The 72,089-nt window shown below is 39.1% G+C and overlaps 2 protein-coding genes across 4 annotated transcripts in view; one reads left to right on the top strand and one right to left on the bottom strand.

Annotated features, from left to right (window-relative positions):
- The window catches only part of SLC35F5 (solute carrier family 35 member F5), a 130,446-nt gene extending 109,386 nt beyond the window's left edge, over positions 1–21,060 (bottom strand). For 2 of the 3 annotated variants that reach the window (XM_057366534.1, XM_057366531.1), the window contains exons 1-15: positions 20,986–21,060; positions 17,842–17,912; positions 16,086–16,164; positions 13,083–13,224; positions 11,917–12,060; positions 9,931–9,993; positions 8,696–8,777; positions 7,176–7,366; positions 6,039–6,120; positions 5,649–5,736; positions 5,029–5,093; positions 4,608–4,712; positions 3,983–4,142; positions 2,457–2,547; positions 453–607 (exon numbers count right to left, since the gene is read on the bottom strand). In XM_057366534.1, coding sequence (XP_057222517.1) covers positions 453–607; positions 2,457–2,547; positions 3,983–4,142; positions 4,608–4,712; positions 5,029–5,093; positions 5,649–5,736; positions 6,039–6,120; positions 7,176–7,366; positions 8,696–8,777; positions 9,931–9,993; positions 11,917–12,060; positions 13,083–13,217 — 1,361 coding nt within the window. In that variant the 5' untranslated portion in view covers positions 13,218–13,224; positions 16,086–16,164; positions 17,842–17,912; positions 20,986–21,060. Of the gene's footprint in view, positions 1–452; positions 608–2,456; positions 2,548–3,982; positions 4,143–4,607; positions 4,713–5,028; positions 5,094–5,648; positions 5,737–6,038; positions 6,121–7,175; positions 7,367–8,695; positions 8,778–9,930; positions 9,994–11,916; positions 12,061–13,082; positions 13,225–16,085; positions 16,165–17,841; positions 17,913–19,405; positions 19,517–20,985 lie in introns of all 3 variants that reach the window. The other variant, XM_057366533.1, reaches the window with a different exon arrangement.
- A 13,360-nt stretch (positions 21,061–34,420) lies between these two features.
- On the top strand, positions 34,421–63,299 carry ACTR3 (actin related protein 3). The gene is made up of 12 exons (XM_057366530.1): positions 34,421–34,603; positions 49,628–49,683; positions 53,252–53,376; positions 53,928–54,038; positions 55,481–55,576; positions 56,135–56,242; positions 58,317–58,460; positions 59,192–59,365; positions 59,732–59,824; positions 60,264–60,389; positions 61,909–61,992; positions 62,387–63,299. The coding sequence occupies exons 1-12, from the start codon at positions 34,560–34,562 to the stop codon at positions 62,480–62,482; spliced, it is 1,257 nt and encodes a 418-aa protein (XP_057222513.1). The 5' UTR covers positions 34,421–34,559; the 3' UTR covers positions 62,483–63,299.
- The last annotated feature ends 8,790 nt before the right edge of the window (positions 63,300–72,089 follow it).

Genomic DNA, 72,089 nt, shown 5'->3' with positions numbered 1-72,089 from the left:
TTAAAAGAAACATAGTTATTTRTTTATTTTAAGTCATACAGTAACATTAAATTAGTTGTTACAAAACCAAGACAAGTACCAAGCACTCAGCTGTTTGAACCTCAGCCATKAAAAACATGCAAATACTCCTTAAGTTTATCAAGTGTACTCAAATTTGCACAATTTTCACTGCATGTGGTGGGTACAGRAAGTACCCAGAGGCATCAAGGGCAAACTTGTGACAACCACTAGGAAACTTCTTTTAAAAGGTAAACAGACATCACACCTTTCCATTTTCTGAGCATTGCATCAGTTAATAAATGGATTGGCAGCCACTCCGATTAAGGAATGAGTACACCTGAATATAAAATCAGGTGAAAATAAGCAGARTATGTGTACTGTGGCTTAGAGAAGAGTAGAAAACATTGGAAAGGATAAAGAAGAGACAGGATTATGGTTTGTGACTGCCCTACCTCTGAATTCGATGTTTTCTACAAATAAAGGCAAAAATTCTTCTGATTCCCACCATCACTGGATCCCAGTTGTTATAGTGACATAAAAGAGTTGCAATGAAAAAAGAAAAAAATACAGGTACTGCTCCTGCAAAAAATAACCAGGAAAACTGCACCTGGAATTAAAACACAAACATCATTCACTAATAGCTTGAAAAACAAGTGACATGCTCTACATTTGGAATAATTATTATTTTAAGTTTGATATGCAGTTTGAATTAAACAGTGTAGGTTATTACACACATTTCTATAGCTATTGCTTCTTGTAAAAACTGCATAACCTGTTCCCACTGATCCATTCTTTATAATGGAACACACTGTTTGCCCTGGAAGGTGAATGAAGACTGCTGTTTCCAGTTTTTAGGTTTTTAGCTGTGTTTCTGGTGCTGAGGATAAAGTCTCATAGACATTTCAYGAGTTGGAAAGAGATGATCTTTAAAGTCCCTTCCAAYCCAAACCATTCCATGGTTCTGTAACTCCAAATGGAGAGCACAAGAACAGGAGGAGYCTTGGACCTGCTTTTCAGGATGACAGAGCCACGAGGTGTGGACACGGCCCCCCCGTGTGGAGGAAAAGCTCTAAAACTGAAGACTTTGGAGAAAACTGGTCCAGCTTTGGTACTTGGCTGCCAAGTACTGATGATCCTCCTCAAAGATCTCATAATTTGCAATTGTTAAGCCCTATGTTTCAGCCCTAGAACKGATTTTTAATGAAATTCAGAACCTGTAAGTTGCCAAAAGGARTATTTAATTAGTTATTAGAAACTTGGTTGTAATTTCCTCAGATTTATGTTAGAAAATTACAGAAAAATAAATACTGAGAAATTTAGCAATTATGAGTATTGTATAATTACCATGCTGTTCGACAGTCATGTGAAGGCTGCATGGATTCATATTTTAATCTTTAGATTACAAGCCATGATTTTTGGGGTGTCCTGTGCAGGTCAGGAGTTGGACTGGGTGATCCTGATGGGTCCCTTCCAGCTCAGCACATCCTACGATTATTAGCCATGCTAGTGGCATTCTTGTGCACGTTTCTTTTAAGTGAAAACAAGACTGGCCAGAGGCTCTAACAGGGCAGCTTGAAGCTGGAAGTTTGAATTTCTGTCAGATCACATGAGATGTGGACACTTGAGACTTCAGCGAGCAGAGGCTTCACTTCAGATATTGTGATGTCTGTATGGCAGAGACATGCTTGCACAAATACACTTGTGCAAAAACCTCAAAGTCTACAGCAGTTTGCCTTTGATCAGGGTCCCTCATTTGTGCTTCTAATACTAGTAATTGATATACATCTATAAAATGTTTATTTTTTGCTACCAGCATTAGCTCACATATAAACCTAATCTGAGCTCATGAAAGTGAATTTTGGGGGAGGAGGCTACAGATATTTTATCTCTTGTTTCCTTGATAGCTATCATGAGTTATTTACCATCCCATTACAATTTATGCCTCAAGTGTGTATTGCAGATGCTTCAAGAGCAACATAAATACAATTATCTTACCAACAAGTGTTCTATTATTGTTGGAATCACTGCAGTATTTGCTCTATTAACATGCTGGAATATGCAGGTGATACTAACACAAAACATACTGTATATCATGTGTGCATTACAAAAGTATTTATTGAGGGTATGACTCAATTTTCTTTTCTTATACTTATCCTTCTATTTTTCTGATTTACTTTCCAAAATCCACACTGACATAAAGTAAAAGTAAAATACAAGTCATGAGGGCTTTTTTTTACCGTATTTTTACATGCACAAAATTTGAGAAGTCTAAAGATTCTCATTATAATTTACACTTTGCTTGTGAAAACCTTGAACAGCAAAGATTCTTTTTGGCTGGAAACACACCAAGCGCAAGACTTGACTAATTTCTTGTACCAAATAAACAAGAACAAGCCTACAAGAATTTAATTAKAAGAAATTCTGTAAACAATGATCAAAATTTAGTAGTACCTTACCTTTCGCATGCACATGTCAGCTATTATGGACAGAGGTATTGTAAGGCTTAGGGCAAGTGTGCCTATCAGTGATGAGGTAAGAAAGCAGCCCCTAAAAGACAACAAAATAATAACATTTATACAATTTATTGACAATAAATAATAGTCATAATAAAGARGTCCTACTTAAAAGTTAAAAGACAACTAAAGTAATGCATCAAATGAGGAAGACATTTGATGAACTGTTAGTTACYGTCTAATAATCAAAAATTAACTCACACCATCACACTCCATCATAAATCTGTGAAAGTACATAGAATTCTTAACTAGGCAATTGATGTCTTCTGGGTTGAGSTTTAATTCCCATACCAATCTTTYGAGATGATGGAAATTTCCCTATTTWAYATGTAGTAATTTCATCTAGAAAAATCTGCATTTTGTTTCCAACAGCATAGGAGACTGCCCTGGAATTACAACCAACCTGTCCACAATAAAATGTAAATAYATAAATGGTACAGAATCCAATAAAAATTTATCAGATGGCTAAAAAAAACCCAGAGTCACATCTATCCCTACATTAGTTAGTTGGTAATATGTGGTTRGGTGGAATTAAATGGTATTATTTACTTCCTAAGAAAGCCAAAAAGACCCTAATAGTGACACACTGGACAAGTAAAGAATGGTATCAGCACAAACTCTGAAATTAGCCCCAATCCAAAACTCTAGGGAAAAGGAACTGGAAGTAAAACTTACTCTTTAATTGACTGGAATATCATTCTAAGTCATAAAACAAATATCATGTGTATAACAGAATGTGCATGTCCATGTTCTTACTCCTATACTAGTACTTGATTTTGGGACAAGAGACAATATTTGGGGTTTGGGGGGGTTGGGGTGTTGGTTTGTTATTTTGCCTATGTTGAAATTGCACTTAACCTGATACTGAGCTGTGGTCAGATCCTACAGGATGGCATTAACACCACAAATATATTTAATCAACAAACAAGTTCAATTGCAAAGGAACATATGCTACAATGCATTTATACTTRGCACTGCAGACTGGTGTAAAAGTTTGACAGTAAATGAAAAATCTCATTATTAAATTTCACACATAACTTGAAACTTGAAAAAACAAACAAAAAATCCACGCCCCCAAACAAAACCAAAAGGTTTTGTGGAATTCCAGCTACTCCACCTTGATCTTTTGTTGCATTTTTTTTGTCTCAACACTGCTACAACAGAATTCATACTCTCCTTTTGTTACTGCAACTCTGTAGCACAAAGTCTTTTTGTCTCCAKGTGTTAATTCTGGAATAAGCTAAGCACACAGTATTTTATTTACTACAAGACCGCATCACCTACTTTTAAAAGTTAGCTGTTGTCTTAAAATGACATTGTGACACAATGCTAAAACTGCCTATGTGGACAGAAAAAAAAAAGAAAAAGGAAAGGGCAAAACCCCCAACCTAAAAAAATTGACATCTCAACATTGGAGAATATAGGTAAGAGAACTCATGTGAAAAGTATTCAATGTATGCAGTACATACCACAGCCAGAGGAACTCTGACAAAACTGTTCCAATAAGGCCATTAATGACAATGCACATCCATATCAGTTTATTGGGAAACTCAAATGCTTCAAATCCAGTATAATGAAGCAGGAAGAACCCTGGCCACAGCAGCAGGAGATTAAACAGTCCTACAAAACCTGAGTATAAAAACAGTATTAAGTAAATCACAATAAATATTCTTCAACATAACCAAAATCTCAGCTAAAATCTGCTATTTTTACAACATGCATATAGAAAAGCAGCCATGAAGCAGTATTTTAAATCCTTCAAAGGAAACAAATATAAGAATTTTAAGCTGAAATGCACAAACAAAAATTGCGTCAGGTTTCAAATTGAAGAGAAAACAAAATTCAAAATTTCATTAAGTCAGTTGGACTGTCTGCATTCTTACAGGCAGTTACATCTCATTTTTAACACTCTAAACATGAAACAATTCACACAACCAGTCCCTAAAGGACACATAACCATGGGAGTAAGAGGCTTTCTCTACTTCTTTGACTTTCTAGGCCCCTTTACCACTCACAGACAGTTCAGTGCTTGAAAGCAGATCATTTAATTGCACACTGAATTAAAACTTTCAACAAAGTTATTTTTGGTCTTACCAAAGAACATTGGTATGTCAAGTTTATCTTCTCTATCTACTTTCCTTTTTATCATGACTATGTACACAGCATACAGCATTGCTCCTACAAGAGACCAAAGGGAACCTGGAAAAATAGAAAAAATACTCCCTTGAGACATGCAAACATGTTATGCACTAGGATCAATTCTCCTAAACCTCTGCTGATCACAGAATGCAAAATATGGAAAAGATGTAGAAAGTCTAAAATGTAAACACTTTCCCAATATATGCACAGGGTGAAAAAATATCACAAATGGCAAGTTTTAGAAGTTGAAACTAAAAAGCCAGATTGTGAAATGTTACATGAATAAAAGATATAGAGCTTGCTATATGACTGCTTAGTACTGTCAGATGTTAACTCATCCCTGCATATTCCAGGATTAAAACCTGTAAGTAAATACCTATTGTATCTTTTCCAGCAGATTTTTCAGATCCAGAGAGGTTAACAAGTACCACACCACCAATGCTAGCAAAAAAAAGAAGAAATGTGAAATGTTACTCAAGAATTTCTTTACCCAAAAAAAAACAGATAAAAGAAAGAGAAAAACAAATGTACAGTTCTATCTTTAAGCATTTTTAGTTAATCAAAACCCACTTCTGGAAAGTCAAAGGAGTTCTCTATTGCTAAGGCATGATTCTAAGTTAAAACAACCAACTCCACTTTTAACTTCCCAGAACCAGGCATTCAATAAACAAGACTGACAACACTGAATGCTTCTTCCTTTCTCAGCATTTACACAAAAATAAAATACAATTAAACAACAAGAAAGTAAGTTCACATATTTCCAACAGAAACCTGATTAATCTAACTTCCCACAGAAGAAGGAGATTTAGTAATGGTTCATGATATGAAGCATTTAAAAACACTTAATTTACTTGCTCAATTCATCTGTGAAATAAGGATTTTTTACAAAGTCATGGGTATTATTTACTGTCACAGATAGCACAGGTAAAGTAGACAGAGTTCTCCTCTCACTGTATCAGGGAGTTTTTGACCAAATGTTCCCTCCCATTATCTTACCTTAAAATAACAGCTAATAATTTGGACAGGGTAAAACGATCTCCACTGTTGCTGGGAAAGACTGCAGCTAAGATTAAAGTAAAAAGTCCTGCAAGAGAAATTCAGAAGAGTTTACACAAGCCGTTTGTTCAGAAAACTGCAAGAGCTTTAAACCTAGTACACCCCCAATATGTCTTTAATACATAGACATACATACACAAAAAGCAGGGGAATTGTGAGGGTACCTAAAAAACTTCTGCAAAGATGCACAATGAATTTTCTAAAAACACATATTCAATGGCTTTAAGCCAAAATCTCAGGTCAAAACGTTACATAAATCCACTGTAACAAGAAGTTTTTATGTTATAAACAGCCTTATAATGAGTATCTGGTGGTGTAAAAATAACTTACCAGAGGTTGATGACAAGATATTGACAATGGCAACTTGAGTATCTGACAGAGCTTCTTGGTATGAGAAATTTGCCAAGAACCACTGGRGAAAAAGARAAAWAAYTTTGTTGTAAMAYGGGTAACAACAACAGAGCTTAAATTTCTCAGTGCAATAAAATCCTACTTTAAGAAAAAACAATTATTTAACCAAAAATAAAATCAGAACTAATTTTTTATCTTAAAGAGACTTCTAATTTCTATTTAAGTGGCAGGGCCATTAAAAGACAGAAGCAAACTTAGAATGAAACACATTCAAGTACATGTTTAATAACGAAATAACATACTTCWGAACTTAAAATTAAAATGACATTATAATAGCTAGTCTGTAGTAACTAAAGGTAATTTTAACTTGTTTTGGAGTGCTTCAAGATGATAACTGCACAAGGGCTGCAAAGAAATTTCAGTAATGCATGTATGTGATATTAGCCTAATGAGGTTTTTTGAGAGTACTCAAAACGAGCACACATCTCCACTGTTAAAAACAAGCATAAAATGGCAAGTGTTTTCTCACTTCTTGATTGAGATCTCATTAATAAGATCTCAGATATATTCTGAGGGACGTAACTACTCTCTAGTCTTACGTGGAAATATTCATAAAGTCCAAGAAGAAACACATGTATGTGCTAGCAGTGTCCAGCATAAACAGGATTTATTTTGGGCATGAGGTCTCTACCCTAGAAAAAATTACACCACCATTTTCTGGTAAACGCACCAGTGGTATTATTGTTATTATTATTATTGATGATAATAATAATAGTAATACCAGTAATTTTTAAAGAGTCCTATTTCCTGAGGAAAAACTGTGGTGGGTCCACACTAGAGAGAACCTATTTGGCAGGACCACTGAAGCTGCTTCTGGAAAAGGTATCACTGATCTGCCCTCTACATTTGTACTGTTATCTCTCTCTCCCCCCAACAACTGAGGCAGAAACATTAGCCACCAACAGATTCATGAGTAAATCTTGCCCAGGAAAGTTTTACTTATAGTATATTTATAAAATAAGGCTTATAGAACACAAGTCATTTTAATACTTTTTCACTATTATTAYACAAGTTTTAAATGCATCTATACTTTTCTGAAAGAAATGGAGMACATACCACAAAGCAAAAGAAAAAGCTAATTTTTGCTACTTGGCTTGCAGTGAGTTTTCCTACAGTTTTTAAGATTGATTCCTGCTCCTTCACTGTTGGATATGACATTCGGGACAGCTTTGCTTCCAAAGCATGGCTTGAKGGGAGCTGCCGAATCTCCATGATATTACTGAACCTCACACGAGGCTTTTTGGGTGCTTGAGTGAAGGGAAGAAAAGAAAAACAAGAAAATATTCACTTTATCATTAAATTTTCTGAGTCAACACAATATGCAAATAAAACTATAATGTTCTAACACACCATTGATTACAATATTGTACAAATAACAGGTTTCTATGMAAACAGAAGACTTAATAGAATTTATTAAACTAATATTTTGCTATTCAGGAGGCCACTAATAAGGCAAAGCACAATAAATTACTGTTTTCAATCAGTAATTTGTCCACCCATGAAACCYTCACTGAAAAGCACCACCCCTGCTCCCTGTCAAAAAGATCAACAAAAGGTAACAACACGTTTTTAGACAGGAGTTATTCCACATTAACAAACATTACATATATAAGATTTTCTTTAATTGTCTAATAGCCAAACAGCCAAAACCTACACAACTAYACACAACTGCAAGGACAATGTTTCATTCAGAAGATTAAAGTCCAACAGACCTCAAAGCTTAGCAGAGACCATAAAATCACTTGCCCTTTTGAAATCCACTCTCTAACTAATCTTGCAAACTAGAATCAGGTTGCATTTATAAGATTATTTAAGTATCACTAATTTCCTGAGCAAAGAAAACATGGCACTACACATTGCAGGTAAATATTAGCCTAAATCCATATAAAACAATACCTAATTTCCTAAAAAAAGTAAAGGGAAAGCTGCAGCTGGAACAATTCTGAAGTGATTGGTGCATGYTGCCACAGGAAGGAGAACCTACTGATGTGGTTCTTAACATGTGCCATCTAGAAATTAAGAAACTTCCCCTTTTATAAGGCAGGACTCTTTTGCTGAGGATTGTGTAACTGGATGTTTTGAAGCCAACTTTTCTATAATTGTCTGGGATAGTTAGGCCTGTTTCAGGTACTATCACAAGATAGTGAGGCTTAAATAAAACCAGAACGCACATAGACTTAAAATTCTTACTTTGACTGCTTTGCTCCTGCTCTAAAAAGGACAATAGCTTGTTTTTCCAGAGGCTGACTCACTGCTGCTGGTCTTACAAGCCCAGAAGGAAAGAATCACAAGTACTGAACCCAGCTGGTCCCTTGAGATAAACATAGGCTGGATCTGTAGTGACCAAGAAAGGTAAACTGAACGACAGGCCTATGTTTTCTCTACCTGAAAGTAAATATATGAAACTGCAATTCATGCAATAAGAGATTTCAGAAARGAGAAAAAAGGAAAAGAAAGTGGGGGAGGGAGGGGGAAGAAGCAAGTCCTGCAACAAACAGCAACTACAGTAAACAAAGAGAAAAGCAATTCCTTCACCRAAGAGCTAACATTACAGCATTCCAAAAGTCTTTACTCACTTTTCTCTGCATCACTACTATTACTGCCATTTTTTTCAGCTGGTAAATCATGAAACTTTACAGGAACATATAAAGGTTCACTCTGCAATGAATCAATATAAGTAAAAATACAGTTAAGCAGGATATATAAATYATAAGCAGTAGAATTAATTTAGTTAATTAAAAATAAAGAAAAGCTTGGTGAATARAATCAAACTTAAAGTGGGKTTGCACACAGTRGATTGACTTTAGGCATGAACAGATCAAAAATGTTCATGCATAAAGTAAATTGTATGTTACAGATAYTGGTAAAACACAATACTTAAAAWGAAGCACTGTGCACTTTTGTGTACATCCTCATGAACACAAAACTTATGTTAAGAACATTCAAACCTACTGATTAAAATTACAAAATAAGTCATTGATATACAGATATTTCATTAGAACTATAGCTTCTGTCCAAATTATAAACTAGAAACATGAAATACAGAACATATACACAAAAATTTATGTACTCATTTTCCTCCCTTGACCCTCCAACCTCATAAACTAGAATGAAACATCAAAAAACTTTGGGAAAGGAACTACAATATATAAAGCACTTAAAAGTATATTGAGCAATAAAATTTTCTGCTAATAAGACAAGTTTTAAGCTGCTTGTTTAGAATAAATTAATAAATTGTAAGAGTGAAGTAATGAAAAAGATCTGGTGGTTGCATTTTCATTAGGCTCCCTGTTTAGGATCAGAATTTTGGTGGATGTTTAAATTAATGCAAAATTGTCTAGGTTTCTAGAGTCACATGATCTTAATGAATTGAGCACAATAAGATTYTATTCTTAAATGTATATAGATAAAGTTAAAAATCCCCCAAAAACTAAATTAAGAATATATCTGAAGAAATGGCTCTTCAAAGAATTCTGTGTAAAATATCCACACAGCAGTTTGCCAATTGCTTCCCCCACTCTATTACAGAGTTGGTACTGAGTTGAATGTGTGAAGGTTTTCTTTGCACAAGACAATATTTCTTTGCCAAACTACTACAGAAACATTCAAGGAAGTGCTGAGAACCCATATTTCTTATAATAAGCAATATCATTATTTGCAGCACTTATTAGTAACATATAAGCATATAAGTTACCAATCCCCTTTGTCAAAACCTATTACAGTTAAAACTGCCATATTTTTTAAACAGTAAGTCTGRACAGTTGTGCCATGTTATTGTAAAGCAGTGACCTTCATAAATCAAGGCACTTACCAGAGAACTGTTTACAGTGGTATCTGTTGTACAAGCAGCAAAATAACCTTCAGCATCTGCAAACTAATTACAGAAATTTAAATGTAACAATCTATCGAGGCAAAGTTATTGGTAACTAATATTTTGGAAGATTTTTTAATAACTTTTTCCATAATTCTGTCACAATTCCCCCTTCCTCCTCAGCCCTCCTCCCCAATACCAAGAGGGCTTACAAGTTCATTTAATAATTTCAGTACTTCCTTGTACATCTTGAAGAACCCCACTGAATTCAACTAGCCAGGTATGAATGCAGGATGAGGCCCTTGRAATACAGAAAACCTGCAAAGTTCAGCCTTAGGGACACATTCTTCACTAAATGATTGTGCATCTGTTAACAACAAGCTGCTTCTTTCTTCATTTTATTGAGGCAAAGTTCCTTTTCYTCTTCCTTTCTGCACCTTACCAAACCCATGTTCCCTGACCTGCAGCTTGCTGTCCTACCATAATGACAGCAAATCTATTAAACAAAGCCTCTAATGTGAAAGAGAGCTTTAAAGTAGGGTGTGAGTGTTTACCCAMGCAATCATTACTGAAATAAAACCCTATAAATGGATATTTTTCCAGGTTAATAAAGACATTTTAAAGGCACTTGCAATAGTTATAGAGTTGAATATTTAACTACACGCCTTCAGGGGGAAGGAATCTTCTAACTGTACGTGATAGTCTTGTCTACACTTTTCTTTTGAACAAAGACAAACATCAGATATAATGACTATTTCCTCATAGTAAAAATGAAATTCCAGAAGCAGTGCCATGAGTGCCACACACAATATGTGGCAAACTGGGCACTCTTGCTCATTGGATTCCAGTTCATATTTCATTACTGTCAGTAGAGAAATTAAGTTCTGTTTATTCTCCAATTATCTTATGAAGATTCTGAACAACACCAAGTCTAATACGTTTTATACTATGCACAGACACTAGGTATTAAAAGCTCATCTAGCAAAAATTGTATCAAGATATCAGCCAACTTTAAATGCTCTATGGTGTTTARCTCAAGAATTTTATAAAGAGAAAATTTTTAGTTGTTCTTTGTGTTTTGTCTTCTTTTAACAAAAAATAATTTGGATAGAAGTCATGCCACACTTTAAATATGTTATGCCTACAACTGTCACTATCAGTCAAGTCTAACATATCCAGAAAATCTGAAGTCAGTTCCTTTCACACAAGCTATTTTCTATAAAGACATGTTGATTAACAGCATGTTCTTGGATCACATTTTTTGTTATTTTAATGTGAGATTAGTATCAGGCCAAATGCCTTACTGCTTCCTGAGTGCTGCTGTTCAGCACTTTGAAACACTGGCACAAAACAACTGCTCTTCYCAGCCTCTCAGAATAAAATATCAAGTATTTCTGTCCAGAAAAACAGTATTAGGTTCTAGCACAAGCGATGCCTAACTATGGAATGGGCATTAGAAGGTCACTCACGCAAAAGGCTATTAAAAAGCAGTATTAACAACAACAACAAAACTGTAATTCTACCACCCTTCCTAAATGTAGCTTTAAAACTGTCAAAACAGTTAGCAAACAGGTCGTAGTTGTGCCAGAGACAAAATTAGTCACTTCCAAAAATCAACCACAATGTCTGAGTCTGATTCCATTGGCTACAGATGTTGGGGGAGTTAAAGGGAGAGAGCCAACAGTGGTGAGGTTCATAAGCTCCTGTTWAGAGGAATTATCCTCTGCAATTGTYCAGGACAMAATACMAGGACCAAGGGTCTGGCCCAGTAGAGCATTCCTTACAACTCCTGACACATCTCATGTTTCTTTTTCTTGACTCACATCCTTTCACATGACAACTGTTTTGGCTGCCACGTCTTCCTGTGTCATGATTCAGTTCATATCTCAAATATGTAAACTTTGCTCATCTCCAGCACCTATTTAAAGGGTTTTTTCCTATACAAACTTAAACAAATATCACAACATTTACAGTTACAATACTTACAAAAGCTGCATGTCTTCCACGAAACCCACGAGTACACTGTTGCCTCCATGGTTTCCAAACAATAAATCCCAAGAGGTATAGAACAAACATGGATGTTTTTGCAAATGTACTGAAAAAGGGTTTGTTGTACCTTGTAAAMACATACTGTGGAAAGAAAATAATTGCAGTATCCAAAATTACCAAATAGTTAAGAATTCACAAAAYGAATGAACAGGTGTAAGTACATAGTCCAGATCAGCCTGGTTCTCAAAATAACAGTGCTGCAAGTACAGGCATTGATGAGCAAAAGAACCAAGTGGCCCTACCTATTTTGGGGGAACCTTCTCACAAGCTACCTCCAATGCAAAAAAAAAAAGGCACTGAGCCTGTTTGCAAGATACGAGTAATAAATAGCTTTTCTCCAGTGGCATTGAATCCCACCAGGCATGTTCATATCCCACTGAACTCAAATAGCACTGCAAATACATTTACATACAAATATTTTCTAAAWTAAAAACCTCTTTTATAAGCAATAACAGAGTAATCATAAATTAGAARATATTCCTTTGGCTAAATAATATTTCAGTATCAAGAGTGACTCCACCAGCTCATTGCAAAAAATGTTTTATTAATATCACATGATAAGCACAAACATTTGTATATGCTTAGTTTCAAAACTGATATARAACTTAATGACAGTTCAGAAAACTGAATTTAATCATAATTCACTAAAAACTCAATTTGCATTGCTAAAGCTCATTTTTAAGTCCTAAAACTTAACATAAAGTAAATACCACAACAGTTTCATTATGGTGAATATATGAACTAGATGCAATTACAGGGCTTAAACTTCATGACCTGAGTCCTTTCATCTTGGACTTCTGGGTGTTCTCAAATACAATTCACCACATCACTCAGCCTGTCATGTCACAGCTCATTTGAAACTTTTTGGGAACCATATGGGCATTATTTTAATCAATATGGCAATAAACAAAATTAACTCCCTAAGCACAGAGTTATGAGCTTATGCTRTTTAATTTTCAAGTCATCAGTAACACCGTCTGTCTCAAAAGAAAGACACTAAATTGAGCTTATTAGTAACTTTGAGTGGATTCAGGCTAATAACCAAGTTTCTGAGGCATCTTTCTCTTTTACTCTCCCTTTAAGATACATGGAACAATACTTACAGAAGTGAGTTCTGAAGAGGCCACCCAGATCACATCAACCAGGAGGAGAATGACAATTCCTAAAGCCATTCGCCTGCGCTGAGTGGATGAACTGCTCTGGGAGCTCATCCGGTTCATGATAAAAACCCACACCATTTGGAACCTAGGCAAGAGATACAGAAATAAAACACAAAAGATTACAGTGACACACAAAAAGATAAACACTGGGGGCAACTGTTTTATATCTATGAACAGGACCCAACATGCAAGGATAGGCCTGTGCTTGTTAAAAAGCAGATCTTCCACAGATCTGGCAGGAAATTTTCAGAGGTATTGGGGACAGTTAGAAAGTAAATCTTGACTTTTCAACAATTTATCACCTGCTTCAGCACTGAAGTAAGCAAAAGTAGGTAAAACATAATGCCTTTTTGGAATTTATGCTACAAATTCTGCAAAATTTGAAACCACTATGTTTTGGTAAATTCAAATACCTGACAGTATAAATTAGATTGATGTGTTGTGACAAATGTCAGAAATGTGTTTAAACTTAGATGCATTCAACAAACATTTCTGAAGACACTTGGGTAAATTACAACCCCTTGGTGATTTGAGAAAAAAAAAAAAAAGAATAAATAACTGTAAACTTTAAAAAGCAGACTACATATGCAGTTCAATTAAAAAGAAATATATAGCTATTTGGTAATTTATGAAATACAGGCATGAACCGAATCTAGTAAAAATCTATTAAAAACCCTAATGCTACTAGAAGGGAATTCAGATTTGTAACACAGCTTCATGACTGCCCATTGCAAAGCCTAAATTTATGGAAGGCCTAAAYTTAGGAGAACTTTCAATTATATTACTAAAAAGCTTCAAATACAAGTGACAGAGACTGATGACTCATTCATTGCTCTACTTGTACTAAAATCTTTTACAAACTCTAATGAATGTCAGTGACACATGTATGTGGTATTTCTATGATTAACATTAACGTATTTATGCATATATTTTTTAAGAACAATTTATTAAGAGTTCATTAACCAGAGAACACATAGTTTGCCATAAACTCAAACATTCACTATCTCTGAGAGAACTGCTCAAGGAACTGCAACTTGAGCCACCTTTACAGAGCAGCTTCTGACTTTCACAGTAAATACAGGTCATTTACTTTGCCAATATTGTTTGGTGAATTTAAATTGAACTTTGTTTTGTCCACACATGACAACATACAAATACTTCCTGYCTTTTCATTATTTACAAATTATTTATGAAAGACACAGTGCTAACTACAATGTCCTCAGCATGGAAGGTACATTTATTTTCTACAGAGCAGCCTGTTCCTCAGATTAATGATTTAAATATCCATTTATGCACAAATGCATTGGAGATCACAGCACTGTTTCCTGCTCTGACTCATATCTCTCCTTTGCAAAAGTCTCTGCCATGTTCAAATCCTGACACTTTTTTCTCCATTTCTTAGAGTGCTTCTTTCAAAAGAAAAATGAACAGGCAGAGTTCCTGAAGTATAATTATACCACTGGATCTATGCTGATATATTCCATGTGTGGGCATCAGTTCTGGATAATTACTCTGCTTTTCTGATAGAATGGTGGGACTGACAAAAGAAAGCAGAAATCTGTAAGTAGGGAGGGACAAAATTATGAAAGACTCAGCATGGAATTACAGTTTTTACTTGATAGAGAATAAAGGAGAAAACATTCATTCTCAAAGAGAGAGTAAGTAAGTAAGTGTATTATCTTCAACTCGAGCAAACATAAAGGTTTTCATGCTTGAAAGCTTATAAACGTTTTTTCAGTTTTAATGARTTTGTCTAATAGACCCTACATATTAAAACTCTACAAACTTTGCCTTCATTTTATCATGACTAATAGCCTACAAGCCATTACATGAGGTTACATTTTATATATAGCCTAGAAATTGCTCATGGGTTTGCGTAACCTGCATCTAAAATGGAAGCTGGGGGTAAAAGAGTTCAAAACAAGCTGGAAGGAAGAAATCTCAATTCCTGTCAGGCTGTTGCTCAATACATGGATAAGTGTAAAGTATCCTACAACTGGAAAGCACTGCAGCCTTCCACCAGTTCTGTGCTGCAGAGAGGAGGGAGAGGCAGCTGGGGAGACAGGAGGGARTGGCAGCAGCCTGATCAACTGGACATCTCTGCATCAGATGCTCCCTCACACCTACAGCTCTGCTGCTCCCACCACAARCTGCTTCAAAGCACACAGCACACACACTCTGTGAACAGAGATCATGCACAGATAACGTTCACAGTCTGCAGTTACTTAATCTTGTACTCAGCTTGTCTGCATTAGGCTTGTACAAATCCCTTGCTTTCAAATCCCTCAACAGGAGCGAGGTAAAGGATGATGGAATATCCAGTACTTCTTAAATAAGAGGTTACACATAAATTTCTTCACAGTCTAGGTACTTTTTACACCATTTCTTCTGTACCTTTGATAAGTAGATGTTAAAATTCTAAATAAAGAGCCCATAATTATGCCTTGAAGTTGAAATCCTTTATATATTACAGTAAGAGCAGCTATTACTTTCTCATCTGACTACCAAGTGTCTTTTTAATATTTCTATGTGCCTAATATAGCCCTTTGTTTGATCCTTCCCTAACAAGGCAAAAAACTTAACAAGAAAAGGTGACGACAAAGTACAGTACAATTGCCTTCAAGATAATAGTTAACTAAAAAAGTTACAAAGCAGAATGCTAAAATGCCTATAAACATTAGGCAGAMATTCAAAAGTCTACTAAAACCTAAATACTTACTAAGTTTTAGGACAGAATTCAAACCTTGTAAAATATCACACAAAATGCAAAGACAGACTGAGACTACTACTTTGAGAAGTTTTTAGCCAGACACATTATCGCAGTTATTAACTCCTGAACTTGCAATGAAATACAATTCCATACTTTTCTTTATRTTTGGCTTCTGTACATTCTATGCTCTGATAGAAATGAATACACAAGAACAAGATTTTCTATTCTCATATTACCTTTCACAATAACCATAAAAAAGAAACGAAAGTGGTGACTAACAAACTTCACACTTCATGTCAAAGTGAAGATAGTCTCCTGAAAAAAAASCAAAAAAAAAGYAAAGTGTGAAACGTKGTGTGCATAGGCACATTAAGCATTTATCTTTGTAAAATATGGTCTAAAATTTCAAATTCCATAAATGTCTGCTGCAGCTCAAGTCCTAGGCTGTGGGCATACAGATCTAGAACCTTAAGACTTGGTCTGCATCAAAAATGCCAACAGGACAGCACTGAAGTGCAAGAAAACAGGATCCTTTAGTACTTTTGATATTACAAAGAACATGATCCCTTCCTTATGAGCTGACTATAGGAGGTTCATGAGGGGCAAGAGTCTGATGATGTAAAGTTCTGATTTTTTAAGCTATGCAGAGAAAGGCACTATTTCTTAAGTGTACATTCCTAAGCAAAAAATTTAAACATTAGAACGAGGAAGGTAATGGAGGAACACATAGGCCTGCTGGCCTTAAAATAATCTAGAAAGATAAGGCACCTGCTTTTGTGTCTATGTAATGTCTTGTGGAAGCTCAGTATCTTTCCTTAAATGGACACAGCATTATTACTCTTTTAAAACAAAACACCTCCTTACCTAAAACTTTTTTTTATAATTTTTAAACTCAAATCCTATGAACACATTCCATAAAATCAAATTTAAAAGGGCTATATAGAAAAACAAACATTATACAAAATAGAGCTGTAAGTTTTATTGCCTGGAAGTGCGGCATTTTTTATTATTATTATTATTATTATTATTATTATTATTATTCCTGTGAAATGTTGCTAAGCTCTGTTTTAGGGGTATTCTGAACCAAGAGGAGTCACAAATTATGCTAAACAGTCTCAAATTAGTGTCCCAAACAGAAGTGGAAGCAAGGGCAGAACTACATGCGTACTGTAAATCYTGCTTCTGATCACCTGTTAAGCACRGCTGAGAGTTTTTAAACTGTTAACTGGGGGCAGTAACTAAATTCATGCTTTTCACCTCTTACATTAAGGGGTAACTTATAAAGATGGACCCCCACAATCTATGGTTCAGCCCACACTGAACTCAACAACATTTACACACAGCAAGTTCAAACATTTTCCAGAATGTACCAAATGACCATAACTGCTTAAAACAAATACACAAACTGGAAGACACATTTTTAAGACACATGTATGTGATTATCCATCTTCTTTTCCACAAAGACAATGCTCACTGTAGATCCTGAACACCAAGCAATTGTGTGTTCTGTACATTCTATCAGAGCATAGAATGTACAGAACCACAGAATATTCTGAGCTGGAAGGGACCCACAAGGATCTTCAAGTCCAATTCTCAAGTGAATGGCACATACAGGGACTTGAAGCCACCACCTTGGCATTATTATTGCAGGATTTTACCCTTAAAAAACATTTAATTTATCAAGTGCACGAASTTACGATAAATTTAAGCCACCAGAAGACATAGAGACCACAGCAGAAATTATGGTTTAAAAGCAAATAACTTATTCTACTCTAYTAATAGAGCAGAAACTTCAGCATGCTTGCCTTTTGTTTCCATTATTAGAAAATAAATATGCTTCCCACATGGTGTAACTTTAAACCATGAAACCATTTACACCAGCTRAAATTTTACGTTTAAAGGAATATTAATTTAAAAGGCATTTCTTAATATCATCATAACTTTCACCAATTAGCATCGAGGTCTTCTAAAGAATTTTAAAAATKTATTTACCATTCCAACAGTCTTAGAGTTGGTGCTGTCATCTTGTAGAACCATTTTTCAGACAGTTACATGAAGATCTTCTGAAAAATAAACATTAAAATTTTTCTTGTCATGACACTGTACTTTGATTTTTAAATGTTGCAGCACCCTAGATCATGTAAGAAGAGTCACCACCTTAATTTATGATGTCAAAAAGTTAGAAAAAGTTGTCTCACTTTGTGTATTCTACAGTGCACATTCACACAGCTGACTGCACTGAAGCCAACAGGCTCAGCATCCTGTCCAACCCTGCTTTTCTGAAAATGCAAAAAGCAGCTTCTGAGGGCAGGAGATATAACATTGATACTTGATGCACAATCATATGTGAACAGCATCAAATGTTTCTTTGTGCAGATTATTTCCACATTTAAAAGTTCCACCCAAAAAGAGAAAATCACATGAAATTCACTAACTTTTACTGCACTGACAATTAGGGAAGAGAACATTTGTAAGTCAAAGAACTGCCAAATCATTGCAAAACAGCACTATTGCTATTGTTGCTATTCTAGGAGGAAAACACACAGGCTGTCTCTCCCCCCACCACAAAAAAAAAGAAAAAGAGGAAAAAAATACATAAGAATGACTAAAGACACAGAACAGCAGCTCAGTCACAAACTATGGTGCAAGCAAGTCAAGTGGAAATTCTTCCTTGTATTTACTCAAGATTATTTCATATACAATTTGAAAGACAACATATCAAGATAATGCTTGCAAGCAAAATAAATGGGTTTAGTTTTTCCAGTTATACCAGCTGCTCCAACAATTCAAGTTCTGGGATACAACCTCCTCCCCCTCTTAACATGYTCTGTCATCATGTGATTCTTGTTTCATATTTGATTACTTTTGAGATAAGAGAAACAGAGACATTGCTTTCACTTTAACCAGAAAAAGAAAGCTGAAAAAGAACTGATTTACATTTTATGTCAAAATCTGTAAGCATACATTAAAGCAACACTAATCTAATACAATTCAACTTCCAAAGTGTACCCTGAGATGCGGCCAAAGGCAAGAATATTCAGGAGAGATGGAGAGGTGAGCCTTATGCAACATGACTATTGCATTCACCACAGTCCTGTCATTTTTTTATTCGAAAAGTTTCCTGTATGATCTACAGAATATAGGAAAGCAAAAGATACAAAAAAGCAACGAAGTTTTCCATGCCAGTACTGCGTACTGCAAGTAGAGATCATTGTTTCTATCTAAACAAGAAGTTACACAAGACCAAAGTTTCCACAGAAAACATATTAATTTTATTACCAAAATAGGAGAATTTAGCTTAAYATAAAGACATTGTTTTAGGAATCTGGTGGTAYGTAACAGTCATACTATCAARCTRTCATGACACAGCTGATYTGGGTACCTAAGAAACAAACAGAAMATGAATGTTTGAATGTCTTCATGARTGAAAGGAGAAAGTTTCCTATTCAGCACTTACTCAAAATTCATGAGACAATGCTTCAAACAAATTCTCCTATATAGAACTAATAATGCAGAGTATTAATCTGTYCAATACTTCAGAGTCCTTACCACCTACCAGCCTATCCAAGCACAGAGTTCCCAGTTTGTTCCTACAGCACCTTCAGCAAGCCTGTGACACTGCTGGACTTGAAGTCTGCACTGAGTCAGAAATACCCAAGTTTCAGGTCTGCAGAGTAAAAGTTGACAAGCAGAAAAGACATTGACCTCCTTGTTATTCTTGTMCAGGAACATTAGGAGAAAAAACTCCATGTCAAACTGCCAAGGCCTCTCTAAGCCTCACCATGCACAGGGCAATCTCTCAGCACCRGTAGCTCCACATTTAACATCAGCTAAGGATTACAAATGACATCCATTTCACATGCTGCAGATCTAATCTTGTCTAGTGCAAGGACTAAACATATCGTGCTTTGTCACAGGATATACAGACACAGATCCCTGATAAGAACCAGCACGGCAGCTTTCAGCTAGACACTCTGGCAGCTGAAAGCTGAGCCTTCCAGGCAAAGTAGAAATCGGCAAAATTACCACACTCAGAGTAAAGGGGGTCTCCTTAACAACAGATATCTTTGGGGAAAAGTAGCAGAAACAAAGAGAAGGAAATGATAAGTATTCTTAATGCTTCAGAGAAAAGTGGATGCCTAAGAAAAAATATATACGGCTCAAGTCCTGGGGATCTCAGGAGAGAAAGGAAAAGTGTGATGGACTGGCACCTGAAACACTGGAGACCGCAGGAGGAAAGGGAGCTGCAGCCCAAGGAGAGAATGCAGGGACCAGCCCCCAACCTCCGGCGAGTCAGGACAGTGGTGCCAGCTCAGAGTCACTGAATMAATTAGAGTAGAAAAACCTCCGAGATCACCTGTGACCAAACACCACCRTGTCAACCASACCATGGCACTGAGGGCCACGTCCAGCCTTTCCTTAAACACTTCCAGSGACGGTGACTCCACCACCTCCCTGAGGAGTTCATTTCAAGGTTTAATCACCTTTTTGCGAAGAAATTACTCTTAATGTCCTCCCCTGGCGCAGCTYAAGGCTACGTCCTCTTGTCCTGTCACTGTTACTTGGGGCAGAGCCTGACCCCACCTGGCTACAGCCCCTGTCAGAGAGTTACAGAGAACGAGAAGGTGCCCCCTGAACCTCCTTCCTTCAGGCTGAGCCMCTCCCAACTTTCTCAAGCCCTGCTCACAGGGATTGTGCTCCAGAYCGTTCACCAGCCCCGCTGCCCTTCCCCGGACACGCTCCAGCGCCTCAGTGCCTTTCCTGTGCGAGCGCACAGAACCGGACACGGAACTCGAGGCGTGGTCTCAGCAGCGCCGAGCACAGGGGCACAATCCCTTCCCCGGCCGCACTGATACAGGAACCACTCCACACACCCCCAGCCCGGCCAGGGGGGCTCCCCCGAGGCGGCGAGCGGAGAGCGCGCTCCCCACACCGCTGTCACGGGCGGACGGGGCAGAGGGGCGGCGGGACACGGGGCAACCGCAYACCCCCGGCTCGGGCAGGCACGGCCCCCCCGCCCGCGCGAAGGGGCAAAGTTCCCTCCCGGGCCCGGCCCCGCTCAGCCCTGCCTGTCGCCCGTGGCACCCCCGGCGGCACTCCCCGTCCCTGCTCCCGTGTCCGCTCCCGTTCCGGTACCTGAGGCCGCGCCGGGCCCGGCGCCCCCCGCGCTCCGTCCGGCGGCGGCACCGCCCGCCCGCGCCGGACACCCACAATCCATCCCCGAGCCCGCGAGCGACCGCCCTGCCCGCCCCGCCCCGCCCCGCCCGCGGGCCGGCCCCATCGACCCGCTCGGCCAGCAGCTCCACACCCCTGTCCTGCCGGTGCGGAAGGGGCGGCAGCGGGGTCTCCTCAGCGGGAGGGGCTGCGGGGGCACATCCCGTCACTGTCACCATCCCGTCACTGTCACCATCGCCGTCCGTGTGCTCCTTCCCGTCCCTATCTGCCGTTCCCGTCCCTGTCACCATCGCCGTCCGTGTGCTCCTTCCCGTCCCTATCTGCCATCCCCGTCACTGTCACCATCCCGTCACTGTCACCATCGCCGTCCGTGTGCTCCTTCCCGTCCCTATCTGCCATCCCCGTCACTGTCACCATCCCGTCACTGTCACCATCGCCGTCCCTCTGCTCGTTCCCGTCCCTATCTGCCGTTCCCGTCACTGTCACCATCGCCGTCCCTATGCTCGTTCCCGTCCCTCTCTGCCATCCTCATCCCTGTCCCTATCCCCATCACCGTTCCCATCCCTGTCCGCGTCCCTATCACATCCCTATCTTCATCCCCATCTCCGGCCCTATTGCTATACCCGGCCCCATCCCCATCACCGTCCCACCCCGATCTCCGTCCCCCTTCCCYTCACCGTCCCTATCCCCACCYCCATCCCATCCTCGTCMCCAYTCCCATCACCGCCACCTTCCTCATCCGTGTCCCATGCGTATTCGTGCCCCATCCCCGTCCCATGCCCATCCCGCTGTCTGTTCAGGAGCTGCGCCAAAGGCTGCGGTGCCGGTGCCCGCTTCGCTCCCGCTCTGCCCCGGAGCCGCCGCGCTGGGCAGGGCTCGGGGCCGCTCCCGGCTCCTGCCCGGGGTGACAACCACAGCGAGCCATGGATGGCAACCCCGGGCTTGTGCTGGTCCCAGAAACAGCGGGGACCATCCGCCCGCGGCTCCCGGGCAGTGGCAGCAGCACCGGCTGTTCCAAAGAGCTCGGCCATCTCTAATAAGGGAAGGAGTGGAACAGCTCTGATGGAGCAGCGTTCCCTCCGGNAAAAAAAAAAAAAAAAAAAAAAAAAAAAAAAAAAAAGAACCAAATAAAAAACCAACAAGGAAACACCACACCTAAAATTTGGAGGAACAGAGAAGGCAGAGGAAGAGAGGACGGAGTGAAGAACTAGAGATGGAGAAGTGGGATAGAGCTTGAAACTAGTCTGTTAAAAAAAAAAGGAAGAAGAAAAGCGAAACTGTGCAAGACCCTTGAGAAATGTCCTAAAATGCGGTGAGGTGGTGGAATCTTAGTTTCATAGTTATCATAATCCTTACACTCTGTGATACAAAATCTCACAGGACCTGACAGTAGTGGCAACTAAATAAATTCTCAAAAGAGATGTTTGCTTCACTACACACTTTTAAGAGCATAAAAAAGTGATATTGTGTAGGCATGCAAGCTAAATTAAAGCACAATCCTCTTAATTTTGAGATGTATAATTTAGCGAATAACAAGCTGTAAAAGGAAATACTAAACAAAGTCTATCAAAAATATTGGAAAAAATGAGCTCATAGGTTTTGATGAAATTGCAAAGTAAGATTCTGGTCTTGATTGGTTTGGTTTTGTAGTCTATGTTAGTACTCCCTGTAGTTAGTGTTGATTAATATTTAAAAATTGAACTCATAATGCCAATCTAAAGATAACCCATGGTTATCTTTGTTGCAGATCATTCAGTACTCACCCAATAACAGAAATAAAGCTTTTTGGAAAATTTAAATATTACATATTTTGGAAATTTTACAGCAAACATTACATTTTATTTRTACATTGCTAGGAAATAATAGCAAGCAATGTATACTTAATTAGGTGATACATATGATATAGCTGCAAAGTTATTTTTTAAGTGCTATTCATGCTTACAACCTGTTGAAATCAAACAATATCTCATATCTTACYATCATATATCTGGGTGATTTTTGCTCTTAGGCTTGAATTATTTCCTGTATATAGACAAAAGTTACTTCTTAAGAAGAAAAGAAAAAACCTGTAAGAACTTCTAATCTGAAACTGGCTTGGGCTTTTTTGTGAGCCTGACTTTCTTAACAAAGTTGTCTTTTAATTTGCATTTTGTAACACYAAGAGGCATCCAACAAATTTGATGCCCCATAAAACTGGTTGTCMGAAGTAGTAAGATACAATCCCTTATCCTGAAGCATTTATAGCACAAATGACACAAGGACATGCAGTGAATTATGCTCTTGGTTCAAATTGTCCCTTTTTGGTGTACTCTGAGTATACATTATAAATASTCTATTGATTTGTTGTTCTTCTGGCCTCACTATCACTATTGGCCTTTAAGCCAAATTGCCAAAATGTAAAATATGGTGCTTTTATGCGAAATTTTGACTTTACAACTTTGCAAAAGAGATTTTAGGTAAAATGTATTTCTTAGACAAAGCTTCAGGAAAATAGCAGTCCTCTTGAAATAATGCATTCTGTGGAATTTGGAGGAGTTGAAGATTATGTGAAATGTATCTGCAAAAACGTGTGTGCATCTCACAGCGTCTAATTTTCTTGACTCTTGTAGGTCTTTGTTTAGTATTTATACAGACTCAGTAAACATACATGGCTTATCCAAGGTCAGTCAGTTCATCAGCAGTAAAACCTGAAAAGGCAACCAAGACAACAGTACTCTGGCAGAGAAACTGCATATAATACTTTGCTATAGCTAATAGTGCCCCTACTAAATAATATATTGAACAATATTATGCATAATTTATATTAAAATGGGGTGAATTTTTTATATTAAAAAAAAAAAAAACGAAACAAAACAACAAACCACTGCATGTGCTCTTGCAAACAGGGAGAGTGAATAAGGCAACAGGGAAAGCTGAGATTCCCGGGCTCTTCTGTCTTACCTGATCATGCTTTGATGGAAAAGCTCTGGAAAAGGAGAATYCACCTTTGAGGACAAGAGAAATAAAACTCAACTTGGTTTGCTGCCCCTGGAAAAAGTTTTCCCACAGTGATCCACAGTAGCGATGACAAAATATCTGTGACGYGCAGATTTTCTCTCTTTTTGTGCTTTAGTCTCCTTTGACAGTGGAAAGCACATGAAATCCCACCTGAATTAATACCAGCTTTCTGGATGTAACTCCAATGTCCTCTTGTGTATGTGAGTTTTCTTCTTTTGGAGGTTATCCAGTTTGCACCTCAATAGGGCAACACAGTTCAGTYCACCTTGTTAATGTTCTGATTTTAAGCATTTTGACTGGGGCAGACAAACAGGAGAGAGCTGCTGTCCTCAAGATGGAGTGGCTAGATTTCTTCATCATGGGATGAGGCACTTATGCTGTGGCTCCTGAGGCATTTTGAGAAAAAATAGGTCAATATTGTCAGAAGCCCAGAAGTTTATAGTCATCATATTTAGAAATATTACAGAGCTTCTCTATTTTCAGCTCTTGATGAAGTAGTTTGCTTCATATTGTAAAAGTTCACATGATGATCTTGCATCTTCTCTGAAAGAAACTATTACGAGTACGATTTCCTTTTTGTTTTTACTGTGCCTTTTCCAGGAATTAGATTTCAGTAAACACATGTCATAAAACAATATGTATCTTGCAAATATACACATACTGCATATTCATTTTTTCTTGCTGTGAATATTTTAGTTACATAAATAACATTTCTATAGGCAAAGCAAAATTAAATCTACTTACCAGCAGCACTATAATATTTTCATAAGATAAAACATCCCCAAGACATGCAAACCATCTAAATTGCATTTACCAAGAAAATTTTTAATTTAGTTGCTCCTCATATATGTTCTAGTTATAAGAAAATAAAAGCTGATTTTTAAGAAATAGATCAGATCCTAAGAATGAAATTTAATACTCTGTAGGTCTTGTAAGAGATCACTACAAAGGAATCTAATCTACTTATTTCAGAGCAATGCCTCCTTCAAAAGGATTTGGAACAAATCTTTGATGAACAAGATGTTCATGTTGATGAACAAGGCATAGCAGCAGAAGAAACTGTATTCAAAATTCAAACTGAAAAAGTCAGTTTTGATCAACTTCTCCTTAGAGAAAGGATACAGTCTGAGTGTTCAGGACTAGACTTGGTGTAGGATGCATGACAGYGGGGTGTTTCCCTGTTCTCTTGGGTTACATCAAAAGTCCATCTAGCTCAGAATCCTCATGTCTCCACGAGACTCATAATGGATGCCTGGGGAAAACGGTGTTTGAAACCAGGGAGTTGTTTCCATGGCTCATCCTTCTAGCTTTCAGAAATAAAWGGGTAACAGCACCCTTAGCTGGGAGTCCATAATTCACCCAATGCATTTATTGGCTCCTGATGGACCTATGAATTTGGCTGATCCCTTGTGAATCCAGTAACATGAGAGCCATTATGAATTTATTGAGGCAGAGTCTTGGGATATAACACAAAATGTTTTGTTTTGCTTGGGWTTAGGCAACTGGTTAATAGGCCACCTTCTTTCATTATTTCAGCTTTAACTGTCTTATTTGTCTCCAAATGTCCTTGAGGTGTTCTTGCACCCTAAGTCCAGCTTTGCAAGAAGCCTYTTGTGGCCAAGGGAATGATTGTATTGTTTGATTTTCCTCACTGCCTTCACSTCCTCCTGATCCAATTCTGGAGAGGCTAAAATGAAAACATACATATGAATATATGAAATATAATTAGATTGTTATAGTTACAATTTACATTTGTATTCAGTCCCTTTTTTGTGTATTTACAAACATTTTGTATTTTTGAYCCTTGCTGAGCTGTTGCATGGCTGTTTTCTTAAATGTTTTACCTGATGACAAGGCTCTAAGAAATCTTWGTAWTATTTAATAATATAATTAAAAAGWARTATTTTGAATAAARTCTMTGCTGATCACAGTGAAAACTACTGGTTCTTACAGAAAAAAAAATGTTACACTGCAGATGTAACAGAAGAAAAAAACACAAATATTTAACAATGTATTTTTTTATCAGCCATTTCTTTTAATAGCTGGAGAAAATTAATTGGAACTGAGAGCTTTTTCTGCTTYCTACTGAACATAACTTGCAAATATTAGCTAGTAATAAAATTACAGACTAGTAAAACAACTCGTTTGGCGAACTTGTCATCACTTACTTCAGTCTCTTTACTCTGCTGATTTATAATAGGAAAGAAAACAGGAACCTTAATTGGCAATGGGATTTCCCCAACTGAAAATTACTGAATTGCTATCACTCAATTATTTTCAGTAGATGAGTTGTGACCATAATTTGCTTTTAAAAAGACAATTCTAAAAACCATTTGAAAGCCTATTCAAGCAAACCAAAATGTAAATGGAAAATAAACCTTTTGAAAGCATTCTGAATTACAGAAATACCATGTCATTGAGAGGAATCATATGCAGGAAGGGACTGCACTGCACGTGTAACCCTCATGCATGTTGACAACCAKGGAGTCATTTGAACACCAGAGCTGGCAGAAATGCATGTGTGAGCATGAATACCTGTGATCCAAAAATACCAAACAGGCCTTAACAGAGAGCCAAAAGTGAATTTTATTTACATTGAATATCCCCAGTAAAGCAACTTCGCTAAAGGTCAAGTCAAGCAGTTCTCCTGGCACAARTCTAATCAGATGGAACTGCTGATAATGTGACCACCCCATGTTCAGAACACAGAACAGATTTTTACATTTGTGATTTTGCACATTCCTGGGTGAATAATCACAATGATTCACGGAAGGCGCATTGCAACATAAGGTGGTATTCAAAGGGAATGGAAGCATTGCCCAATATGGTAAAAGTGAACTGATCCCTTGCTGGGAATGCATAATGCTCCAGATAAGTCAGGGATTCTCCTAGGAAGGGMCTAAAGCAAAGGAATGAATGTCCCMTATTGATTCTTAMCCCACAGCAAGGTGGAGCTCCTGTGAATATGTGGGTTCTRTGGAGRGAGCACACAAATGGTTTAAACTGGRAGCTGTTCTGCAGAGAAATACAGGAGGGATAAAATTTTGCTTTTCACATCTTCTGATTTTAACATGTACCTCTGGTCTTTTCAATGCAGACGGGTCTTAAACTGCACCAMAAATGAAATGTTATCAGGTGAGAAATTGCATGGACAGAGCTGCTGGTTTGGAGCTCTGCTGATGCATTATTTTTAGACTAAAATGTTGCAAAGTGTATTGTTCATAAAGGTCAGGCTTGCTGGCTTGTTAGGATGGCACACCAAATTGAAAAGGCATGTAGTGCTTCAAACAGGGATTTTAATGCCTCTATTCTTCCTGAAAGAACTAACATAATTAATGTAGTCTRTTTGTCTATAAGATTTTGTCCAATTTACATATTCATTAGCTTAATTTACTGGACTGTTTGCTTTTAGACCTGTTTTTTTAAAGCAGCAGCGTGAGAGAGACACTTGGATACATTGTGTTAGTTTTGATATATTTTTGATACTGGGCATGTGAAGACCTCATCATCAAAAATTGGCTGTGGCCTTCTTCAAAGACATCCATGTTGGCAGACACAGCACTGCAGAGCTGCAAATCAGCTATGGTAGTTTTTTTCATTAAGGTATTATTTCAGGAAAATTTCCTATGGTCTTTCAGCAGAACAAGTAAGAAACCGTGGCTTTACAGAAATGAGTTAACAGTTTCTTTCTCTATATATTACCAAACAGATAGAATAAACCCAGTAGGCACCCAGCATTCAGAAATAGTGCTTTGAAATTGTTTYCATTTTGTATGCAAGCAGCATTGTTACTAGAAATATATTGGGTTATATATTTATCGAATTTATATTTATCGAAGAACACAGTATTTTTGAAGTGTTCCAATGTAGACTAACTTGACTAGTATTGTATATTGTTTCTAAATAAATCATACATCTTAATAAGAAATTTGGCCTGCAGATAGCTGTGATAATTGAAAAAGATGYTGCACGAGCTGTTCATTGCCTTCCYCCAGCTCTGGTGGAGGGAACGTTCCCTATTCTGTGAGAGAGAACATTCTCTATCCTGCTGGAAAGAAGGGAGCCAAATAATTTAACTCATCAGAGGAGGTATTTTTGGTTATGTCTCATTTTGTCCAGAGACAACTGGAGAGCACTTATCCATGCTTCTGCAACAAAACCGTGGACGCTGTAATATCCAGCTGACTGATGTTATATATTCAAGCAGCACCCCACTGCATTCAGACAAGGACACCTGTCCATGTGAGTTCCAAATTCCTCTCCTAATCCTCCTCTCCTCCCTGCATTATCTTGAASTAAATATAATAAGAGTAATATGGCACAGTGACCACAGATGTGATCTTACAACATCTATTGTCTTCTGAAAGCTAATCTGAGGAGTCAACARTTTGGGTCAACTGAAGAGAATGTATTTTTATCAAAAGCCACATACCAAGGAGAAATCCAAACACATACAATATAAGTGTTTTTAAACAATCCTCTTAYGAAAAGCCATTTAGAATGAGAGGTCAAACATTAGCAGCCAAACCTTCTCAAAAGTTGATAAGCATCTGTGAAAGCCAGAAAAGTGTCTCAGAACAGAAACCCATTTGTTTGCCTGTCACACATTCAATTACACGAAGTTTCAAATGGTTGGGTAGCAAAAAAACCCCACGGTGCTACTGCACTCTCTGTTACTCTTCATGCTACTTCTTTTGTKAAATGACCCACTTGGTTCACCTTGATCCTCTTTTCCAGTCCAGCAATTCTTGCTCTGATACTTGTCACTGTCTCAAGGCTTAGTTTTACCCCAGTGAGCTTCTGTGCTCTGCTGGAAACCTCCCATACCTGTTAAACAGCTGCTAAACTGCAAACTGGAGACACACTGGTTTTATTTAGCACATGGATGACATCTTTGAATAAAAAGTAAATGACCACTGAATTAAAAACGGTTATTTTATGTTTGCAAATTCTCATGGGTTTTGCTCAAATTAATGTYCATGACACACTGAGCATGGAAGTTGCTGCAGGTCAGCTGTGATTGATTTAGGTTCTCAGTTCAGTTGAAGTCTGTAAGTCACCTGAAAAAGGGAGCCATACMCTTTTGTTCCAGCCAAGGAAGTAAACAGGTGCAACTGAGAACATATAATAATGTTTCCATTACACAGGAATGCACAGATTTTCTGATCATGGACAAATTATGTATTACTATTTCTTGGCTCTCAGGTGTGACCCTGTGAGCCTGTGCAGTATGGCTACAACTCAAGGCCAGAGGTTTGTATCCTGCTTTGCTGTGTGTAGGAATCCTACTGCCATCCTTCTGCTAATTCATTTACAGAGGCTTTATAAAGGATTAAGATGTATTCATCATGAGAAAGCACGGAATAGCAACATGAAGATAACCAGTTTTGAATGGAAAAGCAAACAGTAAATAGGAATGCATCTTCCTTGACTTGTGCAGATTTTGCCTTGGCCYAGAGCATCAATTTGAAGCATCATATTTTTAGTCAAATTCTTTTCTAGGTTTATCTTTTGATGCATGATTTGCTGTTATTCCTATCAAATGGAATGGGCTATAGTAGCATTATCATCATAATAGTCCAAGGATATCCACAAACCCCAGTTTAAGTTTCTCCTCACTCACCTTGTTTCAGTAGACCAAGAATTAAAGATTTTTTTTCCCATCCCTCATTTAGAAAAAAAATACGGTTGTACTAATTATATTTTGAAAGTTAATGGTTTTAGTTGATCTAAGTTGCACTCTTGGAGAGGAGCCACATCAAATGAGTTCCTGGTAATCTGCCATGACTTCACCATGTGTAGCTCCATGAAATTACATGCCTCCCATATGGCTGTTGCTATAGCTATGCCAAAAGCAACCAATTACACTGTAATCTTGCTTGTGGCCCTTCTAGGAGGAAATCTACAAACATCCTATATCTGGATAGGTAAAATGTTTTGGGTTTTTTTAGTTCTCTCTAGTATTCTGTCAGCTATTGGAAAACKTATTTACATTAAAATACTCAGAACATGGTGGTTAAGTGATTAAGCAGTGTACTTTATGATAAATACTTACAATAAAGGTATATCTTCTAACAGATAACCTAGACATGATAATTCTTGGCTATTTCTCTAGCTTTTATTGTCATGTTTAGCCAGGCTTAGGGGCTGTTCAGTGTGATGTACTGGATATTAACGTGCCGTTAAAATTCAGTTAATGCCAATCTGAATGGCAACATGCTGATCCAGGCATCAGATTCTCAGCCCTCCTGGGYATTTCCAAAATCCTTCCACCACTGGACTTCCTTTTGTTTCTGTTTTTTTTCTCTTGCAYGTAACTGTGCTTTCCAGGCCTGGATCTTTATATGGATTCACAGTGTTGTTCTTTCTGCATGTTCAAGGGCAGGCCATTWACTGCATGAAAATGATCCAGAATGAGCAGGATGCTGAAAAGCTTCCCACATGGCTTAGCAAGGGATTTGTAATGCTTTTGTCTAGGTACASACTTCTTAGGGCTGAGGTACTTGTGTGAGATTTTAATATTTAGTATTGATGGAGCTGGTGAATCAAACATGCATCTTGGAAAACTCTGGAGCCACACGACTTATTTGTGTAAAACATGCAGAAAGCTGTCTGCAAATTCCCTCCATCTGATTCAAACTGCTAGACTGCATCTCTGTTTACCTGTTGATTAATAGAAATACTTTCCTTCTGACTTTAATCCTCTCATTCCTTATTCATTTGTATTCACCTGCATTGCCTTGCTCTGTGTTTACATTGTAAACTGCCTGGAGGCAGATGGCAACAGAAGGAGGATGCTCTGCAATGGTAATTACTTCTGTTATCATGGATATTTAGGAAAAGATCACCTGCAATCCAACCTTGCTTACAAAAGCTTAACTTGGTGCATCATAGAAGGATGCTGTTGCTGGATTATCTGTGCTGTACAGGATTTCAAAGATTCGTAAAGGCTGGAAAAGACCTCTAAGATCATGGAGCTAGCCCAGCTCACCACTAAACCATGTCCCCAAGTGTCACAGCCACATGCCTTTTGAATACTTCCAGAGATGGTCCCAGATAAAGGCAATTCAGGCTTTTATTCACTCCCACTCCCATGGTAAGATTGAGAATATACTAAGACATTTCCTCTAAAAAAAAATCTGATTTCTGGTACACCCTGAAACAATGAAAAGCCTTTCATAACACAGGAACTGACTTCTGGCCAAATAAGGATAAACAGATTCAGAAAATTACACCATGAAAACAGACGGTAGGCTTTTTCTTCTGTTCCTGTAYTGAAGAAATAAGTAAGGGTTGGAAAACCTTTCCATGAAAGAAACATACCAATCAGCTCAGCAATCCTGCTGGATGTAGCTGAATTTCAGCTTTAAAAGCTCAATTTTGTAATTTAAGCACAAGAMTTCTATGCTAAAAATATTCACCAAGATAATCAAAATGCCAATRTGTAAAACTCTGAAAGGTCTATACAGAAACCAGAACTAAAATGTAGATTGATCTATTTGAATTTTGATGAGTTAGTACATCAAATTTGTGTTAATGGTCCAATGATGTGAGATAATATTGCTTAAAGTGAAATCTTGCCCYGTTATTTTATTGGATTGGTGCCTGAGTCCACAGCCACCTGAAAACTGCATCTGGCAAGGCTCATGAAATGAAACGTGAGATCTCATGGCCAGTGAGTTCGGTGTTTTAAGTCCTTCCCTTGCAAAACYGTGATTGACTTGGCACCTTGATATTGAGAGAAATCCTATGCTTTTTGGTCCTCAAATGTAAATTCCACTGTAACTCAGTAAACCAAAATGCACCAGCCCTGTGCTTTTTCAATGTCATTCTTCATGCAGACTCAGGAAGAGCACACACTGATAGCAAGATATTGCAATGGAGTTGCTTAACAGGGTTGTTTCACTTTCCATATGACCTGCAGTACTTTTTTGTTCCTCTCAGTGCCCTACCATTTCCCAGAAAACACTTGTGCTCACAGGGAGGAAAAGATAAATCCAGCTAGGGGATATTTTCTGTAGAGTGCATTACAGTAAGTGCTTTTGGGAGCGATATAAAGTTTTATAGTGAAACGATGCCTCTGTTAACAGAAAATCTCTGTTGCAGCTTTTCTACTCTCTCAAAGTCCTTCGGCTTTGCTATACAGGCTTAGCAAGACTAATCAGGAGCATTATTTGGAAATATTAGGTAATAAATACCAGTGAGCTATGGAACACTGATGATTGCTCTGTTTAAATCTCAGCTGGGCAAATTTACCCAATGGTGCTGATCCCYTCTGTGCTGGCTCTGTGAGCTGTATGGCCAGGACAGGACCTGCCAGCTCCATCCTTTCCACGTGCCTCAGGTTTCCAGAACTTGCCTTGTACTCCTTTGGGAGGATACTTGAAGCCCTGCAGCTGGAGCCCGAGCTGCTCTCATTCCAGCATTCCATCTGCCAGAGGCAGCAGCTGAACCTGCTGCATGTATAACCCTGACTACCAGGTAATAAAACCRAGAGGAGAGTGAAAAGTCCACATGCTGGTTTATACCCTAACTTGTATTTGTTTTAGATAAATATTTACCTATACACACACAGCAGCACATACATAAGAAAGGGCCATTTGCAMTTTCTCTGAAAAGCTTTCAGAGATAGGCATCTTTAATATTCTAGCATAGCACAGCTCACAAGCTACACAATATCCTGCAGAAATCCCTTTCATAATCTGTAAAATGTCTCATAATGTTCTATTCATAATTTGCTTTGACATTAAAATAAAAATGTTAATATTCTCAATATCTCCTTGCTTATGTTCCTCAGGAAGATCTGGCAGCCCACGGAAGCCAGATGGTGGCTTGAACTTCCCAAATGAACTGCCTGGCTGCTGCTACAGAAAGGGATGGTTTTGCTCCCTCCTATCTCATCCTGAAGGGCATGTACCTGGTCCTTATTTTGCATTGACACTGACTCCACTGTACCACTCCAGTGAACTCAGGCAAAGAGCCTTTTAACTAGAGATTGCTTAAACCAGGTGAGGCGAACATGCTTGAAGAAGGAAGCAAGACCACTGTGAGAATACTTGGACATGGGCCACCTGCAGCTACACAGCTCCAAGGTGAAGTCAGGATGTCAGAACAGGACTAGGACCAGTGCTGGAGGCCCCAGGGACAAGGCAAGCCTAATATCAAGCCAGCAAGTGAGGCTAGGATAGAACACACCTACAACATAGCTCAGACAAAAATTGAGGGGCCAGAGCTGAGCTTAACCAGGCCTCCAGTTCTTCTGGGACAGAGACTGTGGGATGGTGGTCCCTGGTGAGGCTGATTAGAGCCATTAAAATCCATTAACGCCTGCTGAGTCCTGACAATGACAAGTACACCTTTTGATGGACTACCAAATTTCACAGCTTGACATCCCATTATGCCATGAAGCTCACCCCTCATTGCCAAGGCAGGAGCAGCAAGCAAAGGATACAAAATACATGTAAGACCCATTATGAGAATTGTTAAAACACTAAGATACTTTGAAAAGAAATAAAACGTAAAGTGTGGCTGCAGTACGCCATAGAGCAAGGACTGGACCAGACCCGGTGGACACAGCACTCTGTCCTTCAGAGCCTGAAGAGTTGTGGAAGGTGGAGAGAGGGAGAAGGCATACAGACTATATTTTGTCCACCTGAACACCTGATCCCAACAATGCATTGTTTCTTGCCCTCTTTGGGACAAAGATGATGAGGTTCTGGAGCATTTTTCCTATGAGGAGGGGCTGCAGGAGCTGGGCCAGTTTAGTCTGGAGAGGACTGAAAGGGGTTTTTGTTAATGCATATTAGTATCTCAAATATGGGTTCCAAGAGGATGGTGCCATTCTTTCCAGTGGTGCCCAGTGACAGGATGAGGAGCAATGCCCATAAACTAAAGCACAAGAAGTTTCACCTCAGCATGAGGAAGAACTTCTTTACATGGAGGGTGGCAGCACTGGAACAGCTGCCYAGGGAGGGTGTGGAGTCTCCCTCACTGCAGACATTCCAAACCCTCCAGGTGACCCTGCCTGGGCAGAGGGGTTGGACCAGATGATCTCCACAGGTCCCTTCCAACTCTTAACAATTCTGTGATTCTGYGACTGGAATGAACAGCCCATGGAGGTGGTGGAGTCCCTGGAGGTGTTTAAGGAAAGCCTGGACGTGGCACGCAGTGCCGTGGTCTGTTCGACATGGCGCTGTTCGCTCACCGGTGGGACGCAGGGGTCCTTTCCAACTCGACTGGCGCTGTGATTTCCTGTGATATCCTGTGACAGCTATCCCGTGATATTGTGTGATTCAGCAGGCGAGCCCCGCTCCCGCCGCCCTGAGGGCGCTCCGCCCGGCGGGGCGAGGCCGCGCCACCGCACGTCACGGGGCGGGGCGGGTCAGCCATCTTGGGCTGGCCGGGCAGCGAGCGAGCGGGCGGGGGCGGAGGCAGCGCCCGCCCTGCGGAAGTCCCTCGGTGCCGCCGAGCGCAGCCCGCCGAGCCCCGCCGGAGCCCAGGGCTGCCCGCCGTCCCCAGCACCGCCGCTACCGACCAGCATGGCAGGGCGGCTCCCGGCCTGCGTGGTGGACTGCGGCACGGGGTGAGACACGGCCGCTGACAGCTCGGGGCCGCCCGGGGCGGGGCCGGGCGGGTTCCGCCGCCGATGCTGCTGCAGATGGCGGCGGGGGTCGCGCTGCCGGGCCGGAGAGCCGCGCCCGAGCCGCCGCGGGGCCGGTGCCGGGAGGGATGGGCCGGGCCGAGCTGGGCTGGGCTGGGCTGGTCCGGGGGGAGCATCCAGCCGCCTTCCCTTCCCCGCCCTTCGCTCTTCGCCCGGCGGGAGCAGTGTCTCGGCGCGGCCGCACTCGCTGCTCTCGGGCTGGTCGGGGCCGGTCGGGGCCGTTCTCTCCGGTCCCGGGCCGCGGTGCGGGACCTTGTGCGGCTGCCGGGCCGGGGGAGGCGAGCGGGGGCACGGCTCCCAACGCTGCCCACAGCCCCTGGGATGCCCCGGCTCGGGGGGAGTCGCCGCTCTGCCCGGCGCCGTCTGGGGGGATCGTGTATATCGATTTATTTTTTCAATGTGGGGATAATGTCATTTATTCTGTGTTACTTCTCTCTGTGGAAGAAAAAAACCCCTCCCCCTCCATTGAGCAGGCGCAGAGGAACTTCCTTAGTTTTGTCAAAGCCTCTTCCTGCTTTCGGGCTTTTATACCTTATAAGGCATTTTTCAGTGTCAAACCTGAACCAAATCCGCTTTGGAAACGCTTCTTTTCGTTCAGCAGCTGCCAGGCGGTGGAGAGAACGCGGTGCCAGTGATCCATRGCACAAGGAGCGATGCGGGAGGAGGCCCCGGGGATCCGGGCTCCCTGCCGGGGTTGGGGCAGGGCAGCGGCCCCGGAGGTGTCCGTGGGAAGCCGGGCTGGGCGGGCTCCGTGGTGCCGCTCGCAGGAGCGCGCTCGGGAAGTGCAAACCGCGCTCTGACCCGCCGGCTGCAGGGCGAGCTCAAAGAGGAAATGTCTCCGTCAGGCATCAGTTTTCCATTGGAAGGAGAAGCACGGGTGTATTTTCAAGGCTTCTTTAGCTACTAGTGGCATGCTGCTTCTTTAACTCGTTTTTTAGTTTCGTTTCACTTCTCATCCCTCGTGCTAGAAATAAAGAAAATTTTCAGTGAATACTCTTTAGATGCAGATATTTATCATGCTTTCTTGAAGGGATGTGTTCCTCTRCCGTCCAAGCACTTGTTTTTGAAAGCATGTGCTCATCTTCCCCTCAAGAGAATCTTGTTTGGTAGGACATTAATGAATTGATCTTTAAGAAGAGCTGGTATATATATGCATGTGTCTAATGTGTGCATGTCTAACAGTTGTATGAAGAAGTCACTCCTGTCGTAAAAGCAGAAGTAAAACCTTGAATTCTGTGGGATGGAGGAAGGATAGCGCAGGGGGAATGAGAGTATGTAGCTGAGTGTAATATGTGTGAGTTTAAGATATGTTATATGTGCTGTTTATCTTTCAAAGCAAAAGAGCTGTAACTACTCTGCCACATGCCACCAGAGGTTTTTTTCATCCCACATGTTTGTGTATGACAGGTAGTCCCATTAAAAGCGATAATTATGTCTTTATAGGTTTGCAAAGTACAGGTTGTGACCACTAAATAAGAAATTCACTTAAAGCTTTCAGCGATGCCCTGCAGGAGCAGCATGCGAGCACAGAGCTMTGTAAGAAACAACTTTGTCTTGTTGATATGAGAGGTGTACTGAGGAACGTGAATGTTAAAACAAATGTTCCTGGGGAAGAYGTGTGTGCAGGTAACACCATTAATCCACTTCAGTTCAGAGGGCGTATGCTGTAATGTTCTTGAATATGACATTAGCCAAGTCTTGCTGCTGTTTAATTTATTTATTTCCCTACAAATCTTATAAACATGCAGTGAGATGCTGTTTTATTGTGCACCATATTTTTTTTTTAATGCAGCTCATCTTATTCTGTTCTCCAGGCTTTTCATTTCATGTGCATTTCTGGGCCCAGGCTTATTTTTCCATTTAAGTTCTGCTTCAAGAAAGTGGGGGCAAAGATCTGTAGCATTGTGAAGATTATAGAAGTGTTGGGGAGGTTTGAATCATTAATTTCAGTAGTCAAAAGTATAAAGGGGTAAATTTACAAAGGAAAAATAAGATAGTTCAGGTGAATTAGAAACAGATGGGTAGTAGTGCGGTGGTATATGATAGTCTAATCATACTCTTAGCTTTTATTTTTTAATTGGTGCAGCCCTCCCAGTACATCTCATTTTGTGTGTGAGAACACAAATTATGTTAACCCTGTGCTCAGTGCAGATCCGTTGACGTCTCAGTGTTCTGTCCTGTGTGCCAAAATGACAGAAAGCAGACAAATTAAATATAGCCCCTCAAAAGAAGAAAAGAGGTTTTGAAAATACAACCAAAGCAGAAARGGTGAAAGGAACTGTCTTGTTTAGAATAGGCTTTAAGTAAGAACCAGTCTTGCGATATGTAGGCTTTTTTTTTAGAGGAAGGGATTGATAGTTAATTTACAGTCTCAGGAGATTTTGCCTCAACTGGCAAAAGGGCAGGTGTAAAAGGGGTATTAGTGTCTTCCTCTGTGTCTTGTGCTTGTAGCCACAGTTCAGTTTATTTACCTGAGTGTTAAATTTTGGGGGATTTTTAATGTGTGTGGGCATTTTTGCYGGCAAAAACAGAGGGATAAGAAGGGTGGCAGAGTTCTGCTTTTCAGCATCAGCCTGCATAGATTATAGAAATGATAAAAACTTTTTTCAAAACATAAAGAGACCAAAATGCAGAAGTGGTTGGGCAGACCATGTGATCTCTGTCTCTGAGGTTTTAACAACTCAAACTTTTTAGGGGTCATCTAAGTACATGTCATACAASTGGCACTGGGAAATGGGTTTAATCAGTGACATAGAGATCAGATTATGGGTGCAGTTGAAATTCWTCCAGTGTTGCATTTGTTACCTTGAAATTTGCATTCTTTGCTTAAGCAAACTTGATACCTAGAAAATAAGCAATTGATACCTGGTAARAGCAGGTAAATACTTAATTGTGGTTTTAAAAAGCTACTTGTCTGAAGCAGTGTCCTCTTAATTGTGAAGTTACAGGCATGATATGAAAAATCTGAAGAGCCCAGTTAGTTTAATGTAACTGTTGAACCCAGTATTGTTTGTTTCTATAATTGATAGTTAGTAACCTAGTTCGAAGTATATTATAGTGTTGTTAGATAATCTGTAGAACAACACTGTAGACCTTATTGTCAGGAAGTCTTTGTCCTTGTCAGTACTGAATTTGATTTCAGTTGGCTGCTGAGAGCCCCTCTCTTTCCCTTATTTCCACCAAAGATGGGCAGCAGGCCTGTGAACAATGAGCTGTGTGCAGTTCTCTTTAAATCCTTCAAACACTGGCAGTTCTTTTTATTTTCTCRAAGTCAGTAGGTCTGCTGTTAATGAGACTTACTTCATACTTTGGTACATCTAAGGATGATATGGATTTTAAAACAAAAATAAGATGGAGTTCTTCCCATAAAGTATATGAACAATGTACCAAAGAAAGGGAAAGGTTCTTAGTCATTTTTTAATCACAGTAGGCTTTAGTCTTTTGCTCCGTGCCTTTTGGGTATTTGAATTGTTCTTGCCGCCTCTTCTACAGGCGAACACAGCACTGCCTGCAAGTCATGATTAAAAGCTCTTCCTACGCCACTTTAGAATTTAGCTTGATTAGGTTGACAAGTAGATTTTAACTGTGTCTTTCTATGTGAATGCACTTTTTTCCTTCASTATAACTTGTRTAGCACTGAATTAGCTCATTCGAGATGGCAGATAATTGCAAGTGTTCAAATTAATGGCTCTTCAGCTGAGCTGAAGTAAGTGGCTATGKAACTACTGCACTTCAAAATGAGAAYTTAATTATAGCAGTGAMAGRGATTTRAAGAAAATTATTTGTATTTTCTATACCTGGACTTTGTTTTCTGTAGGTTTGTGTGCCATTTTTCAGATGGATCCTTTTGGTAGTTGAGTGTCACTGGTGACCAGCTGCTCWGATCAGCCCAAGAGTCTTGGGAGAGTCACATCTGTTGATGTGATCTTTTCTTGAGTAAATTGGTTATGTGATTGTGTGGAAAACACCCAGCCTATTGTCATGAATCTTGTTTTTTTCTGTCTCCTCTGCTGTGCCAAGCAAGGCCCTACTTTCATTTCCCATACACAGGTTGCAAAAAAAAGGATGTGTTGATTTAACTTCTTTCTTGAAYGCTAGGGGTGAATGAAAGGTTTAGGATTGACTGGAGAAAGATTTCCTGTCCTTGATGGGAACTCAAAATTTCTTCAACACCTCCTGGCAGTCTGGGTTCCCGCTGAGCTGAGAGCCAGAAGGATTGAGGCTGTTTAGGATTTCCAGGGTTTCTTGATGTGAAGTTGCAAGCTGTTCATTGGAATGAGTCACATGCATCTCTGAGAGTTTCTTGGCTCTTCGGTCTCTATAACCAGTGCTGTGAATGAAGGAAGAGTAAATTTGGACACACAGAACCTCAGAGAAGTGGGAGCTGGTGTACAGCGAGCTTTGCTTTGGGAGACTTCTCTCCAAACCCTACTGCTCAAGTTAATCTTCATGCAACACCTCTATAGCTTCATGCTCTTCAGGAGAGCAAAGCATTTATGGGTTGAGTGTCTTCTGATGTGATAATTTATGACAGGATTATGTCTTCCGTTTCTCTTCTGGGTTTTGACCTGAGAATGTAAATGAGTACAAGATCCTTGGAAAGCAACAATCTTCAATAGACAGCAAAATCTGTGATGTGAGAAATCCAGTGCTATAAAAGCAAGGTAGGGAGAAGGAACAGTCTGTTTTGGGAGCTCTGCAACTTTTTAGTGTCCTATGCTGTACCTTAAAATTATTTTTCTTTCCTAATGTTCCAGACATGGGTTATTTCTGCTGTTTTTTTTAAACCATAACTTACTTTTAGTATAAAGGTTTCAGCACTGTGATATTTTTGCAGTTTATATTTCTGCTGGATATCTTGTTATGACCTTCTGTGGGTTTCAGTCTTCATGAAAATGTTATTTTTTGGGATGAATTTTCTCTGGGTTGTGTCATCCCAGAAGTAATTTTTCAATATGGAAAGCGTGGACAAAGTATTTCCTTAATGGCATATGGAAAAAGTACTCTTCCAGGGTTTTAAAAGTATCTTTTACTTGCCAGTGGCTGAAGTGTGGTCGGGGAGGGAGGGGAAAATGTGTCATCCTTAACGTGGAAAAAAAAATTGTACTGGATTAAGCATTGATTTAATACATTAAAAAAAGATTTGCTAGGAGACTTTGAAGGCTGATGATGACCTGTGGTGTCTCTTAAATGATTCTAATACATCACAGTCTTGTGTTGCAGCACTAAGTGCTTGGAGCAATGTTATTAGGAATGATAGGAGTTCAGCTAGGAGTGCATATATTTCTGTATACACACACTTTCCCTTTTTTTGTAATTCTATCATAGGAATCAGTTTATATCTGATTTGAGTGCGTTCCAGAAGCCACTCAAGTTGCAGGGCACCTTCCAGTCCTTCTGTTTCTGCTTCTCTTTTCCTGTGTCTCTCTTGTGCTTGACACAGAGGAAAGGGGTGGTGGCATTTCAGAGTAGAGGACAARCCCACTTGCATCCATGGGCTGGATCTGTAAAGTTAATGATAAATTGAGCTCCTTTTATGAACTGCAGAGCTCTTGCTTGGGGCAAGGTTTGAGGGAGGGCAGGGTTTGAGGTGTGCCAGGTTCCATTCTTGTTCCTTGGTGTGTTTAGTACCTGGCTTGGACTTTCTGCYCAGAAAGTGTGCTGATTGCATGACTCTGATGGAGATTTACTTGTCTAAATTACTTGAAAATGCAATTTCAGTACATGATTTTAGGAGTTCTTAAATATTGTACCTGTTTCTGAGTGGTAATCCATCCTCTTTATTGCTTTATAGGCACATATAGGAAACTTTGCAGTTGGTCTGTTTGTTCATGCAGTTGAAAAGTTTCAACATAATGTTTCAACATTTAGTTTCATCATTGTAGGCTTTCTGTGGGATGTGCTAAAAGGTTTTGACTATTTCAAACAAACTTTTTTTTAAAAAGCTTAAATGAATGTTTGTCCAAARTTAGAAAACTTTAAGGAGACAAGGTTAATTTCAAAGGTAAAATAACTAAAAACATATTTCAGTTTGTTCCCAAGGGAATTCCAAGTTCTTTTCAGCTTTGTGTAGGAAAAGGAATCCCTATCCCTTTAATTTTTAGTTTTTCTTTTTGGTCATTGAATTAAAATATATTTTGGTGTACCAGTCTAACAGAAATCATCCTTGAGTAGATGGTTAAAAATACTAATTGGATTGCAAACTTGTTAGTGCCTGTAGCAGGATTACTTTAGCCATCAAAATGAAGCATCAATCCTTTCCAAGTGCTAGCAGTGATGTATTGCTGGGGTTTTGTTTATTCAGTTATATCCAAAATTGAAAAAGTAATCATTTTATCCACTGACTTAACATAGGTATAATACGATTCAGGTTTTTTCTATTTGTTCTGATCATGGGTTTGCTTTTTTAAGACTAGACGGAAAAACTCTAGATAAATGTACGGTTTTTATTTTTCCTGGGATTTCCTTTTTTCTCTTTATTATTCTCTTGTGGTCACTGCAAATGTTTGCAGCTGTTCACAGGATGTGTTTTGGCATGCTCAGTCTGTGKAGAGCAAGATGCAGACAGGAGGTTATCTGCTGATACTTTATTTTGAGGAATAAATGCTATCAGCAAATTAATCCAAATTGTAATTCTTTACTTAATACCATATCTCTTATCTAGCTTTTCAGTATTAGTACTTTTTTGGTCGTAACTTTCCTTAGATGCAGAACATTGTTTATCGTCTGCATGAGCTTTCACAATACGACTGCCTGAATTTTTACAGTTGGACTTCAGAATCTCTGTGATCCTGTTAAACGAGACCTGATTTTTATATTAAACAAGATTTACTGGTATGTTTTTGTCCACAGCTGAGTGGGGCATTTTTTTCTACAAGCCAACTGTTTCTAATCAGAGCTGTCTTTTATTAGAAGTGTGGTGTAACATGATAAATATGTAATCTGGTGCTTTAGTTCAAGCCTGCTCTTGATGGAAAACRTTTGGTTACCTACTGAAACACTGAAGTGGTAATGAGTGCACGGGGCAGATTGGAAATGCTGTGACAATCCTATGGTGCTTGCTGGGTGCTCCTKCTCTCCATCCCTGCTCTCCCAGGGTTTCATCCTGCCCTCTGCTCAGGTTGGTGTGACTGGGGCCAAGGCATTGCCGCTCTTGGGTCAAAGCTGGAGCAAAAYAGCAAGCACAAAAGATCAGCTTTTTTATGTGGAATAACTTTACAGCTTTAACCCCTGTTTTATGTTTGCTTGAAATATTTTCCAAGTCAAGTCAGGCTCTTTCTGCATCATAAGACTTAGATTTATACCTGTTTAATTTCCTCAAGTGCAAGATTTTGTTTATTTGAAAATTATGTATTCGGTAATTCAGTTGATTCTTCCATTGAAAAATACGTATAATTGATTTGTTCTCTTGGGTTTYTTTTCTTCTTGATAAATWTCTGTGTAGCYGTAGAATATCCTGAGTTGGAAGGGACCCACAAGAATAATCGAGTCCAACTCCTGATGTTCAGCGTATTTTGGGTAAATGATGTAGAAAGTTGCCAAATAAATCTCCCCCTCATATTAAATAACTTATACTATTAAGTAATTATTCATGTAAGCCTGCCAGACTTTTGGGCATTTTTCCTCATTATTTGGAAATACTGCAGGGAGTAGGCAGACTGTGAAAAATGCTGAGAAAACTTGGAAAAGTGAAATAGAAATTTATTAGAAAGCCTATCAGTATAGGTGAGTGCTGTGTGGATTGGTGTAACACAGAGGCACTGTTAAGACATTTGTTAAAATGAATTAGTCTAGAAGTCTCAAAGGAAGCAGTAAGTAGAAAGGGAGCATTTTGTCTTTGCCAACACAAACTAATCTACTCTCATTATACAAAGATAATATCCAAAGCCGTTTGCTCTTCTTACTTGAGGAAAATGCAGTCAAGGAAAGCTGACATTTTCTGTGTTAAAGCATTAAATGCTAGAAAGGGGTTTACAAATACAGATAAAGTAGTCAAAGACTACAGATTTAGACTGTGGTATCATCAGAAGGCCAGAACTTGGATTTTGTTCCAAGTTTTTGAAAACACTTTAGCATAGGCTGATTTCARGACATGTTTTTTGTGGCTCAGTCATGAGCCAATGTTTTGGACWTAAATTCATCTTACCTTCCTGTTTACTTTCATGAGAAAACAACTTTTCTACAGTCAAGCTATCAATGTTGTTGTTTTTTGTTTAGTTGGTTGGTTTTTAAAGATTTGTTGTAGTAAACATAGAGCAAAATTCAAAGTTGTTGCTCTTCATCCAAATGTTAGTAAAGTTAGAAGCAGCACAGTGCAGTAGCTGTCTCTGTTCTCCAGATTGCTGTAAAAAATGTCACCTGGAGACTTATTGCAGCACCCGTGAATTTATTCTGAATGCTGTGTAGCACAGGCTGCTTTTTCCCCCCCATGTTCCTCTTGGTCATTCTGGTCTGGCTCTGTGCAGCCACGTCTTTGTGGTCTTCACTTCCCATTTTAGCTGGATTTTACTAGCAAGCATTACAGTTGTGTCTGTGCTCTGAATTGTAAAGGTAGCTCCTGATAAAAAGCGGCACTGGATAAATTTCTACACAAAAATAAGTTGTCTTTTTAAAAGGTGGATTTATCTTTAAAGATGATTTTTTATCTATTTAGGAAATAAATGTTTGTTAGAAGCACTTCTCTTTCAAGCTGCTTTTGAGCTCATTTATTAAATTGCCCACCATTTCAATCTGCTTATGGTTTGTTTTACTGTGACAGTTTCACTGTGTGGCACAGAACTATTTGTTGTCAAGGTGAAGGTTCTTGCTTGAGTGGGCTGATATTTTTGGGAGGAAATACTGTAAAATAATAGTTTTAAACACGCAGTAATACAGCTAATTCCAAGCTTCTAGATTGTGAGTTTTTTTTAATACCTCTGCTGTCCTGTGGTCCTGTATGTCATTGAAATGCTATACTCCCTTTTACCATCCCTTCATGTGTCTTATCTAGAATTTAGCAAGGTTCTTTATCTGAGAGTGCTTCTAAYCTTGTGGGGTTTTTCCATTTATAGAGCTAATTCTTTGGCTTCCACTATTGATTACTTAAAACACTTGTTTGATCAAAAATTTTTTCAAATTTGACAGAAGCAGCTGCTATTTAAAAACACAAACAAGTTAATATGTAAAAGGTAAAATATATTAGCTAAAGATGTGGAATATGAAAAGCATGATTAATTTCAAAATCTTGCTGTCTTTTGTTTTATCAAGGACATTTGAAAAGAGATAGTTTACTAACTTATTAATACAAGGCCCATTTTCCTAATATAACCAGTTCTTCAGGGACTTCTGCTGCAGCTTAACCAATTTGCACCTGATGCAAGAGCTGGGCCCTTTTTTAAAGGGGCAAGATGGCTTTCCTCTTTCACTGTAATTTTCTTGTCAGTTCTCTTTACAAGAATTTGAAAAGTAAATACTTCATAGGCTTTTCAGTCTCATCTGGTGTGCAAGAGAAATGATAGAAGAAAAGAAGCATAAAAACCATAAGGGCTTGTTCAGGCTTTTCAGTCACATAAGGCTCTGTGTATGAAGATTAGGAATTCATCCATGTTTGAGAAATCTTCCACTGTCTTTTTAAGGCAGCTGTTATCAGAAGGCATCAGACAGTAAAAACATGGTATTTATCTTATAACTTCTACCTGAGTAGAATTTTCTATAATTTTCCATCTATGTAGGGTTTTTTCAGTTAAAAGAGGAAAGGATRTTAAGCCTTTTTTGATAAAGTCTTTGATGGACAGGCCATATTTCAGGAKCTGGCATTGAAGAGCAGAATCCCTTTCCCTTCTGTTAAAAAACTTGAAGTTTTTTCCATGTGATTTATTTCATGCCCTTTCGAATATATTACCATGTGCATTTTTTCCTTAGAATCTCCACACTGAGCTTTTCTATAGGACCTCCTATACCATGCCTGCTTAATTACAATTTTTTGAGTTAAGGTAATTTAGGCAGCAAGGATGTGTGTTGAGTGATGTGTGTTGCAATAATCTTGCTTTCTGTCCTTGGCCCTCGTTTCCTGAAGTGTTTCTGCACATGGTTTCAGTCAAGAAATGTAAAACACTCCTGCCTCAGGAGAGTCCATGAGCACATGGGAAGAGGCTCTCAAGGGAAATGGGAGATTGGTTCCAGACCCATTTGCATGGAAGAGGATAGGGAGCAGGGATCTCCTGCTGCCTGAGCAAATGTGACACCTTGCAAAAAGGCAGGATCAGCTTGCATTTAAGAATAAATGCATTTAAGTCTGTGTAAAGCCTCATCCCATCACTGGATGTTAGACTTGCTTGGAGCATGACAACTTGGGTGGATTCTGCATAGAAGTTGAGGTGTGTTTAGGTAGAGAAACCTTGCTGGGCATGATGTATAGGCCGTGGTACACATCAAAGTAGAATTCTAGGACTTAACACATGTGCACTGTACAGGCTGTGGTGCCTGGGAAGCCATTGCATCTGCAGGGTGAGATACAGGCAAAATATGTGTTGTATTTGGAGTGGGAATTTGCACAGAAGGCTCAAATGGTGAACAGTAATTCGCAGCCGCCATGAACAGAGCAATTTGATGAACAATGAAATAAATAGCCCTCTGAACAAAATATCCTTATTTTTGTTAAGAGATGTACCTTGAAAGTAAACAAGAAAGAGACAGTTTTGATTTCCTTCAGTTTTAGATTTTTTACTCCCACTTGCTTTACTCTTCACACAGAAAAGTGGTTCATTTTTCTTTTGTTTTTCAAGTTCCTTTACACCTTTCCAATGGGACCAGCATTATAGGTACACCTTACTTCTTTTTGTGTGTGCATTTTAGATGCGTGACATTTCTGTTAGTCCAGGTCATTAGGAGGAACGGAGGAATAGGCTACAACCCAGATTTGCTCTAAGACTTGAAGATCAGGTGATTCTTGTCCTCAGGTGCTCCTATTTGCTTGTGCTTGGTTAACTCCTGTCTTGTGTGAAGCTGTGAGAGAAATAGCACTTACAACTCATGTTGGACCCCCCAGCTCTGTGGTACTTCCTGGAGCAGCTGGACAACTGCATTGCCCATGAAGTAGTTGTCCCCCTATTCCTCACTTTGATTAAAATTGCAGTTGTGCTTGAACTAGATYGTATAAATTGGGAGAATGGCATTTGTTGTGGGCTGGAAAGCAGTGGAGCAAAGGCACGTGGTCATAGTTTGTGGTTTGCAGATGGAGGTTCTGGTAATGACATCCTCATTACAAGTTCTTACCCTCAGCACTGTTTCCTTTTGGCTTTAAAATTGTCTGCGTGACTAATGCATAAGTGACCTTCTGGTGACATTGCTTTTGTGTCATAGCCTCAGAAACATCCATTCTAGGTGAGAGAGCACATGCAAGAAATCCCATTAGTGCAGTGGAGAGCATTGTGGAAAGCCCTTTGGCTGTCCTTCCAGAGAGTTCTCGGGCAGGGAATGCAGAGCTGCTGTGCAGTTCCAGGATGTGAGTTGTTGAGGGTGATGACCACRTGCTGGAGATGTTTCTCCATTGATAGGTGAGAGATGGGTTAGTAGAGTTAACTCAGAAGGAACTTTCGTTAAGGTGCTCTCCCAAACCTGTTTGTGCTATGAATGTCCATTACARAAATACCATGTTTTGTTTGTCACATCATCTACGTTGTGTAAACTAGAGAGTGGTGTTGCCTTTTGGAAAAGTTGTTACAGGGAAGCCCCTGGGGAATATCAGCACCATATATATATATATATTTATATATACATACTGGGAGATAGTGTGGGAGGAGGTGTGTATGTGTGTGCTTCTCCATATACAGACATGTACATATCTATAGACTTTGTGTACTGCTCTTGGATACTCTGTGGCTGATTTCCTGAACTAAAGCTAAAGGTCTTGATTATCCAAGATTTCTTTTTTTTGGCTGTTAGTTTTTTAGGTTTTTTTTTTTTTTTTTTTTTTTTTTTTTTAATGAGCTAGTGGGCCAACGTAGGAAGCACTTCAGTGAGCTGAACATGGAGGAATAAAGGTGAACACCTGAACAATCAAGGTGTTCACCTTTGGGATTCTGTGAATCAGTTTTGTGTTACAGATTTTAATAGAAATCAGTTTATACTGTTGCACTCCTGTGTGCAGTGCCTTGTACTCTTACTACTAAATGCCCCAAATTCAGTGTGGGAAAGCTGAGTCCATGTTTTATTAATGACATGTGTCTGCCTGTCTCTGTGCAAGTCCCTTCTCCCACTCTTCAGTGCTGTGAGCAAAACAAGGGGGGATTTATAGAAAATAGTGTTCCAGTTTTGGATCCACTCTTAGGATATCTCTGCTATCAGGATTGTCCTCTGTAGCAGCCGTGATTAATGCCCTGAAGAAGGTGGGGTGTGCCTTGTTCCCCTGTGAATCATACATTAGTCAGACACACATTACCATGTATGAACTCCTTGTGGAAACTGTAACTTGTGGATCCTTCAATTATTGTGGATCCTTCATAACTTGTGGATTGCCTGTAGTACCCTTCTTTTCATGTGATTTAAATATTTACTTCAARTGCCAGTGATAGATTAGATCTGATCAGTCTGAATAAAGCCTCATATCTGCAAAAGATGATTTGTAAAGAATCCCACTGTTAGTGCATTTGGAGAATTGAAGATTTTTATCAGCTTTCATTCAGTTTTACCTTAGCTTTTTGCCTCGTCTATCCCATTTTTAGACTCKATTTTAATTCAAGAATATCCCTGTATGTGTTTAGTTATGAAAATCAGGCCTAATGTTTGTTATGTGTTCTGCCCAGGGTCCCTGTCTGTGCTGTAGGCCTGAGGCTCCTTAGCGAGCAGTGAGTTCTTCCCTGAACTTTGGACCAGCAGTGCTGGAATTCCAGGTTTGCAAGGAAGTCTTGGCACATGAGAGATGTAAAGTGTTATGTGGGACGCTGTATTGGAGACTTGCTGATATAATGCTCTAATATTCAGAGACCAAAAGTCATGCAGGTTTTCCCCCTTTCTTTTCTTGCAAGCCTAAAAATTCACTACTTTTTTTTTTTCCTCCTCCTGAGTTAGTACACTTCTTGCTGAGTAGGCCATAGTATTTTTATATATGCTGATTTTATGTCTGAATGCAGTCTTTCTATGTAAAATGCATCTTTCATGAGACTATTTTTCTTTCAGTCTGCTGGCTGTGTGTGCTGGGCAGACTCCCACCCACAAGCAGCTAAGCTGCCAGTTACCTGCWACAGTATAGCTTTTGCTTTGTTTGGAATACTGAGTTTAATAATCAAACAGTTTTATAACTGTTGAAAAACACTTCTAATCTAGTTGTAGGTTTATGTAGCATTGAGGCTCCAAAGTTCTTGTGTAGATTTAGCTTTAAAATCTACATGCCATGGTTCTGGTTTGCAGGGRAAGGTGGAGGGAGTGAGTCAGTATTTGCTGGTTTACTTAGTAATTGTGGCACTAAAAGCCTCTTACAACACTACAGATATAGTGAATAGCTTTACTCTGCATGAGAGGTTMCAGAAGCACCAGTCTGTGGAATTCTTGATATTTCTTTTTGAAAATAGATCTTCAAGAAGAAAATTAAAAACAAACTTGAATGAGCAAAATCCAAGCTGTATCTGAGCTGAAGTGCGTGTAGTACCTACCTAATGCTGATGTCTTCACATGAGGTGTGAAGTTCTTTCTGATATTTAGTTTATTTTTTTCATCATTTATCATCTTTTGGCTGTGGAGTTCCCTTTGTCAATAATCATTCCTATTAGTCAATATGAAGTCAAGCTTCTGTGCATAGTTACAATTGTCACAGTGTGTTACAACAAGATCAGGTTTACAGCTTTGAAAATACATTTCTTGCACAGCATTTGTGGTATTAGATGGGATCCTGTGCTAACTGCTTTGTTACACAGAGAGAAATGCACCTTCTCTCAAAAGATGTGTGTCTCTTGGCCCAGTGCTGTTGGGTGCAGTTAATGTCAGTGATAGAAATGGTGTAGGTGTTATTGGCACGTGTACAAACATCTCACKGCTGCATGAGAGGCATCACAGCCAAACCTACAGCAGCTGCTCTGCTCTGCCAGCCTGGGGAACCCAACCCYGTGCTGTGTTATTGCCATGAATTTATGGTTTGGTAAAGTTAYTGCTGCCTTAGACCTCCTAAGATCTTCCATGTTTACGTCAGAGTGCTGGAAGCTGTAGAGGTGTTACTACAGCATTCATGCTTTTGCTGATRGTGCTAATTTAGTGCAGCTGCCTGACTGTACAGGGAAAATGAGAACTTTGTCACGTCTGTGTTTGCTAAAAACATGTGGGTAGGCTCTAACTCTKGAGTTAGAGCAGTTCATTTTGATCCACATGGTTTAGTTTGCTATGCTGCTTTGGAGACAACATTTCTAGCAACTGGATAGATTTGGTACACTGTTTTCCATTTGGGAAATGCAGAGTCTTTTGCTACAACTCATCATCAGCTGTCAGGACTTGCCACCTACAGTAGCATGTCTTGGGAAATGCTTTGGCATGAGGATGGCCAGCCCTGCCTCATGGCCAGCTGGCAATCCATGGGCAGGACAGCTTTTCCCAGCTGTAGTTAGGAGTTACAAAAACACTTTACCACTAGCATTAGCTATATGAAAATATTTCTATAGAAATGCTGTAGCTGCTGAGCAGGGAAGAACTGCTCTGACTATACTCCTAAACAGTGATGGATTGAATTACATACTTTGTATTCCTTAGTGAAATTTTATTAGAGTAGAAGTTAGCAGTGATGCTTGATCTGTGTCAAGGGAATATTGTTTCACATGTTGAAACATAGAAGAACTTACTTTGCTTTAGGTTTTTTTTGTTCATTTTTCAAGGAAAGTCCTAAAGTGTCCTATTATGGGAATAGGGGCCTGTTCTTTAAAACAGGGCGGTATCTTTGTTTTTTGTGGTATTAATTGCTACAACCAATTTTTTTTTCCCYAACAGGTATACAAAGCTCGGATATGCGGGTAACACTGAACCCCAGTTCATTATCCCTTCATGTAAGTATTTGTTATAGTGTGTCAATGCTGAAGTTACTCTTGGAGTTTCTGTAACATGCCATGTAAAAAAAAAAACCAACATTGACAGAGTGGCTTGACCTCTGACTGATGACACAGAGCAATAATGAAGCACTTCTGTATTGCTATGGATACTCATTTTAGAAAGATACATTCATTGCAAAGGATACTAATAGTTGAAGATAATTTATTGGAAGTTGAAATAGTGTTAAAATCCAGTAGCATGGCTTCATTTACTTTTTAGGAGATTCTTCCAGACTAGTGATTTATCTGGTAAATCTCAGAGTTGATTATAATGGGAAAAAAAATTAAAATTGCATGGCTTAATATCTCTAGGGTTTAAACTGTTATGCTTGCCTGGTAGTTGTCAGTATTACAGCTATGCCTATTTACTGTGTATTGCAAATACAAGAAGAAACTGTGTCTGTTTTTTTCCCCACATAGAATAACTTATTTACTTGCTGCCTGTCTTCTGAACTGTTTCTGCCACTTGAAGAGATASAGTTCTGCTCCACAGAGTGGAACTCACTCAGCTTCCTTTAGAAATGCTTCACCTTTTGACCTCCTACACCACTTGGCAGTTCGTCATTGTTCATCTGTGCCAAAGTAATCACGGATTACATCCTGGTGAAAAGGAATAATTAGCACACCCAGTTTTCCTTGCAAATGCAACAGGAAGAGAGCTGGAACTAATACTACTTCAACACAGTCACTGTAAAATAGAGCTTGGTAGTTCAGGCTCTGTGTTATTTTTTCTAGGAAATGTACTTCAAAAAGTAATTTTCATGGAAAGATAAGGCTCACTCACTTGTATAAGAACAGGAGAATGCATTAGGAGAATCCTGTCTGGGTCTTCTATTTTGGCTTCTAATAGATATTTATTTTTATTATTTAGTTTTCCAAATTAACTTTTTTAAAGTTTTTTTTCAGTATCATATAAAACACTCTATAGTTTTGCTTTTCACACAAAAGSTAGTTTAACATAAGATATAAAAAGTTTCTAAACATTAGAAAAACCCTTTCATCGGTCTTTCAACTTCATAGCAGTTGTGAAATTGTAAATGGGCAAGTGACCATTTAATTTCAGGTAAAATTAGAGTTTACATTTTTTCTGCATCTTTAGGTTTGATTTATTTAATTTGAAGATCACTTTCTTGTTCCAAAGAAGAAGAAATATCATGACACTTTAAACACTGGGAATTAAATGACCTGTCAGATCATTAAGCAGAGAAATTTATACAACAGGGATGCTATTAAAGTAAAAGAGAAGGAGAGGAAATGAGATTTTTTGACAACCCTTTGATATAGTGTGGTGTATGGAAAAAAGGAGTCTAGATGGTCCTACAGCTGAAATGGCCCTTGACTGCAATTCTCTCAATAAAAAAGACATTTTTGTCATTTGTATTGCAATCCATGCTGGATAATTACAGTAACTGCATGGGTTTGTTAATCCTCTGTCTCGAATGAAGTAWAATAGCACTGGGTTAATCCACATTAGTGAAACAAAAATAGAGTACAGCAGTACCTAGTTTCAAAGTAAAATGTTACAAAAAAAGCATTTTGGTGTCTATAGTTTCCTTAGTGTTATTCCCAGAGAAGAAATGGTTTGGTTTCTCCTTTGACTTCCAGCAGAGGCAGTTGCATTTTATCAGTTTGATTCTCTAAAATTAATGTTTGCTGTTAAACAGGTCTGAGCAGCATTCCTTGTGCCTTGTTCATTTGTAGCTTATCTTATTCACTCCTACTCTTAACAAATTATCTCCTTATGTTGTGTTCTTGATTCAATTCTGAATATACTTCTGTAGAGATAATAAATGTTTGCATGAAAAGTGAAGTAAATGAGAATGTATTTTTCGATGAGGCTTGTGTTCAGTGCTTTCTTCCCTGGCTCCTTTTTAGATMTTAGATTATTAATTTTGCTTGATTTTTATTCACCTTATCAGGTTTTCCCTGCTGTAGGTTAAAATGGGAATCACCTTTCCATTACCCAGTAGCTCCCTTGATTTTTCATTATTTCAGTTTATCTGTGATAGCTGATGGCCTTCCCTTTACTTCTAAGGGAAGAAACTAGCTTGATTAGTGTTTCAGCACAAAAATTGATTCAGGCAAGGATGTTGTTTTTGATTTCTTAAAGCTCTTAATTCTTGTGCCAAGCAAACCAAAGGCAACTGCTCTGAGTACTGCTGGAGTGCAGCCCATCCTCGGGCACCACAGCTGAGGTTTCAGCAAGATTTATTTTCCTCTTTGAAGAATCATATCCTGTAGATGCATTCAGGTTGTTTGCTCCTAATTTCTGCCTTTCGAACCCAGGGCTGAACAAGCTGGCCTTGAGGGCAGGAAAATATTTGAGAGGTCTTGTCTTGTTTTAGACTTGTAACAGGGTGAAACCAGTTGGGCTTGAAAGTTGCTATAATCCTATGGACAGTGGTGGATTTTACTTGAAAGTTCTTGAAGATAACACAAATGTTGACAGAAAAATACTCCCAGATGTGTGAGCTCTGTAAAAATGACCTGAAAATGTTGGTCAAGATTACTCTCTTGACTTTCAGCAAGCACCTGCCTTACAACATTTCCTTCCCTGTGATTTTAGCTTCTGCTTCCCATCTACCCCCCTTCTATTTGGCTTCCTCCAGCCTTCTGCTTCCTCTCTGCTCTCCTGTAAGCAGCTACAGAAGTTGCATTATGATTCAGTTTTCTTCCTGAAGAGCTSAAAATAATGACTTCTGTTTCATGCTGTTCAGTCTTTCACAACATTCAACTTCTTAGTTTCTCTGGCTGCACAGCTCTGCTCGTGTTGCTCTGTGTGGGAAGCGAAGAGGATGGGGAGGATTAATGAACTCAGGGTGCTTTACTCCTTAGCAAACTGTGCATTTCCAGATCCTGGAACTGTGCTCTGCTGGCTGGTGGGCTTGAGACTGCAGCAGCTGTTCTCATAAWTTTTTTTAATCTTTGTTGTGAGCAAACATAACTCCTTGCTGAACATGAGAACTAGAAACATACTTCTGCCATTGAAAGAGATTTTGAAACACTCTGATATTAATGCTGCTCATATATATGGATTTCCTCATCTGTGTGAAGGGTTGTGTTTAAAGGCAATTAATAAGACTTAAAAAAAATACAGCAGATATTGTTGGTGCTGCAACCCTGGTAGCGAGGAGTGATTCTTCTGAAAATAATAACAACACTAATAATAATTAAAATTGTTACCGTTATTATTGGAGGATATGGAAAATTTGGACATTTGTTGGATAAAATGAGATCTGTAGAAATATCCTATTTAGTGATTCTGTTTGTATTTTATCTTCCTGATTGCATGCTGAGTGTCTAACAATGAAATTCRTATTTAAGTCTGTTACTGTGTTACTTTTTAAGTCCTTACCATGCTTACCCAGGATTGGAATTCAAATTATGTGTTCTATGTAGCTTTTCTGAGTTATKCTTGAAACAAAGGATGATTGTGATTACAGTGGATCTCTGTTTTTCAGTGTAGATTTTATGTTTTTAGTGCAGGATACAGGACATACAACAATGTTTGTGTTCTTTGTTGAAGGTATTGCTATCAAAGAGTCGGCAAAAGTGGTCGATCAAGCACAAAGGAGGGTTTTGAAAGGTGTGGATGATTTAGACTTCTTTATTGGGGACGAAGCAATAGAAAAACCAACTTATGCAACCAAGGTATTAAGAGAAAATTTTAAAATAATTTTTCGATACTGTTTAGCAAGCATCATGTATACAGTAAATACAATGTTAAGGATGCTTTTTGGGTAAACTAAATCTTATTTATTTACTGTTTAAATGGAAAATAAGCTTTGGTATTGGTTTTGGTTACTTTCAGGAGCRCGTGGGAATTTGCAAAACACTGTGAGTATATATTTCATCAGAAGTGAAGGAAGGCTGGGAGAGTGTTAAGCAGAAATGCTTCATTCTCTTGTTCCTTGTCAACTTCTGTCAGCAGGAGCAGAGTTGGGGCAGTGGGCTGGGGGAGCCTTTGGTTTATCCCAGTGCCACCATTCTGCTGTACTGAAAAAATGCAATGTGTTGTCTYTGCTACTCCAGGTTGGAATCAGAATTTTGAATAGGTGTCACATGGGAATAGGGGAAAATTAAAGCAAGGTTTCTTGYCTGTGTAGATCATATACTTCTGCAGCTGAAAACAGATTTATTTGTTTGAGTTTGGGTTTTTTCCCTTTTGTTTCCAATTATAATTTGGTATTTTTCTCCAACAGTGGCCTATCCGCCATGGTATAGTTGAAGACTGGGACTTGATGGAGAGGTTTATGGAGCAAGTAATCTTTAAGTATCTAAGGGCAGAACCTGAGGACCATTATTTTCTTTTGGTAGGTAAATTTGTGACCTGCTTAGGAAATGGCATATGATGAATAACAATGTGCTGATTTATGTTAGTTCTTAAATACAAATATGCATATTTTGAAAGCTAAAGTAAATAAATTACCTGGAACTTTCTTGACCTGCCTTAAGCCATCTAGGTTCTTTAATTTTCTGAAAATGTCAGTGTTTCTGAACAGCAAACATTTTTCTATTCTCGTCTCATTTCCCTCCAAATTGTCTGATTCATCATTTTTTTCTTCTCCTCTGAATTCAATGATCTCAAAGTTACATGTTTGAGACAAAAAAACCCTTGTGTTTTGACTTTACATAATTGCAATTGTTTTGTTTTTATAGTACTACCATCTGGATGAAGTATCTAGAGAGTAAATTTTTGTTTTTTATTTTCTGTGAAACTGGAAGGGTTGATTGTCATATTTGGGCCTATTAGATCTAAATTAAAGTCAATGCTATTCTGAAGCATCTGCTATTGTGTAGTATTTTATTTGAGGCCATTGAAATAGGCAGTTCGGTTTAATGTGATATTTATAGACCCAAGTTTGGAATTAGAGGTGTTGACCATATCTGTTCAATGCCTCCATCATCTTGAAGCAATAATTAGACCAAATCACTCAAGTCTGTGTCCAGCCAAGCTGTGAATATCTCCAAGGATCAAGGTGCCATAACAACCCTGGGCCCCTTTGCCAATATTTGGCCATCCTTGTATTCCCCTTTTCCCCTAATACCTGCTTAGGATGTCCCATGTTGAGTTTTGTTTCCCTGGCCCCTKGTCGCAACACCTTTGTGAATCGTCTGAGAATCTCCTCTTTGTACCTTCCTGTTACACAATTACTGCAATGGAAGAGTGATATTTTATTCCTCAAATACTCTGTAGCACTATCCGAAATACTCCTTCAGAGTAGAGCCTTGAGTATGTTTGATATTTCAAAGAAAGCTATAGCTTTCTGGGGTTCACTATTATGGTATGTTCAGCTTCTCCAACTTGAGCATATTCCTACAGTTGAGAATATCAACTTGTATTAGTGGTTGCCTTCTGAAAGAAAACAGCTCTTTTCACTAAGAGATTCAAAAAATGTCATTCTTTAAATGTACTAAACCATATCCTTTGACATATTTTGATAGCCCTTGATTCTTTCAAGTGAAATCACAAGTTGTAATGAGCTAATCAATCTACAAAGAGGCTCTTGGATGTAAACTCCTGAGCAGTAACTACTATAATGCTTTTATTGCACTTCTGCTTTTCTTTCTTTTAATGCAATTTGCATAAATTCTTAAAAGCACCCTTTGTACATTACTATTTTTACATGCTATTGTTCTTGAATGACTCATCTTACAAAACTTAGAATTTGGTGTTTTTTTTTTTTTTTAAAGGAAATATTTGGTTTGAATGTAAGTAAAACTCCTGGTTTTTTTTTTTTTTTTTGTCTCACAGACTGAGCCTCCATTAAATACTCCAGAAAATAGAGAATATACTGCTGAAATCATGTTTGAGTCTTTCAACGTTCCAGGGCTATATATTGCTGTTCAGGTAAGGGCAGAGCTGTTGCAAGTTACAGCTGCAGTATTTCTCCTAGGGTYAAACTAATCTTGCCATGAAGACTGTGTGAGTAGTATTTGGATTACTTTTATGTCCTTCTGGTTGTCCTTATGGCAGTTCCAGCACTGCATGTTTGACATGCTTTGATTCTGAGGGTGGTTACTGGGTACTGTTCCTTTCTTACCTCTGTAGAAGGCTTTTGAGCAGTAAAGTATCTGTTACATCATAAGTAAATAAAARAACACACTGCATCATATTAATTGTGTTAATCCAAGAATTGAATCCCTCTCAACATTAAATTAAAAAAAAAAAAACAAACGATTGAGCATGGCTAAAAAACCCATCAGGCAGGAGTCAAAAACTACCTTTGTGCAGCCTCTTTTTCTAAGCTGTTGTTTACATAYATATATAATATTATTAAATCAGTTTCTGTGCTGTAAATTGCCATGAGGGTGTTAGTCTGGGTGTCCTTGGGAGGGGTAGTGGGAAGTGGAGTCTGCAGGCAGATGTTTTATTAATATTTGATTTTGGTGTGTGGCTTTTTCCAAGGCTGTGCTTGCCTTAGCTGCATCTTGGACGTCRAGACAAGTAGGAGAGCGAACACTGACTGGCACAGTTATAGACAGTGGAGATGGTGTCACTCATGTTATTCCTGTGGTAAGTGTTCCTCAAAGCTACAGCAACAGCTTAAATGGAGAACAATTTGTCCTGTAAGTTCACTGAAGTGTACTCCTACGCAGAGTGAAGTATAGCTGGGAGTCTTCAAAATGTCAGATAATTTCCAAGGCTGTGGGTGTGAACTTTGGTTCATTTTGTAGTGCAGAAACTCTTAAAGAACTTCTCTGTAACCCTGAGTTTGGCAGGGCATATTGTCTTTCTTTGCTTTACCTTAAAAGGTGAATTGCCAAGGCCATGCTAAGTGATGGGTGAAATTGCTTTAGCCCATTTCCAGTTTGGTTTGCCAGTAAGAGTGAATATGCCCTTTACTGTAGTAGGAAAAGTTTGACTTTTTATTTTCATTTAACTCAGTCCATTTATTGATAAAATAGAAACAATACAAAGTATTTGAGGGCAGATATAGTATTGTTTTTTGTTGTTCTCCATCTGTTGCCCAGTGTTTAGTAGTGCTTCAGCCATTCAAGCAAACACAAAATTCCTGCTTGACTGGAAGAAAACAACCCCTAGGGTTGAGTATCTGTTGAATAGTGTTGAATATCTGTTCCAATACATTTTTTGCTAAAGCAAAACCTGGCATGATTACGGGATGTTTTACTAAATAATGAACACTTAGAGCTGCCGTTTCTTTACTGTAAAATTATTGGTTTTACTGCAGGTATAGATTTCCTTTAATAAGCTACATATTCAAAATTTTATAATTTTAATATCTAATAGTGTTCTTAATTTCAAGTGGCTGATGATAGGTTTCTCTGCCTATCTTTCCTGAGGGAGTTAAATTCATGTCTATCTATTTTGTATTTTCAAAATGAAAAATTTAAGACAATCTGTACAAAGCTTTATCATGCCCCAGTAACATCAATATTTTAAAAATAGTAGCATTGAAAATGGTCAAACATGCACTGTCATGTAGCAGCTTATTAATTTTGGTGGAATATAGTGGCTAAATCTTTGTTGAGACTGTTCATCCAAGATAGTGTATTTTTAATTGATTTAAGAAACCACTGATACCTCACCTTTTACAGGTAAACTTTTAAAATTSTACTTAGTAATTCAAATTACTGTTTAAAAGAGTTGATCTTTTCCTGATTGATGGTTTGGGTTTTTCTAATTGAAATAAGGGTAGGTATTCTATAGCATTTGAAACATTAACCCCCTTTGCAGAATGCCATTTACTTGATTTCTGGAAATTTTAAGCTCATTGAACAAATTGTCAGCAATGTTCTACCACTTTTATTGTAAGATAGATAAAAAGAAATTAACAAATGCTTGTTTTTGTAGTGAAGCTAACAGTGGTGGTAGATTGTTTTATGACATTATTTTCTGTGTTAGTAAGACATTTTTTGTGTGAATGTAAGGTGCTGTATAGAGGAAAATTAAAACATTTAATGTGAGTGTGATGTCTGGATTCATGTGTTTGGATTTTGCAGGTCTGGTAGGGTTAAGGCAAACCTTGCACACTTGGTTTCTTTATTTAGACCAAGTATTTTTAATGCCTTGATACTGGTCCCCAGGATGAGTGTGACTTGTAAGGGAAGTTTGATGAATGAAGATGGGCCAGTCTGGTGTTCTAAGCAGTCTCAATTAATGTGCTGAAATGATGCATTTTCTCCCTGCTTTCAGAAAATTAATTTTGGTTCATGTGGATTATAACGTCTTACATCAGTGGCTGTGACTGCAGGGCCACATCAGTTATTCTAAAATAATATTTCACGAAACAAGGTTCCTTGACCTTTTTGGTAAGAGTAACCTCATTTTGAAGAGAAAATAAAGGCCAAGGAATAGTGAGTATAGTGATTTGTCTGCCTTATGTACTGGTGACCTTTATGTTCCTTCTAACCTTGTAAGAATTATGAACCCATGCAATGCAAAGTAAAGTAAGGCTATACTGTGAAGAATTGAATTTGTGGTAATTAAATGAGCCAGTCTTAAAGGGCTTCAGCCTCCAAGTCACAGGTAGTGGATAGTTTAGACTCCCTATCTTTCTCTCTCACTCCTGAGCTTTGTTGAAAGTAATTCTTATCAGTATCTTTGTCCCCATTAATTTTGTTTACAGGCTGAAGGATACGTGATTGGCAGCTGTATCAAACACATTCCAATTGCTGGGAGAGATATCACGTACTTCATTCAGCAGTTACTGAGGGAGAGAGAAGTAGGAATTCCTCCTGAACAATCCTTGGAAACAGCTAAAGCAGTGAAGGTAATGGGAATGTTGCAGTTGTTAAGGTTATTTTGTATCCCAACCTGATACATGGTTTTAAAGTGCAAGAATATCTGAAAGTAACTGTAATTCTGAGTAATGGTGCTCTGATTCTAAGTAACATAAAAAATGTCTAAATAATATAATAATATGAAATAGCTTAAACTCAAGGTTTTACAGTTGGGTTATATCAGTCTGGCCTGGAATTTCACTCTTTACCTGTTGTCTCTCCTTTCCCTTACCTCCATTTTCGTTGTTGTTGTGATCCTGTTACTATTGTTATTGTAATGTTGTGTAGGAAATWCCATTGGCTGGATGTGTCATCTAAAGAGCTGTAATTGCTCTTATGTTCTTTCTGAATATTAATATACATATTACCTAGAGATCAAACCTATCCTGAAAGACAGCTTAAAGTACACTTAAATTCTCTGKCAGTTCTTCAATGTACTTCAGAATTAATTTCTCACAATCATCRAAGTTTAGAGAAAAAGCAGAAGAAAAGTAATTCAGCTCAGCAAGAGCTTTCAGTACTGCACAGAAATGATCTGTAGTAGCAGAGCTATTATGTACCTGTATACAGTAAATGTCAGTTCAGTTGTTTTGAGGCCTGTTCTTTATCTGCCAATTTAATACTTATTCTTAAAAATTTAAATTACTACACTTTTTGRAATTTCTTACCAGTTTTCTTGTCTATACTTTGACAGTTCTGACTGTGTCTATTCAATTTTCAGGAGCGCTTTAGTTATGTTTGCCCTGACTTAGTAAAAGAATTTAACAAGTATGACACAGATGGTACAAAGTGGATTAAACAATATACTGGAATTAATGCTATCTCAAAGAAAGAATTTACCATTGATGTTGGTTATGAGAGATTCCTGGGGCCAGAGATTTTCTTCCATCCTGAGGTAAGTTGATTTGAATTGCCTGTACTTTCTGGTATGGATGCATTTTAGATGGTTGCAGAGAAATCTTACTTGCAAAATTGTAAAGAAGTGGTTATCCYGACTTATTTCTTTTTATTTATGAAYAGATATCAGCTATTGTTTTAAGTGKTTTGATTCTTGAATTGCTACTAATCTTTATAGAAACTCACGTTGATACACAAAGCACTTATAAATGGCAGAAAAAATATGTAGCATAACTGTTTCCATTATTAGTTTTCATATCAAGTATAATAGAATGGCTCTTCCCCTTTTTTCTTCTGTACCTCTTTTCCTTTGCAATATGTGGTCCTCCACRTTGATTTATCTTGATTTTATTCTTGTTTGCAGTTTGCTAATCCTGACTTTACGCAACCAATCTCAGAAGTAGTAGATGAAGTTATTCAGAATTGTCCGATTGATGTTAGACGTCCTCTATATAAGGTCAGTAGTAATAATTTTTTTTAATACTGGTTTCAGAAGAATTGTGCTTCGTATCAGAATATATATTTGGAACTCTAAAAAAACCCATACCAAACAAGTAAAATTAACTATTTTTCTTGGAATGAATCCAGTGTGCAGAAGGCTTGTTGTTCACTTGTACTCTTCAGAATGTGATGTTTCATTAGGGGAAAAAAAACCCCTGAGGAAAAATGCTAAGATGTAATAAGATATAAACAGATTTTAAGGCACAGTCAATTTTAATGTGACAAATGCTTTGTGAATTCATATTGTGTGCTAGATAATTTAAATCTTACAGTAATAGCATACCTGCTAATTGTAGCTTTAGAAATGATACTTAGATATTTGAAATTTAGGAACTGGATCAAGTTGGAGACTTGCATTTTCAGAAGTGGTTAACAAATGTTGTTATTCAAAACAGAATATTGTCCTCTCTGGAGGCTCAACCATGTTCAGGGACTTCGGTCGCCGTTTACAGCGAGACTTGAAAAGGACTGTTGATGCCAGACTGAAACTTAGTGAAGAACTTAGTGGTGGCAGACTGAAGGTTGGTTCATGCACTTAACAAGCATTTGTTTCCTGGAAAATGTGCAAACAACATCTTGCAATGATCATAGTCTTTTTGTTGAATGTCTTTATCTTACTCAATGTTCCTATAGAGGCTTTTCAGAGATTCATCCATTACACTGATCACATATCAGCAGTTGGTCACTCCAGCTTTGTGCTTAGTGTTTATTGATCAGTTACAATTGATTGTGCTCAGTCTTTTSAGCCTAAAGATAAGAGAGATGACTCACACTCACTCTTGAGCCACCAGGAGAGTCAGGAGCACGTGTCCTGTGGGGAATGAGGGAGCCTTGTTTAGAGAAGGGAGGGCTTTGGCACTCCTGATAGCACCTCAGGACATGTGGGGAGGTAAATGATTTTGAAGTTCAGCTGATAAAACCATCCTCTGACTTCATAGCTGACCCTGCTTTGAGCAGGAGGTGAAACTAGAGACATTATGTGGTTCCTTCCCACCTAAACTATCTTATGATCCTGTAAGTGTCTTCATGTTTTTGCTGAGCTGCATGATCCTTAATTTGTGCTCTTTCCACTTCAGACCTCTGACCTAGCTGTTGCTTCTTTCTTTTGACTCTGCATACATAAAAGATACCAGCAGAGAAAGAAAAAAAAAGTGTTTTTTCTTTTTAAAGCAAAATTGAAGTGATTTTCCTCATTTATTTTTTAGTAGAAATCTAGCTAGGTGAGCTCAAACAATTCYTTAAAGCCCCAGCAGAGCTTTATAATATGCCGTGTAGACAACTCTGAAATTTCARTCATACACAGTTCTCTGGCCCAAGAAACATCATTTAGTCTGTTTTATTTACTAGGTTTRTACCACTTAGTAAGGAAGCAGAATCTGAGTAAGGAAATTGGATGKGATTCTTCTTTCTTCAAAGTGCCAGGCATGGCAAGGAATCACTGGCTTGAATTTTGCAAGTGTGTTACAGACCAATTTTAGATACCRTTTCAAATTTCAGCATGTTGGGTTGCAACAAATAAATTCTGAAACTGTTTCATCCACTGCCAGTTTTGATTGGCACAAGTAAGGAATGAAGGTTTGTGTGGATATGGAGGGAAAGGGAATGGCTGACTAGAATGAGTGCTGTGGTTTAGAAAAACATGACTGTGACTGAAACTTTCAACCTGCAACTGATGCTTTCTTGGAGTAATCATGTGAAACTTTAGGAAGTTAATTTTTTTAAGTGTGTGGTTTTTTAACAGGTCTCGGTAGTACAAATCTATGCTTATAATGGTATAAATAGTCCATCAGGAAATTAATAGCGTGAAAAAAATAATGTGAGTGAAAGTATCTCTTGCATTCTGTTTGATAAAGCAGGTAACTGTTATCTACAAGCAGGAGCTGTTTCTTACTCTTCATTGTACAGGGGAAAGTCTGATTGTAAATTTACACCCACAACATTTAAGAAAATTGGTATATACACTCCTTTAAAACTAAATCTAGTTTTTACCAGCAAAAGTGACTTCTAATGTGTTCCTCCTTTCTCTACTCGTTCCTGCAGCCGAAGCCCATTGATGTCCAAGTCATCACACACCACATGCAGAGATATGCAGTCTGGTTTGGAGGATCAATGCTGGCTTCCACAGTGAGTTAGCTGTAAAGCTGAGCATGTTTATGCCACTCTCACTATGCTTTTGGAGCTCTCATYTCCTCTTCATTGTGTATTAAATGTGGTTGGGGGATTTCTGACAGGCCTCTGGTGGTAAATATACCCTCCCTGTTCTACGTTAGACTTTAAAGACTTGAAGGAGTAAATGAAARCTGAATTAAAGCTTTGTCTGAGTTGTTAAACAATGCATTTTAGTTTGTGGCAGAACATGTTCTTTGCATTGGTGTCTAGCCATCTGTGATATAAGTTAATTTTAGGATTTCTGTGGTATCTATATTTGATTTTTTTTTTCCATTGGCTACATAAAAGTAAATATTGTTAAAATAAGGTGTATGTACACAAACTAATGTTTGTTTCCTTCCCTTTACAGCCTGAATTCTACCAAGTATGCCATACCAAAAAAGATTATGAAGAGATTGGCCCTAGCATCTGTCGTCACAACCCTGTGTTTGGAGTCATGTCTTAAAGCTGACCCTGCAGTGGTCAGGGATGGGGAAGTGGGAGGAGGAAGAGTCTTTCTGATTACTTGTTTGTCTGATGGCTGGTATTAAGATAACAAACATGACTTGACAATAAGAAAAGACCAAACGCAATTAAGCAGGATCATTTTAATAAGTGTCTCAACATGCGGATGTAGTGGAAAGCCAAAATGATCACGTTTTTTCTTTAGATTGATTATTTGAACCTGTGCGTAACAAAACAAAAAAAAAAGTGGATTTTAGTTCTTTCTGTGCCCTGATATTTTGTATATTAATGAATTATCCAAGATTTGATGGGATTTGATGGTGTGTAGATAGTCAGCTCTCTAATGCTTCCATTGTACCCCTTCATGGGTGCAATACAGGAGCTTGTTTATATTTCATACTTTTTTATACTTTGAGGACAAATATGAATTAAAGAAACTGTAATATTTGAGGAAAAAAATTTACCAGTGACCAACTTGAAAGTAAATTAAAAAAAAAAAAAGAAAAAGTCATGACTCATGCAACTAGCTCTTGCAAATCATGACCAGTCTAAATCCTGGGTTCCATACAATGCGAGTGCTTTTGGAACTAAGAAGCTACTATCTTGGATTAACCAATGCCTGCTAGTGCTTTCTGATTACTTGGTGCATTTTCATACTATCTCTTGCTTAAAAAAAAAAAAAAAGTAAAGACAAGACTGTTGGACCAGTATTGCAGTTCTGTAGTGTCATTTCTAATTAAACCAAATAATCAGGTTATCAAAATTTGGTGTATTTAAAGCCTAACACCATTCCAATAAAGGCACAAAATTTCTTTTTATGTTGGTGTCAGACTTGTTAATCTCATGACATGGGAAGTTCTGAGCATGGGTCCCTACATATCCGCTGTGGCTTTTGAGGAGTGAGGTTGGTCTGTGAGGTAGAGATGTAATGTGCTTTGTGTAACTCAAGTGTGAGCATTTTAGAGCTGCAGTTTGTGTGTTCAGCTAGATAGCACTTACCTAGAGAAACCTAACAGCTCCTCCAGTGTTGGGTTTGTTCATCTACTTTGTTCTGTAACTTTTTTCCCCCCCACTTTCTTGCAGGTGGTGCTATACAAGAGTCAGCACTGCATTTTCAGTCTCTGTGGTTTTTCTGCAAGAAAATACCATGTAGATAAAAATAAAGTGAAAACGATCTCTTTCTCATTCTTTCTAGGAAGAACGCTTTATATAGTGACTGGAATTGCTTACAATTTCTCTTGATATTTGATGAGAGAAACCCCTTCTTAGGCACTTCTGAGCCCACAGATGCCGTTGAGGCTGTTTGCACAGAAGACCACAAGAGGGAGGTCTGGTTTTTCTGAGTTGCAAACATACCTCACATTTTTATCAGAGCAGCTTACCAATTGCCAGAGCTTCTAGTTGCTTCAAAACTTGGTAAACATGACTCCAAATCAAGGATAAATGTGGGAAAGTGTTTTTACAGCAAGCATGGTAAAAAATTCCCATGCTTGATTCAAACAGAACATGATGCAAATAATAAATTGTTAAACAATTATATTAAAAAACTATATTAGTAACATGTCCCTAACAGTGATACAGTTTTTTAGTTTTTTATAAGTTACTGTTTGAGTTACAACTATATGCTGATTCATGTGATAAGAAAGACCAATAGGCAGATATGCATAAAATAAAGTTAATTTGGGTTGTGCTTTTCCAGCAGTCCTGGTTCTGCAACAGTATCATATTCTAGTGACTGAATTTTTTTGATACACTACAATGATGTGAAGATAAAGCAAGGATCTTCTTCCTCTAGAAAAGAAGAAAAAATTCATTTGAAAAACCCAAATTCCTGCCACACAGATACGTAAGAGTGAGCGAGTGCAAAGAAAAGGAGTGAATTCCTGTCCCTGTCACACACAGCTGTGGGGAGATATCWAGTGTTACTCTGGTTATGTGTTCATCTTTCTGAGGCTCCASRGAAGCTGCTTTAAGCTTCTGTTTGTCATTTGTGCAGAAGGGMAGGGAAAACAACCACACCCTTACACAAAGAATTGTTGATTTTTTTTTTTTGTAGATGTGATCTAAACATATATTAATTTTCTAACAGAGTGAAGTAAGTGGGAGTTTTTTTGCAGTGTGGTTTTCTTTTTTACTGTAGATGTCATTTTGGAGAAGTTACCCAGCCACAGCTGATTTTGGGTGTGTCAAAGAACTAAAAAATAAGCATGAGCAGCTCCTAATCATGACTTGGACTGCACAGAGAGTCATCAATACTTAAAACACACCAGCCATAATGCTAAATTCAATCTTACTGAACACTGATTTGAGCCATTTCCAGACAGTTATTCACATCATACAAGATTGTGTTTTACCAATATCTGTAACATGCAATTTACTTTATGCATGAACATTTTTGATRTGTTCATGCATAAAGTCAATCCACWGTYTGCAAACCCACTTTAAGTGATTCTCTTACTATTCACCAAGCTTTTCTTTATTTTTAATTAATTAAATTAAATCATCTGAGAGTGATGGAGGGGTKCTGCAGTCTGGGTAGGTCATCCCAGGGATTGTATAAAGTACACCCAGTACAATGTGAAACACAGCACTTCCAGATAAACCCTCTCCTGTTACTGTTTTGTGTTGGGTCGGGCATAAAGCATCCAAAAAGTTAATTGCAAAGGCAAGTGTTAACAAGTCTTTGGAGAATATAATTATTTTTTAATGAGGGAGGTTACATGAAGGCAATTTTGCACCCATGTGGGAGAATTTAATGGGACTGATGTCTTGGAGTAGCTTTGTGTCCTGTTGACTGATAGAGAGAATCCCTTAGGGAATCCTGAAGGGCASAGGAGTCCAGGAAGGCTAGACATTGTTCWGGAAGGAAATATTARAAACACACGAGTGGGCTCTCCCCATCTGCTGAAAGATGYGGTGGTCTTTTCCAAGTTAATGGCTATAATTTTATAAAGGAGACTTCTCTAGTCCTGCTGCCTATAGGATAATCTGGAGCAGTACTGTATTTACACAGGAAATTGGAAAGAGCACTGAAGAGTTGCAGTCTGGCCTACCCAAACTTGGTTCATTTTACTCTTCTCCAGGCATTTGATTTTATTCCAGTAGATGAGGTAGGACTCCAGGTGTAATTGGCTTAAAAGCTGATATTTTCATGAGCTGAACTTGGAATAAATCAAAGGTCACTGCCAAGCTGGTTTAGTCTCATCTCTTCATTTTGTGAAAATGTTTGTACCAAATGTTAGGTATTGTTGGGATGGATGAGTTATTACTTGAAAAACTGCCCAGAGGTGACTCTTGGGCTGGCTGAGCTCTTACTGCCAACTGTGGGGAAGGGCTGTGTGACCTCCCTGCTGAGAGCTCTGGTGCTTTCTGTGTAGGACAAAAACTCCCGTGGCAGTAAAATGAAGAGAAAGATGTTAGCATCACTTAAGTGGTTTTTTTTGGTTTTTTTTTTGTTTGTTTGTTTGTTTGTTTTTTTCTTTAATTTCCCCTTCAAAAGTAAAGTGCTGGAATCATCAGGTCCAAGTGCCAATCTGTCATTCTGGTACAAGCCTTTGAAGTTTCCTGGTTTAAACAACGCAGATATCCCAGCTCTCGTATGGATGCTGCAGCTGGCTCTTTCATCTTGACATTTTTATCAAGAAAGCTCCTCTAGGGCTGCTAAAAGGGAAGGCACAGTSTGACCCGTGCTGGCTGCAGGTTTGCCTCACCTCAATGATAAGTGATGCCCCTGTGCATGTTTGGGCAGTATCACACAGAGTGGCTGTAGTTATTTTCCCCAAAGTTGCAGGGTTTTGAGTGTAAATGCATTCACTGCTGGAGGGAGGCCCAGAGAGTACAACAGCCATTAGTTTATAGGAGCTGAAGATGTAGTGCTTGATATGGAGCATGTAACACTGATATGGCTGAGAAAAGTGCTTAGATGTTTTCATGAATTAAAAAGCCAAGAGAAATGCTTTGTTTGAAAGACAGACTAGCACACAAGCAGCCCTTTCCACTTCATGAGACATCAGAAACTGACCTGCTACATGAGCATCCAGGAAAAAATTCCTTTTAGCATCTTGGARTAGTTGAATTTTTTTTTTTTAATAAATTAACATTAACTAGAGCAGGGATTAAATACATCTCTTCTTCCCTGCTAAATGCTTTGGCTGCTCAGCTATATGGAAAATCTCCCTGGTCCTGTTTGCATCCCCATCCCTCCCTTGTTGCAGAGCCCAAGGCTGGCCCTGCTGCCCCAGCATGGCAATGGCTCTGCCAGCAGTGACTGCTCTCAGGTGAAACCCCCAAAGCCTCCATTTGCCGAGGTGGTGCTTAGTTTTGGGTTGGTTTCATTATTTTCTCCAAACTCCAGACTGTGTTAGTGGTGAAAAATACCAAAGCAATAATAACAAATAGGAAATAGGTGGTAAAACTCTCACGGAAGCCAACAAAAGAGGAAAATGCACGAATCTGGAAAAGAGGAAAGTGCACTTCAGATTTGCAGGTGAAGCAGCATGGGGATGGGAGGGAATATTTGTCCTTATTGCAGCACCTGGCTTTGAGGCTGTGCCTGGCAGGAGTGTGCGGGCTCGGTGCAGGCAGGATTTCACACTTTACCACAGGATGGCACTTTCCTACAAGAAATCGGCATCGCTTCAGCCTGGAAAAGCCTTTAGCGCAAGCTGCCTGGGAAAAAAGCGTCTCACCGAAAGCATCTGATGGCAAACCTTCCAGGAAAGGCTGGTGCCTCGTGGTCACATCAAGGAGGAAGATTAGAGCCGTGTCTTTCTKTCCAGAGCCAAGGAATCGGTGTCTCCCTGCAGATGCTCCAGCCAGGAGAAGTGATGTGAGATTGCCTGGGATGCTGGGCAGCACTGAGAGCTCGGGACAGGGAATACCAGAGGAGCGCTGAAAGGGAACCAGTGAGTGGAAGGTAACTTCAGGAGATAACTGCGAGGAGGTTTTTGTGTTCTCACTGCAATTCAGTTCTGAATTCCCTCAACCTTTCCTTGCACCAGGTAGCAGGGAGTGCACAGGTGATGGCACAGGCATGCACCCATCCCACAAGCAGAGAGAAATCCAGGCAGAGCTCTGCTCAGTCATGGCCCTGAGAGAGTTTGTCACAAGGTGCTTTTATGTGTTGTGCTTGTCCCTCACGAAGCATAGATAATGTCAGCCTCACCCTGCGGTGGTGACACTGCACAGATGTCTCTGCACTGCTCTCAGTACAGCCCAATGTGCTGTTACCTGAGGCTTGGTTTGGGGAAGAGGAATATTTTTGCATTGTTTTGGGGAGCTGAGCCATAACCAGGATGTCCATAGTGTTCAGCCTGAGCAGATACTTTGGGAGTGATCCTGTGCTGGGGCTGGGCAGCAGCTGTGTGTGCCCCTTGTATTTTACAGACCTTGGAGTATTTATAGRAAAAATCCTCTAATTATTGCTAATGCACTTTGATTTCATTGAAGTCATGACCTGGCAGTCTTCTGCTCCTCTCTCACGTCCATTAACTCATCTGACCTAGAAAATGTCWAACACATTTATTTGCCAAGTGTGCAAGCTGACAGTGAGCTCCAAAAGGGAAGATACACCTTTCCTCTGTGAAACACCCTGAGGGGGGATGATTTTGTTATGTTTGAGCAATCCCCTCTAACTGGTCCTTCCTCTCTTACCCCTGCAGCRCCCTGGCAGCTGCTAAAATCAGTCCAAGTCAGACAAACACGGACCTGTGTACAAGGTAAAGGTGACACAGCACCTGATACACCAGGAGCTGAGCCAGAGGGGCTGAGCACAGGTTATGGAACRGGAAAATGAGAGGTGTGTCCCACAGCACAGCCTGTGTGCTTTCCCAGGGATGTTGGGSATCCTGGTGCACTCAGGCATTTGATGCTTCAGCTCCTCCCTGCACGGATGTGGCAAAATCYTCTGATCCTGTGTGCTGGAAGCTCTGTAGTGGTGGCAGCTCTTTGCTGGCACAAACACTGCCTGTTAAATACCTGCGCAGCCCTGCTCCCCCTCCTCCTGTTGTACTCAGGGAAAGGGTTTCTCATTTATTGTCTGTGCCCTCCAGAGCTAARTAGATCAAAACTAATGATCAAAGGGGTGAYAGGAGACAATGCYCCATGACCCRTGGGGTTGATGTCTCATTTTGTAGCACTCTGTAGCTGTCCTCTATGTGTTTCCTTTTTTTTCATTTTTAATTCCTGTGTGTCCATAATTTCCCATTAATTTTCACAGAGCTCTTGCTCTTTAGAAACTCAAGCAAATCATAGCTTAAATAAAAAAATCTGAGGGGATCTTCACTGGTATACAAAAATTGCTGTTAAAAGTTTTATCCAAAACATACTGGAAATGTGAAATTTTGTTGGCAGAACACATTTGCGCCTGTCTGATCCTATCTGCAGGGTTTTTCTCTCCCTGGTGGGCAGCGCTGGCAGCTGCCTCAGCCCTGATCCTGGCAGAGGAGGTGCTGCTGCTGCAGGACTGTCACTTTGCTGCTTTGCTTGCTACCTTTCCTGAAGGAAAAAAAAAAAAAAGATTTTATTCTTCATGAGTATTAATGACAATGCAGGATTTATTTTGTCTCGCTGCCTTTAAGCTCTGATTCACATCAAGTACTTTTTGGTTTGGTTTGTTTTTTTTCCCATTTTTCAGCACAGGGATAACTTCATGTATTTTATTTTGGCTGTGTTTAAGCAGCAGAGGAGAAGCCAGCAGGACTGGGAATTCCCAGAGATAGTCCTGAGGCAGGACAAATATCCAGACATAAAGAGGAAGATAACAATGGTACAGGGGCTCCTCTCGCCGGCTGGGATGGTAGATCAGGAAAGACATTTTTCCAGTACCTGATAAACAACCAACAGCTGCTGAGGAAGCAGAAGGAATGAGCTGCATGGCTGGGACACTCCTTGGTTCAAACCACACGCCTGSAGATTTTGAGGAGCCCAGCCTGGTGACCTCCACCACATTCCATCCCTCCCCACAAAATCCAGACACATCTTCCTCGGCCTTTTCTGCCTCAGTGAAGTTACAACTGGAAGTGTTCAGCGTTTCAGCAGGGGAGCAGGGCTCAGCTTCACACGGAGAATAAAAAAGGAGCAACAGTTTTTATATAAAATAAGAGGCAACCACAAAGATATAGAAAAACTTAATTCAGTTTTTATAGTATTTGTATTTGCCTTAACAGCTTTGGCTTGCCTCTGACACAAATGCACTGGCTTAAGTGAGCCCATAAAAGGTGAACATTAACTCGGTAAACACAGCTGACTTTTCAATATTGTCTTTATATTGATGTGCACAGGCAGTATTGAAAAGGWGTTTTACTCATTCACAGCTGCATCMCAGACTGTGAAGCYATCATGGATATTACACCTTAGGCAGAAGAGGCTCAGAGAACTCCAAATCTGCCCTCTTAAATTAAAAAAATTAAGATGTGATGGGGAAGATAATTTAACAGCCAGGTTTTTCTGTGGCGAGTGCAAGTCTCAAATCACTTGCAGCATAATGGTTTTTGTATGGTATCCCTCTGCCATGATTTTTAGGTATTACATGGAAATAATGTGATAATTAAAATCTGGTGGGTTTTTTTTTTTAGTAAGTTACACGACGGAGGGGTGGGTCACTTTCTGCACTGAGGTGCCTGAGCTCTTCACACATGAGTGGGGGGCCCTTAGCCCTGGGGGTTACTGTYTGTGTGCTCCAGAGGGAGTTTTGGATAAGCAGCTCCGCAGTAAAGGAGTGAAGGCAATCAGGAAAAAAGGAGGGGAAGGACTGACAGGCTCCTGATCTTGGTGGCTGTAATATAATAGCAGTAAATAGAAATTTAAATTAGATGGTTCTCCAGGATTACTATATAATAATTGGTCAAGGAGTCACATAACTTACTGAAATCTAATTTTTACACTTTATGCCTGTAAAATATCTGTTGATGCATTTTCTCTCTCCTCTTTTCTTGCAGGAGCATTGATCATTTTATTGTTAACTCTAAYGTTGGATCCAAGTGCTAATACTGCTGTTGGAGCCCTGGGTGTGTGTGCAGCTCTGTTTTGGGGAGACCACAAAGCCTTTAGGGTATGATTTACTGCAGCAGCAGAACTTGCTCATCCCTTCCTTGGCTCTCCTGAGCTGAAAATACAACCTCCTCTTAAAACAACCCTGAGCACAGCTGGGTGTAATTCAGCCCACAGCTTCTGCTGCCTTAATTCACAAAGATCAATTTGCAGAGAGAAGCCTCCAGCTAACTGGTGCCAGGTGGTGGCTTTGGCATCCTGAGGGGGTGGGTGACAAATACAAGTGGCCTGTAACAAATCAAGGGATAATGCAGTGCCACAGAACAGTGCCGGGTGCCTTCTGTCTGCGGGTATCTAATACACCTAATAAGCAGCTAACATTACTGCCTGATTTGGCAGGAATTATTACCTGCTGAATGCCTTAATAGATTTCCAGTCCCTGTGTGTATAATTTTCACTAGTCCCCAAAGGAAATCTATATAATGTTTTGCCATAGTTGTTTGCAGAATTGGGATGCRCCACAGGTGTACTTTGAACTTCATAAACTGCTCTGTTTTACATCCCATTATGCTTTTTGTGGGGCTGTAATTGCTGGGAGCTCTTCTGGGGCAGTGGCTGCTACTTGGGGGTGATTTTCCAATGCAGGACCTTAAACTGTCTGGCCTCCCTTTGTCACTGCAATGTTTGCTTTCATTATCTGTAAGGCACAGACACTGCCCAAGGAACTCTTGGGCAGCTTAGAAATAAATTTGATGGTTGCATTCAGAAGAGCTTTTTTTATGAGGGCTGTGCTTTTAAATAAAGCAAGATTTTGAAAAATTATTTTGAGGAGAGGACCTTTTTCAATAGCTCTAAAAAATACTACATTTAAATTAGTGACATGGTCACAGGTTTCATCTTTCKGGTAGCCTACCTTATAGGAAACTAATTCACTATTTCAGATTGTAGTTCAAGAGGAAGAAATAGATTCCRGCTATGCTTAGAAATCTAATAAATTAGATTCTGACAAGATGCCCTATACCTGTGTCCCTGTATTAGGGCAGGAATGGTGTGATGTGGGTGTGAAATGAAGAGAAGGACCCAGGCATTGAACGCAGAGGGGTCCTGCTCACATTCATTAGTCAAGATGATTGCAGCAGCCAAATATTTGATTAAAGGGATATATAAAAATACCCATTAAATAAAATAAGCCTGCATGGGTCTTTGGCTGGTGTGCCTGAAAATGCCATAACCCTGGAAGTGCAGTGTGCAAAGCAAGTGAAGACTCTCTGAAGTGCCCACCTCAGGGAGCAGTGAAAATTAATGGCACAGCAGAAACGCTCTGGAAAGGTCAGCCAGGATCGAGTGGAGCCTGGCAGCTGAAAGCACTTGTTCAGCACGGGGATGCCTGGTGCAATTGTTTTTTAGCAAAGGGGTTTTAATCACAGTAACACTTTGTGCATCCTGTTGTTCTGTCAGAGCAGCTGGAGGAACTCCCCACCCAACAAAACAAAACAAAACAAAACAAAACAAAACAAAACAAAACAAAACAAAACAAAACAAAACAAAACAAAACAAAACAAAACAAACCTGCTGCCTGCTCCAGACTGCTGCATTGCCACCATTTAGCAAAGAGAGTT

Source organism: Malurus melanocephalus, unplaced genomic scaffold, assembly GCF_030028575.1.
Source record: "Malurus melanocephalus ecotype Western Australia unplaced genomic scaffold, MMel_1.1 scaffold_67, whole genome shotgun sequence".
NCBI lineage: Eukaryota > Metazoa > Chordata > Aves > Passeriformes > Maluridae > Malurus > Malurus melanocephalus.
The sequence above is the reverse complement of the archived record's forward strand: the minus strand, read 5'-3'. Positions and strand labels throughout refer to the sequence as shown.